Source organism: Tenrec ecaudatus, chromosome 4 (genome assembly GCF_050624435.1).
Source record: "Tenrec ecaudatus isolate mTenEca1 chromosome 4, mTenEca1.hap1, whole genome shotgun sequence".
NCBI lineage: Eukaryota > Metazoa > Chordata > Mammalia > Afrosoricida > Tenrecidae > Tenrec > Tenrec ecaudatus.
The window spans coordinates 112,766,412-112,838,500 of NC_134533.1; the positions used below are offsets into that span (position 1 = coordinate 112,766,412).

Consider the following 72,089-nt stretch of genomic DNA (forward strand, 5'->3'; position numbering starts at 1 on the left):
AAACTCATGTATAGGAGAGCGTTTTATATAAAGGTTAAGTGCCCATCAAGAAAACATTCCAACCCAGTGCTGCCCAAACCCACAAGTCCAACATTAACCCATATGGCCGACACCAATTCACAAAGTCCTCTTCCATCTCACAAAACACACGCAATGATGCCAACTGCTGGATGAAAGTCGAGTCAGTGAATGTGTAAGCATCTCAGTGCTGGCAGGGGTCTCCACATGGCTGCTCCAGCTCCCAGGGCTATATCGGGTAGGTCCATGTGGTTTCTCCTTAGGAATTTCCTGCAGGAAATGAGCCTTGCCAGCTGAAGCAGGGAACTGGCTAAGGCAGCTGCACCCTGGTTCAACCATCAGCAAGCAAGAGACCCCAAAACTAGCAAGGTGAGGCTCACCGAGCCATTTATCTCTCTGCCCTTCATTTAACCCCACATGTGTTTATTGGCCAGATTGGCACAATAAATTTTAACTATATAAACTTCCCTGAGGAGAAACCACAGGGACCTACCCCGATGCAGCCCTTGTTGCTGGAGCAGCCATGTGGAGACCCCTGCCAGTGCTGAGATGTTTACACATTCACTGATTTGGCTTTCTCTTGCAGTTGGTGTCATTTTGTCTGTTTTGTGAGACAGAGGAGGACTTTGTGGATTGAGATTGGACAGATGGGCTAAGGTTGGACTTGTGGGCTTGGGCAGCACTGGGTTGGGATGTTTTCTTGATGTGCACTCACCCTTTATCTAAAACTCTCTCTTACATGAGTTTCTTTGGATTTGTTTCCCTAGTTTAACCAGGCGTACACACCCACCCTTCCTCCTTCATGAACCCTTGAAAATTTATGAATTTTTTCATTGTCTTACACTGACTGCTATCTCCCTTCACCCATTTTTCTGTTGTTCATCCCCTTGGGAGTGGGTTATATGTTGATCATGGTAATCAATTCCCCCTTTCTCCCTTCACTTTACTCTTACCCCTCCTGGTATTGCTACTCTTATTATTGGTCCTGAATGTTTTATTTGTCCTGGATTTTCTGTGTGAGGTCTTATATGTACCAGTGTACATGTTCTGGTTTAGCTGAATTTGTAGGGAGAACTGGGTTCATGATAGTTGTGGGGAGGAAGCACTAAAGAATGAGAGAAAAATTGTATATTTTAGCAGTGCTATACTGCTTTGTTACACTGCTACCAGCGCTGACTGTCTTGTCCCTTCCCTGTGATTTAATCTTTTAAAATAGACAATCCCTTAAAATTAATCACATTGATCATGTTCTATAACCATACTATTATCCATTTCCAAATGTTTTTCATCTTCATCAGAAACTTGTGATTCATAGGTTTGTTACTGAATATGAGATTACCAGAGTCTGAGCCAACTGGGCGACAACTAACAACAGCAGCCAGTGACTCCGTGTGGTAGTCCAGGTAGACTAGAGAGACAAATTTGTTGACATAATGGTGTATTAAGAAAACATCCCTGTCCAGTTTAGATCAAGACCAGAAGCCCAATATTAGCTGACATGCGTGATACCGATCTATAAAGTCCTCTTTGATCTCTTGCAACACATACAATGAGGCTGAGTACAGGAAGACCATAGCCAGTGGGTAGCGAGTCTTGGGGATCCAGTGGTGGTGGAAGCATCTCAGCACTGTCATGGGTCTCCCCTTGCCTCCTGCGGTTCCAGGGCCCGTCTCCACCAGCGTAGCTCCATCTGTCTTGTCAGCAGGGAGACAAGCAGAGTGTATCTGGCCTCCAGTGAGCTATTTATCTCCATAACACCTCCAAATGAGGTCATGACAAGCTGCGATGTGATTGACAGGCTAGACTCCACCCACTCACTCTTGAGAGTCTCGGGTTCTCCCCAGTTTATGTAACTCCCACACTCTGTCTCCTTTAAATCATAATTCCCCATCTGCCCCTCCTTCAGCGCTTGAAAACACGAAATAAACTTTCATCTCTGTATTTTCTCATTCCAGATATTTTGCACGTGTGGTTCAAAAGTATCTGGTTCATGAGTCTGGCTTACTTTGTTCAGTTTTGTGCTTTCAAAGTCCGTCCATGTCCTAGAATCAGAACTTCTCATCTCCTTCTGGCTAAAATTACCCCGTAGTAAACTGTATCTTGGAGTCCCAGGCCCCTTGCCAGTTGGCCTGTACCCGTGAAGTTCACCTTCAAAGTCGCCCGTCCAGTCCGGGCAGCAGCAGGTTCCCGCCATTCTTGGCTGTGCTCTGCACCCTTCCCTCGAGCCCTTTCGCAGGCCTGCCCTTCCCGGAGCGGGGCCCATCAAGGGCAGAGACGCGGGACTCCCAGTCTTGGCCTCTCCTGAAGCAGGCAGGAGGAAAGGTCGCCAGCGCTCCGTACTCACCGCTCAGATGCTGTCCCTGCCACAGATGCCCACGAGGCCCTTGGTTCCTGGGTCACCTTGCTGGAGCCTCAGGAAGACGTCGTCCGTGGAGGAGGAGGAGCTGAGGGCGTGGGAGCACGGCCGGGAGGTCAGAGCCAGGGTGCCCGCAGAATGGCAGCTGCTGGTGGCACGGAAAGCAGTGCTGCAGGGGATGCCCTCCCATGGGTGAGGGAGGGGCAAGGGAGGGGCAGGGGGCAGAGCTCCAAGGGGAGGAGCACCATTCGAAAGACCAAGCCCTAACCTTTGGTGTCAGGTGTGCCTGTGTGTGAGCACAGTTCCCCCGCAGTTCTAGCTGAAGATGAGAACAGAGACAGGAGAGAGACATTTGTGATCTCCTGACGGACGCTTCTGGTGAGGCAGCACTAGCTCCTTCCACGCTGTGTTTATTTTGCCCACAACGTCCTGGAGGCACAGGTGAAGGGGAGTGTAGCTAGGTCATAGGTGCCGCGGTGGGAGTGTGCCACGGTGGGCTGCTGACCAGAAGGTCAGCAGTTCTACTCCTGCAAGGGTCAGAAACTCACAGGGCAGTCCTACCCTGTCCTATGTGGTCGCTATGGGGCAGAATCGACCTGATGGCGGTCAGTTTCGTGGTGTAGCGAATGACATCATTTCAAACGTCTGAACGGATGAAGCACAGACTCTAAGGGGCAAGAAAGAATAGTGGAGTGAGGTCATGCAATTCCGCAGACTCTTGGGCATGAAAATGTACCAACTGGGTATTTCTCAGGTCTTTGAGGTTCTGCTTTTGCCAAGTGTCACCAGAGACCCTTGGGCATGAAAATGTCTTAAGTTCTTTGAGGTTATTGTGTGCAAATTCCCCCCAGTGTCTCTCCTGTGTGTACAGCCATGTTCCTCATGTTCTCAAGATGTGTGTCACCAATGTCTACCGTGCAGAGAGCTGGCAGGCGTCTGAGACACGTATACCAGTCTGAGGAGGATCTGTAATACATTCGGAAGGTTTGTTTGCTCTGTGGGCCAGGGAAGCTGATCCCTTTCATTTACATGCTCTTCTCCCCTGCCGCTGGCCTGCTCACTCCTGCCATGCTTCAGCTCTGAAGACGCCACTCCAACGTCAGCGCCATTTCTACCTCTGGATCTGCAAACCCCGGGGCAACTTCTAGGAGTTGACTTTAGAAATAAAAATCGATGACTACTCAACCACTCATATTAACAAAATGCTTCTCCAACTATCTGGGGCAAAGCACAAGTGATTTACTCACGTTTTTAATTTCTCAATGCTCACCACCTCCCTCATTCTCTTTTACAAGTATAAAAGAGCTGCTTGGATGGTCAAATGTTCAAATGCCTTAAATGTTACAGATTCCTACTCTGAATTCCCTTCCTTACCTGGATGAGGGTGAATAACAAACAGCCTGCAGGTGTGCATCGGTCTGCTGACCACGTTTTGAGAGACACGGTTGCAGAGGAGAGCCTGTGTAAGGAAAGCAGGTGGTGAAAATCATAGAGCAGGAGGTTACAGTAGAAAGTCCTTTCAATATGGAACTTGAGAATTGAAGTTCTCAAAACTGTGCATTGTAACATCCCTAAAGTCTTTTTGTCTACCACAGGCTTTTGGCATAGTGACAGTACCACAATGTTTACTTAGTTAATGACGTAGAGTATATTTAAGGAAAGAAAGAAATGATGACACCTTCAACAAACAATGAAAACTTCTAAGGAGGAAGCATGGCCAGTGTGTTGGAAGAAATGAAGTGGAATGAATGGGGAGGTTGATAAAAACTGAAGTAATAAGAGAAGAAAGATGTGGGAGTGTGTCTCATGTGATGCTCCTTTAATCACCTGCGTTTACCAATTTTTTTCATTTAACTTTCCTTCTACCCTGCCCTTTATCTCTTCTAGGTTCAATTTCCTCCCTCCTGAAATAGATAGCTTTTAGTAGTTACAATGAAACTCAAGTGAGGGCCATATCTGACCTGACTTTCATTTTGGTAGAGGCAGGGGTCATATTTTTCTCCATCCTTTTTTAACTATTCTGACACAAACCGTTTATCTCAGACAACTCTACCTCTGCGCTAAATTTGATCATTCCTTGCAAGATCACACAGAACACACAGACCACACTCACAATTAAAGGGGGTTATTAGTAAAGTTAATAGGTTACCTACCGCAAGTCAGCATCAGCAAATAGGGTAGGCATTGGTTTTATAAGCCAGCAGTCAAGTCTCTTTTGTTCCTAAGTGTCTCAGCCATGTTGTCCTTCGGCTTTAGCCTCTAAAGATCAGGAAGCCAGCTTGCTTGCCTCTCTGTCCCACAGTTCCATAATCTTCCATCAGATAAGCAGGTACCCTATAGCCTTGGCATAATCCTCTGAGTCTCTGTGCCACAATATGGTCTTGGCAGCCTCTGCCATTTCAGACACAGAATTTTAACCTACTTTCCAAAGGTCCTTCAGTTTCTCTCTTCTGCTTCCATGGGGGCAATAGTGAAAACTGATCAATTCTCATCTTTTAGGTTACACACACCTTGTTCGCATAGTCCTACTCAGTCATTTTCTGGGTAATTTACATAGAATTGGGTAGATAGCCAAATCATGACGTTTCACTCCAGTGCAAAACACAAACACACACACACACACACTTTATTGGGGCACAATTTTGAAAAACTTTTCTTTCTTTATTTAAGTCACAGAGGGTATCTAATTGTTCACTCATCCATTCATCCATTCTTTTAGCATCAATCATATTTCATGTTTACAGTTGCAAACTTTAAAGTAATTAGAATTCCATGCATGAAACATGTGTGTAGGATATATTACCTTTCTTCAAGAATTCATTGTTTAATTGAAGTTTTCAAAAATGCTTGCATTTACATACACATACTTAAATATTTGTGACACTTCTGCTGCAAAAGGCCTCTTTAGAATATTAAAGAGCAAGGATGTTACTTTGAGGCCTCGAGTTTGCCTGATCCAAGTCGTGGCATTCTCTGTTGTTTCTGATGTATGTCAAAGGTGGAGACCAAATAAGCAAGACCAAAGAAGAATCAATGCATTAGAATTGTGGTGCTGGAGAAGAATATCGAAAGCACCACGGGCTGCTTGAAGGGCAAATGGATCTCTGTCGGAATAAGTAACACCCGGGAGAGAGTGTAAGATGGTGACCAAGTAGCCTATGTGACAGGGACTCTGCAGAGAATAGCACAAAGAAGCGATGGAAGGGGTTTTCTATACTTCCAGACCACAGGATTTTTAGTATAAAGATAAGCAGACACAAATCTACAAAAATTAGAGAGTAGCTGGAAAGGGGCTTACCAAGCAAACCAATTAAACAAAATCACGGGTTGCTAACATAATCTCGGTTAAAATTGAACTCAAAGTGCAAACCATAAAAGAGATAAGGAGGGACACTACAGAATGCTCAAGTGAACGGTAGACAAAGAACCACTTAGCATTTTAAACATACATTTCCCAAACGAGAGACCTATTGAGCCAAACACTCCAAAAGATGAAAAAAGAAATCAACAACTATAGTAGTTGGCTTCAATACACCTCTCTCTGAGAAATATAGATCTCAGGGAAGGAAACTCAACAAGGAGACTAGAGATTTATACAGCACAATTAGACATTTTTTTCCTGATAGAAATTTACAGAGCTTTTCATCAAAATACAAAATAATTTATATACTTTTCAAGCCCACATGGCACATATTGTAAGATAGACCAAATGCTGGGGCATAATTCAAATCTACATACATTTAAGCACATTGTTATCATACAGACCGCTCTCTCTGACAACTGTGCTATAAGGCTGGAAATCGACAAAAGGAATATGAAGAAAATAGGAGCAAACAATTGGAGGATGAATAACTATCACAAAAGGAGTGCATACTGGATCAAATCAGAGATGAAATTAGGAAACGTCTAGAAACCAATGAAAATGAGAGCACAATGTGCCAAAATTTATGGGACACAGCAAAAGCAGTTATTAAAGTTTCATAACAATACATGAACACATGTAAATGGAAGAGAGACTAATGATTGATATGCTGGCACAAAATTTACACCAACTACCCATAGAGCAGAGTCAACAGGACAATCCTACTAATAGCAAAAGCAAATAAACAGTAAAATATCAAGGCTGAGATTCAGGAGAGGGAAAATAAGAAAACTATGGGGAAAATGCTGCTAAAAGTCGGCTCTTTGAAAGGATAAACAGAATCACAGACCGATGGCAAACTTAACCAAAGAAAGGAAGGAACAAATTTTGATAGGAAGGATGAGGGATGATAGAGGGGATATTACAATAGACCCTAGTGTAGTCAAAAGGATAGTTACTCAGTACTACGAAGGACTGTACTTCAATGATTTCCACAACTTGGAAGACTTGGACAAATTCTCGGAAAAACAATCCCTCCCTAGACTATCCCCAATGGATGGCAAGAATCTCAACAGATCCATAGCAATAGAAGAAATAGACAAACTTATCAAGGGATTACCAACAAACAAACCCCCGGGACCAGATGGATTCATGGCAGAAATCTAAGAAGCATTCAGGGAAGAACTGCACCCATCCTACACAAACTCTTCCAGAACATAGAAAAATATGTCAAACTCCCAAACTCCTTCAATGAACCTAGTATAACTCTGATAACCAAACCAGGCAGGGATCCCACAAGAATCAAGGCCTGCAGACGAATATCCTTAATGGACATCAATGCAAAAATCCTTAACAATATACTGGCCAATAGAATACAAATGTATATAAAACAAACAATTCATCATGACCAAGTGGGATTCCTACCAGGGATGCAGAGATGGTCAACATATGAAAGACCATTTGTATCATTCGCCACATTGACATGACAAACTATAAAAATCACATGATAATATCGATAGATGCAGAAAAAGCATTCAATAACATCCAAAACCAATTTTTGCTTAAGACACTCAAGAAGATAGGAATGGAATGAAAATTCCTCAAGATAATACAAGCTATATATGCCAAACCAACAGCCAATGCGGTAGTCAATGGAGACCAGACAAACACAATCCCACTGAAAAAGGGGACCAGACAAGGTTGTCCTTTGTCCCCACTCTTATTGAACATCGTACTGGAGGTGTTAGCTAACAGAAAAAGGCAAAGAAAAGATATCAAAGGTGTTTACCTGGGATAGGAAGAGGTGAACATATTATTTGCTGATGATATGATTTTATATATGGAAAATCCCAAATGCTCCGTAAATAGAGTATTGGAAGCAATAGAGGAGTATGGCAGAGTAGCAGGATACACGATCAAGAAACAGTAGTTTATCGCACTGCTATGCACATCGGACAAGACCACAGAAGAGGAATTCAAAAAGGCGGAGCCTTCACATAAGCTGAGCGCACAAATGGAAATATCTAGGGATTTACCAGACTAAAAACCAAAAGATTTGTATGAGGAAAATGACAGAACACTATTACAAGAAACCAAGAGTTACATCAACAAATGGAAAAATTTCCCATGCTCGCTGATTGGAATGCTCAATATAGTAAAGGTGTCAGTTTTTTTCAAGGAGCTCTATAAGTTTAATGCACTCCTGATACACTTACTATCATCTTTCTTTAAAGAAATGGAAAAAAACTGATTTCCAATTTCATATGGAGAGGGAAGAAGCTCAGAGTTGACAGAGAAGGACAGAGTGGGAGGACTTGCTTTACCTGACTTTAGCACATATAATACAGCCAGAATGGTCACAACCACATGAAATTGGTACAATGACAGATACTCAGACCAACAGAAGAGAACTGAAAACCCAGAAATAACATCATCAGCATACAGACAGCTGATCTTTGACAAAGGCCCCCAAATAAAAGAAAATGAACAGAAGTGGTATCTACTCTTTATCTTACAAGTTTCCCACAGTTGAGGAAGCCTTTCTCTCTCTGTGGCTTTAGTCTTACTTTAGGTTCTTTTAATTATTTGGAAACTCTATGAAAATTAAATATAGGATTGAATCAAAGGGTATGTATAGAGCTTAAATTTCTGACACTGAATTTATGGAAGCCAGAGGTCCATTTGTGGGTCTCCACAAAAATTGGCTGCTATTGAATTTTTTTGACCATTAATCAGCATTATGGAAGCAGCAGTCAAGAGATCAAATGACATACTGCATCAGGTAAATCTGCTGCACAAGATCTTTTTAGAGTACTGAAGAGCAAGGATGTTACTTTTAGGACTAAGGGGCGCCCTGCCCGATTCATGGTGTTCTCCATGGCCTCATGTGCATGTGGAAGTTGGAAATAAGGAAGACTGCATTTGAATTATGGTGCTGTAGAAGAACACTGAAAGTACCATGGCCTGCGATAGGGACAAACAGATCTGTATTGGAAGAAGTAAGGCCAGAGTGCTCTTTAGAGGCTTTTTCTTATGCCCTTCGGCTGTGGTGTCGGGAGAGACCCTGGAGAAGGACATGATGGATGGTCACGTGGAGGGGCAGGGAACAAGGGTAAGGCCCTCGACAAGATGGATGGACACAGTGGCTGCATCAATGAGCTCAGGCAGAGGGACAATGGTGAGGGTGGTGTAGACCCATGCAGTGTTTTGTTCTGTTGTGCACAGGAGCGATATGTGTTGGAACTGACTAGACAGCACCTAACAGGAACATTCACCAGCAGTGTGAATCGCTTTGTCCTCAGGCAGGGTGCATTACAGTGTGGATGGCTGTCTGTCCCCTGGCCAGTTCCGGGGAAAGTACACAGCCCTTAGGGACTTGCTTGGGTGTGCCCTTAATAGAAATTGGGCCACTTAGGTCACAAGATCACGAACCTCACCCTTACAGCCTTAGACAGAGGGCTCTGGTCCAATCTTGAAAGCTCTTCTATCTAGCATCATGTATGTGTCCCAATCATGGTCTCAGCCCTGCTTCTGTGGTCCTGCCTGTAACTGTGATGTACTGATCAGCTGCCAGGCATGCTTCTGTGACAGTTCTCTTTGCGCTCCCCTGTCCTATTTAAGCCTGTTCCTCTGTTAGCCCTTGGAAACAATTATGACTAATGATCTTCCTCAAACTCATGCTGTGCACTTGTCTTTGTCTTGTTTTCCCCCCGGATATGAATAACACATGTTCTCATTAAACATCGGTTTAATGTTATTTTATTCCCAATAAAAGTTTCTAGCTCGATAGCTATTTTTTCCCCTTAAACATTTTATTATGAGATTGGCAATTGTTTACAGAACATATCATAGTTTTACACCCAGCAAGTCATACGCATTCTTATTAAATGCTGTTGCACTAGTCTTTATTTGTCCAGGTAGCATAGTGTCTTATGATTTTGAGCTCTGTCCCACATTTTTCTCCCATTTTATCCAGGACCTTCCAATGTAGTGTTTCCCAAAGTGGGTGAAAGCACCCCCTGGGGAGGCGCTGGAACAATCCAGGGGCTGCAAAAGCAGATATCTACACTTTCAGCTTTGAATTAATTACTAGGCGTGGGGGGTGCAGACTAGTTTTTTTCCCCTGAAGAGGGTACAGTAGGGGAAATGGGTTTGGGAACTTATGCTAATATGGTCCTTTTCAGACAAGTTGTCAGCAGTAGCCAGGCACCATCTAGTTCTTTAGGTCTCAGGGCTGTGGAGATCGATAGTTCCCGTGTATATTAGACAAATTGTTTCATGTACCTTTTTATCTTTGTCACTCTTCTTTCCACGGCAGAAACTGCAGAGCTGTGTGGGATGCCCTGTCTCGCCCTCTGCCAAAGGTGGCGCTCTTCACTCTTTTTTGTGGGGTGGACCTTCCTTCCACTTAGGAGCGGCTCAAGTACAGAGGCATTTGTAAGCAGCCATCTTCCAGGGCAGACAGCTAGTTCAAATGAATCCAGAGCCATAAAGGCTCTTCTTTCTTGCCTTCCCAATGATGGGTATTATGGGTCCCTGGTACCTTCTGGCCATAGCTAGTGTCCCTTGTTTGTGGAATAAGAAGCACGTTGAAAAATCAAAACAAACAAACAAATAAGCAACTTGTTTTCTACTAAAACTCCATCACATTTCCCTAGGAAATTTTGAGCAAAAGAAGTTGAGGTGCTATTTTCCCTCATCCATCATTGAGAATATTACTTGAGGAAGAGGTGTTGCTATAACTGAAGAACAATGGACAATTGTACTCTATTGTAATCCTCTGAGTGTACTCAATGGGTCCTACTTTTCTTAAGGAAAGATATTAGTATCTCCAACACTAATGATGAAGACTATCAGGATTCCCCCCTCTCCCCGCGAATTTCCCCAAAGTGCCCTGGCAATCTTGGGGGTAGTGATTCTATCTGATTAAATTAAACTTATCCCATCTCCTGGACTCCTTTCTCATCATCTCCTTTTTCACAATGGGATCTTTGCCTCATGTTTGTAAAGCTCAAGTCGGTTTTTGCTAAAGCCAGTAGTGTGTCGAAGGTCATGTCAATACCCTGTCTAAAGAAAGAGAAAATCTGCTTCTATTCTGCAAAGGCAGATATTCCTAGTTTGGGATGTTAAAGAGCTCTGGTGTCAAAGACCTATTCTCAGAAGCCGATGGAGGAATTCTACTGTCCTAGAAAGTTACTGTGAATTGGAATGAACTTGATAACAATGGTTTGGGTGACAAAGGTTTCCCCAAAATTCAATTTCACCACAGAGGATAAAAGGCTTATGATACTCTGTTAGTGGGGAAAAGAAAAATAATGAAAAAAACAAGAAAAAATATGATCTCAATATTTATACAGAAACACAAGAAAAAGGGCATTAGTGAAAGGGGGCAATGGGAGATAAACTGCAGATAAAAGTTACTGCCACCACTTTTAATACTCTGGTAGCACTAGCCAACATGATTAGACAGAACAAACATGTCAAATACACCGGAAAGGAGAAGTTGGAAAGCTGCATGATTATATTTAGATATTATTATTGTGTCTAGGAAAATCCAAAGGAGTAATAGAAAAACTACACCCCTTCTAGGTCATCGGTTCTCATTGAAAGCCAGTCCATTTTGACGTTTCTCCACGTATCTTACAGGCTGTTTTCCTCCCAGCGTGTTTGCTCAAATCAGTAGCAAACATGGACCCTCTATTCCTTTGATTGGTACTCTTTTTTTTCCTTTTGAAATTTCATGTAGTGTGCTGCTCTCCCCCACCCCTCCCTTAATGCTATTGGTCTTTTGAAACAAAAGCATTAAACACCTGCTATAAAGACCTTAACCTGGCATGCTCCCATTCAAGGAAAACGTTCCCCCCTCCCCAGTCCCATAAGCCCCTCCGCTCCCCCCACCCCAAGCCAGGTGGCTGGTACACCTGGGCGGCCCAAACTAGGCCCAGGTGGGCTTGATTCAGCCAATCGGGTCAACTACCTTTGAACACGCCTCCCCAGCCAGAGGTGTAAACACCTTGGCTGCCAACTGCAGACTCCTTGGATCCTTCTGCCGTCTCTTGGATCCTGCTCCTGATCCATTTCTTTGGCTTCAGGTCACCACGTGTGGGCACACAGCCCCACGAGGTTGCCCTTGTTCACTTGTGAGCCCCAGCGCGGCTACTGCTTGGATTGGCACGCTTCCGTGAAATAGTGTGTGCTCCTTTGATACTGTAAAACCTGAAACCTCTCCTGTCCTTTATAAAAAACCCATTTGGATCACAAACCAGGCTTCGGCGTGAACTCTTTCTCATGGGAAGCCAAGAACTGAGATATTTGCCAATTGAGAACTATAATGCGTCCATGTCATTTTCCTATTTCCTAATTGGGTCATTTGTTATTTTCTTATTGAACAATTGTAGAGTTCTGTAGATTTTGGTAATTAGCCCTTTGTCCCTCAAATGAATGTCCTCAAACTTTGATAATAATTGTTATATCTACCCCCACCTTTTTACCAAACCCAAGCAGAGAAAGGTCGTTTAATGGGAGTTAGAGAGTTTCATTAGATGAAGAATCTCATTAAATAATTCACAGCCCCTGCTTTTCTAAGAATAAGAATAAGAATAAGACTACTGAGTGAACTTTGTGATCTTTCCCTCCGCTCCATTTATCCACAGACCATAATGAAAGGACATCCATTCATCTGGTGTGCTCTAAAGTTACTTGACACAATGCATTTTGCTTGTAAATGTAAATTTAATTTACATTTGGGTTTATTTTGTTTGCTTGATCACCATGTGTCCTTCAAGAAAATTACTGTTACTATGACTTCTGTTCCATGCATGTTCATGATAGAACTACTCACAATAACAAAAAGATAAAAGCAGCCTGGCTGTTCACCAACGGAAGGAAAGAGAGATCAACGGTGGTGTACAGGACAATGCTGCCCAATGCTGAAGAATAACAACGAATCTGCCAAACTCCACTTAGCGGGGGTGAGCCTGGAGGGCATTAGGCTGAGTGAAGTAAGTTACTCACAAGAGGAAAAATATTGTTTGAAACCACTAGTGTTAAAAGTCTCGAAAAGATTTTCCCACTAAAGAAACATGTTGCTGGTTACCAGAGGTGGGAGGGGAAAGGAGAGTAAATTACTGGTATGAAAATTTGATTCTGACTCATACCAACTCTACCTATATATAGGTAATAATATATCCATCATTATGATGAAGCATACAGGGGCATTGCTGTGTAAACTGAGTCTACCAAACACATTGAGGAAATAAGTCATTGGGCCCAGGAATCAGGACTTTAATAGTCTTGGGAGACATCAGGGTAAATTAGCATAACATAGCCTACAAAGACAATCTTCTACATCCTGCTTTGTTGAGTAGTTACTGGGGTCTTCTGAGTGGCCATCTAAGGTGCAACGATGGTCACTTCCCATCTGAAGCAAAGAAGAGTGAAGAAAGTTGGAGGATGGGTGGAAACAATCCAGTGGACTAATGGACCACATGGGTGGACATTAGTGGCTTAGTGGAGACTGGGGTAATCCCTGGACTATGGCTCTTTGTCACACTTCAGATCTGGAAATGAACTCACCCACATATCTCATTTTTCAGCTAAGCAATACACAGACCTCCCAGGAGACTAACAACACTAGTAGATATGCATACCTCGGCATTTTCAACCATTTGAGATCAAAAGGGCATCATTTACCCAAGGCCCAATTTCAGAGGGGTTAGGAAAGGAGAAATGGAACCAGGAAACATAGAGAGTGGATTGGGTAAGTGATGTTGATTTGTGGGGATTGCAATCAATGACATGAAACAAAATGTGCTGAATAGAAAACTGACCTGCTCTTCATTGAATTTACAATGAAAAGTACAACAAGCAGAAATCATAGATCTTTTTTTGAATCTCCGAAAACAATTGTCCTAAGTAAGCTCCTGAGCTGACCTGCCTGCGTTGAATTTAGCTGGCCCACAGATCCTCTAAGAAGCTACTACTATGATTGGACCTTTCTTTTGAAGACATCCTTTTGGGAACTAAGACAAATGCATTACTGAGAGAATCTGTCTGCAGCCGTTGATTGCAGAGATTTGTTTAGACACATTTTGTTTGGAATAAACAATGTATTATGAATTGAAATCTTAGCAGCAATACTTTTTGAACCAGAGTTATCTATCTATCTATCTATCTATCTATCTATCTATCTATCTATCTATCTACAGTTGTTAAGTACCATTGAGTTGGTTCCAACTCATAGCGGCCCCATGCACAACAGAACAAAATACTGCACAATCAGTATGGATTACACCTCAAACTAAAGAACACAGAAATCTTCAAAAAGGGATCAATAATCAACATCATGATAAACGAAGAAAACGTTGACGTACTTCAAAATTTTATTGTTTGGATCCACAATGAACTAATAGAAGCGGGATGAAGAAATCAAATTACATATTGCATTGTGCAAATCTGTGGCACAGGATCTCTTTAAAGTGTTAGAAATCAAAGATGTCACCTTGAAGGCCAAGGTACACCTGAACCAAGCAGGGTATTTCTAACCTCCTCATATACACGAGGAAGCCGAATGTTGAATAAGAAAGATAGAAGAACCAATAACTTTGCATTGTGATATCGGTGAAAAAAATGAAGTATACCAAGAACTTGCAGAAGAACGAACACATCTGTGTTGGAAGAAGTCCAGTCAAACTGCTCCTTATAAGCCAGAATGGCAAGACATTGTCTCACCTGCTTTGGACATGTCACCGGAAGGGACCAGTCCACATCAAAGGCCATCATGTTTGGTTAAGAAGGTGAGAGAGAAGATTCTCAGTGAGATGGATAGCCACAGTGGCTACAATAATGGGCTGGTGTTTTGCTTTGTTTTATACAAACTTGCTGTGAGTCGTAAGGGCCTGGACAGCACTCGACAACATATATGATATGTATAGTGTGCACGTATACATGCTTATACAAAAATCTTTCTCTTTTTGTTCCTCCAAGGCTTGTGTATATTGCAACTTGCTTTTCTCCTCTAACAGCATATTCCAGAGACAACTGCATGGCAGTTTATGTACCTTCTGAATTCCTTCTGACGGCAGCAGGGGATGTACACAAAATGAACACATCAGTCCTCTGTTGCTGCACATTCAGTTTGCTTCGGAATCTTTTACTGTTACTAGTAATGTCCCAATGAATAATCTTGCACATTGTCATTTCTTTTTTTAATATATTTTTTAACATTTTATTAGGGGCTCATACAACTCTTATCACAATCCATACATATACATACATCAATTTATAAAGCACATCCGTACATTCTTTGCCCTAATCATTATCAAAGCATTTGCTTTCCACTTAAGTCCTTTGCATCAGGTCCTCTTTTTTTTGTCCCCTCCCTCCCCGCTCCCCCCTCCCTCATGAGTCCTTGATAATTTATAGATTGTTATTTTGTCATATCTTGCCCTATCCAGAATCTCCCTTGCCCCCCTTCTCTTACGTCCATCACCCAGGGAGGCGGTCACATGTGGATCCTTGTAATTGGTTCCTCTTTCCAACCCACTCACCTCCACTCTCCCTCCAATCTCCCAGCATCGCTCCTCACACCTGGTCCTGAAGGTAACATCCACCCTGGATTCCCTGTGCCTCCACCTCCCATATGCACCAGTGTACAACCTCTGCCCTATCCAGTCCTGCAAGGTAGAATTCGGATCATGATAGTTGGTGGGAGGAAGTATCCAGGATCTGGGGGAAAGCTGTGTTCTTCATAGGTACTACATCGCACCCTGACTGACCCATCTCCTCCCCAAACCCCTCTATGAGGGGATCTCCAGTGGCCGACAAATGTTCATTGGGTCTCCACTCTGCACTTCCCCCTTCATTCACTATGGTATATATATTGCATGATGCCTTATACCTGGTCCCTTTGGCACCTCGTGATCGCACAGGCTGGTGTGCTTCATCCATGTGGGCTTTATTGCTTCTGAGCTAGATGCCCGCTTGTTCACCTTCAAGACTTTAAGACTCCAGACACTATCTCTTTCGATAGCTGGGCATCATCAGCTTTCTTCGCCACATTTACTTATGCACCCGTTTGTCTTTGGCGATCGTATCATGGAGGTGTGCAGCCAATGATATGATTTTTTGTTCTTTGATGCCTGATAACTGATCCCTTTGGGGACACGCGATCACACAGGCTGGTGTGTTCTTCTATGTTGGCTTTCTTGCTTCTGAGCTAGATGGCTGCTTGTTTATCTTCAAGTCTTTAAGACCCCAGGCATTATCTCTTTCGATAGCTGGGTACCATCAGCTTTCTTCACCACATTTACTTGTTCACCCGCTTTGGCTTCAGCAGTTGTGTCGGGAGGGTGAGCATCGTAGAGTGCCAATTTAATAAAAGAAAGTATTCATGCATTGAGGGAGTGCTTGAGTAGAGGTCCAAGGTCCTTCCGCCACCTTAATACTAAACCTATAAATATAGACACATAGATCTATTTCCCCATCCATATATATATATATACATATATATATATTTGCATGTACATATCTTTGTCTAGACCTCCATAAATTCCCCTTGACTCCTAGCTCTTTCCTCCATCTTCCTTGACTTTCCTCCTGCCGTACTCCCATGCTCCGTCCCCACCTGGGCTACAGCTATACCTCTTCTCTACGCAACCTTACCCTTGATCATTCCCCACCAGGCCTGCCACTCCCACCTCACTACCATTTTGGGTCCCATGTTGTTCCCTTGTCCCTGTGTTTGTTAACACCACTTCCTTACCCTCCCCTACTTCCCCCCACACCAAGTACCCCCAGAATTGTCGGTCCCATTGTTTTTTCTCCAGATAGTTCATCCAACCTGTCCTATTCAGACAGACCTGTGGAGACACTAACATGCACGAAAACAAGACAGAGGAAAACAAAGCAACAGTATACAACCAGACAACAAAACAACAAAACAAACCACTGACAAAGAGCAAAACAAAACACTTCACGAAAGAAAACCTTGTAGTTAGTTCAAGGATCGTTTGTTGGCCCTTAGGAGTGTTTTCCAGTCCAGTCTGTTGGGGCACCACGCCCTGGCCCCAAAGTCCACTTTCAGCATTCCCTGGGGACCTTGCCAGTCCATTCCCTTGCTGTTCCGCTGCACTCCCCCAGTGCTTTGCCTCGGTGTGATGGGATCAGGTCAGGTGCGATTCCCACACTGTGTCTCCGGTGCTGTCCCCTGTATCGCCCTTGGTCACTGAGGGGCATCATGTCTCATAGTGGGGCCAGCCATGTTGTTCTCTCTGTGGACTGGCTGCTCTACTCAGGAACATCATCCTCACGGCCTGGTGGGCCAGGCTGTGTTCTACTCTCTCTTCATCTGCCCCTTCATCTGCTCCCGTGTGTTCTGATCAGATATGTCCATCTCCTGGAGCTGCTGAATCAATGTTGTCCTTTGAAACAAATTCTTCTTGGGGGAGGCACATTGTCATTTCATAGTTTTGCTAATGTCTCCTTTGGAATACTGGGTCGTAAGGTAAATATGTGTGATTTTTCTAAATATTGACCTATTTCTGTGGGAAGCCGCAGCTCTCGCCACCATTACAAGATGGCGCCAGGCAGTCAGAGCGGCGGCCCAGTTAAGTGGTAAACAACCACTTAGAGCATGCGCACTGCTTAGATGACGTAGTCATAACTCCACCCTGGAATATGCTAATAAGGGTTCTGGCGAACGCACCAATCAATGCACAGCACGTCCCCATAGAGCGCATATAAGCAGCAGTAGTTTGGGGCTTCGGGATCTTTTTCCGCATCTGCAAATCGAACCCGCATTAAACGCCTGTGGAAGAATCCTGTTGTGGCATGTCCTTCTTGCTGGTGAGACTGAGCGCGCGACAAGTTGTGCCGAATCCCGGGAACGACCACCTCCGGCACGAGCGGAGACCCCTGTCATCAGGGAGGATTCAGAACCGCACGGCATGGGAAGAAACGGTAAGTTCTGAGAGACATGATGAGCCTGAATGATTGTTAAGCCGCTTGCTGGTGCTTGAGTGTCGGCGTGTGAATACTTCCGCTTTTGGTTTTAACGGCGAACAGCCAGCCGCCTTTTCTTTATCACGCATAAATCGGGTGTAGATAAATCCGTGCGCACCCGTGTGTTAAGTCCTTGTCTACATAAGCAGGCAACATGGGGAACGCGACAATAAAGACTATGGTTACGGCTCTCGATGCCCTATTGAGAGAAAGAGGATTAAAAATTTCAGAACAGACTTTGTGTAAATTTGTAAAAAAACATAGATGAGATAGCACCATGGTTTCCACAGGCTCGCTAACATCCGCGAGCTGGAATAAGCTAGGGCGAGACATAGACCGAGCCGCTGAAGCCGGACTGCTGAAGCCGGGGATTAGACCCATTTGGAAGCTAGTGAAAGCATGCATTGAGGACAAAAAGTGTGAGCAGCCATTGCGCCAAGGGCAGCAGGCTTTAGAAGATGTTCAGGAGAGCATGTCAGAAACAGAGCGGGAGGAAGAACAAGGAGCTCGTAGGAAGCAGCACAAAGCTGTTAAAAATGAGGAGGCTGCGCAGTTAAAATTAAAAGAGGACGTTGATCAACAGAAGAAGAGCCGTGCCCGCCATTCGGAGCCCTTGTACCCGTGACGAGAACTAGAGCTTCTTGAGTTAGCAGAAAGAATGAAGAGGACAGCGATCCATCCAGCACTACTATTGACGCTAATGGTGATATGGGCCTCGGTAGCACAGGGAATTAAGAACAGTATTGTGTCTCAAACCGCTGAAGCGTTACTGCAATATCAGCGTGTGGATGCCCATCTGACCTCTGGCATTTTATTATTAAATCAAAAAACAGATTTGCTCCAGCAGCAAATCAACCAGCTTACCACTATGGTACAATTAAGCTGTGTCTCTTCCACCACAGCGCTTTGCATCACTCCAGTGTTATATGATAATTTTAGTGCATTGAGTGCTAATATTTCTCAGTATCTCACAGGACAATGGACCAAAGAGTTGAACCAGCTGCAAGAAGACCTCCTGAATCAAGTTGTCTGATTGAATGGAACACACGTGGAACCCCTTACCCTTGAAAATTTTTCTTCTTGGCTTTCATCTGCATTTTCCTACTTTAAGGAGTGGGTGGGGGTGTTTACATTTGCTGCAATAATGTGCTGTGGAGGAGTGTTGTTGCTATGGTTGCTCTGCAAACTTAAAGCTCAGCAAAGGCGTGACAAGGTCATCATTGCGCAGGGGCTCTTAGCGATTGAGCGCGGTGGTTCCCATGATCTTTGGCTTTCTTTGTTAAAAGAAAACTAACCCCCATAAGTTGTCAGCTCTCGCACCCCAAGGGGAAGACCCCATTGCACTGGGAAGAGTGACAGAAATTGGATCTTGGCCAGCCCTTGCACCATGCGGAGCTCTGCTCATTGCACGCATCAGGGTGACCAGATTTGGGTTCTTATATCCATCTTGATCTCCTGGGGCTGCTGGAGGCTCCGGGATGGATCGATGGATTAGGCCTAGAATAAATAAGAAAGGAGGAGATGTGGGAAGCCGCAGCTCTCGCCGCCATTACAAGATGGCGCCGGGCAGTCAGGGCGGTGGCTCAGTTAAGTGGTAAACAACCACTTAGAGCATGCGCACTGCTTAGATGACATAGTCATAACTCCACCCTGAAGTATGCTAATAAGGGTTCTGGCGAACGCACCAATCAATGCACAGCACGTCCCCATAGAGCGCATATAAGCAGCAGTAGTTTGGGGCTTCGGGGTCTTTTTCCGCATCTGCAAATCGAACCCGCATTAAACGGCTGTGGAAGAATCCTGTTGTGGCGCGTCCTTCTTGCTGGCGAGACTGAGCGCGCGACATATTTCCCTCCTTAGGACTGCACCACTTTGAATTCTCACTCCTGGTGTGTGTGAGTGCCTGATTCCTCACTATCTAAAACCAAGCCAAACCAAACCAACCCAAACCAAACCAACACACTGCCATCGAGTTGATCCCAACTCACAGGGACCCTATAGGACAGGGCAGAACTGCCCCCAGTGTTTTTCTAAACGAATTCCTTCCAGGACTGGAAAGTGCTGTCTGTCTTCCTTGGAGCGACTGGTGGTTTCAGACTGCTGACCTCACAGTTAGCAGCCCAACATGCAACCAATCCCAGGCCCGGGCCCCTGGTCCCCACGGCCTCATCGATTTGGTATGTTTTCAATCTTTTGGACCCTTTTCAATGTGATAGGTGAATAATGGTCTCCCAGTGTATTTTTTAATGAGTATTTTTTTTCCAGTTAAGGGCCATTTTCATTTCTTCTACTGAATTGCCTACCCATATTTTCTGCCACTTTTTCCATCTAGATCTTTTCTTTCAACTTTTAGGAGCTATTGTATATAATAGGCATTGTCTGGGTTATAAGTTGTACATATTCTTTTTCTATTTGCCATTTATCTTTTGACATTACCTATGATTTTTTTTCGGGGGGTGGGGTGGGTATACAGTGGTTTGTGCTTCACTACTATGTAAAGTTTAGAGCCCAATATATCAATCTGGATTTTATCAGCCTGGAAACAGAATGTTTTTTTTATTTTATGGATTGCAGTATCGTTTCAGAGATTTTGGCTTATCTTGTCAACCTTAAAAAAATTCTCTCAAGCTCTTAATTCAATAATGTCTTTTGTTGAACAGTTTTCAATTTTAATGTAAAATTTACTTGGATTTTCCCTTTGGATCAGGCTAAGAAAGCATACGTTGCCTCGAAGTCATGAAGATATTTTGCCATATTCCCTTGAACAGCCAAAGAATTGTTTATTATTGATCTATAATAAGTACTAGAATTGAACACGACTGTTAAACTCCCTTATGCCAATTTAACAACAACACGGCACTAAAGCACATGGTTTGTATTTTACAAAATCAACAGTTGGCAAAACTTTTTGGAGGTTGAGGTGACCTGAGGGGACCTGCTTTACCACCAGTGGTCTAAAGCCAGTGCTCTTCTAACTATGGCCTAAGACCCAGGTGAGCTCATGAACTGTTCATAGCCAGTGGCACCCTACCTGCATCCTTGACAGTTGACGTTTGAAAAAGTGGCCTTTTTTAAACAGGGGATGTGAGGCTCACTCTGTGAAAAGCTCTCTTATTCAACACTGGCATTTTCTGCAAGTTATCATTTTTATAAAACAACAAAGAGATATCAGAAACAGCAAGTAGTTTAGAGGACTTTCCCTGCAGTTTTCTTTCTTTTAAAAAATACTTTATTGGGGGCTCACACAACTCTTATCACAATCCATACACACATCGATTGTACAAAGCACACTTGTACATTTGTTACTCTCATCATTCTCAAAACATTTGCTCTCCATGTAAGCCCCTGGCATCAGCTCATTTTCCCCCTCCCTCCCCTCCCCCCTCCTTCATGAACCCTTGATAATTTATAAATTATTATTTTGTCATATCTTGCCCTATCCAATGTCTCCCTTCACCCACTTTTCTGTTGTCCATCCCTCAAGGAGGAGGTTATATGTAGATCCTTGTAATCGGTTCCCCTACAACACCACCCTCCTTTTAAGGCCACTCTCACCTTTGGTCCTGAAGGGATTATCCATCCTGGTGTCCCTGTGTTTCCAGTTCCTCTCTACCAGTGTACATCCGCTGGTCTAGCCAGAATTGTAAGGTAGAATTGGGATCATGATAGTGGGGGGCAGGAAGCATTTAGGAACTAGAGGAAAGTCGTACGTTCATCATTGGTACACTGTACCCTGACTGACTCATCTTCTCCCGGAGACCCTTCTGTAAGGGGATGTTCAGTTGCCTACTATTGGGCTTTGAGTCCTCACTCTGCACTCCCCCTCATTCACAATGATATGTTTTTTTGTTCTTTGATGCCTGATGCCCAATCCCTTCAACACCTCGTGATCACACAGGCTGGTGTGCTTCTTCCATGTGGGCTTTGTTGTTTCTGAGCTAGATGGTCGCTTGTTTACCTTCAAGGCTTTAAGACCCCAGACACTATCTCTTTTGATAGCCGGGCACTATCAGCTTTCTTCACATTTGCTTATGCACCTGCTTTGTCTTCAGAGATTGTGTCGGGAAGGTGAGCATCATGGATTGCCAGTTTAATAGAACAAAGTAGTCTTGCATTGAGGGAGTGCTTGAGTGGAGGCCCAATGTTCATCTGCAACCTTAATACTAAACCAATACATATATTCACATAAATCTATTTCCCCATCCTCATATATAAATATATTTACATGTGTACATGCCTTTATTTAGACCTCTATAATGCCCTTAGCCTCCTAGCTCTTTCCTCTATATCCTTTGACTTTCCTCTTGTCCCACTATCATCCTCAGTCTTTGTTTGGGTTACAGTAATTCCTCTCTGTTACATTACCCTTGGTCACACCCTACAAAGCCTCCTACACCCTCCTCACCACCGATTTGGATCACTTGTTGTGTTTTCCCTTATCCCCGGGTGGGTTTGTTAATACCACTTCCTTTCCTCCTTCCCCCTCTTTCATGTCCCCCCGGAACTGTTGGTACCATTGTTTTCTCCTCCAGATTGTTCATTGAGCCTGTCTTATTTGGACATTCCTGCGGAGATAATAATGTGAGGTAGTTGAGAGGCGCCAGAAACGGAATCAGCCGAATTTTAAGCAAACAGGCTTTATTTCGGGGAAAAAAACCCACCTGGGCAAAGTGTCACAGTCGGCAACGTCTGGGCTGGGGGAGTCATGCCTCCAGGCTCTTGGAACAATCCTTTTATCCCCTGGATACATGCGGTTGGACTGGCCCTGGGCCGTATCTAGTAAGTTGATCAGGGATTGGAAGGCACCAGCGCATGCGAGGAAGACTGCTGCTGATTGGGGGATTCAAATGTGTCCTCGCCCCTCGCCAGCGGAGGAAGATTGGTAGATACAGGCACGTCCGTGCCCCCAGCCAGATAAGGAAGGCTGCTGGTGATTGGTAGACGCAGGCACATCGGGCTCCTAGCCAGATGAGGGAGCACTTCCGAGTTCCCGGTTGAGCACGCACATAGCGAGTGCAAGACCCGGAGAGAGTTACATCAGCCAACTCTGACCAGCTCCACATGGTGTGTGTGTGGGTGGGGATTGGAGGGTGTGGGAGGAGGTTATTTATTTGGCCAGACAAATAACATGCACAAAAACAAGGCAGAGCAAAACCAAGCAACAAAACAACAACATGAAGCCAATGACAACAAAACAAAAAACAACAAGAAAGTAAAGCTTGTAATTAGATCAAGGACTGTTTGTTGACCTTTAGGAGTGTTTTCCGGTCGTGTCTGATGGGGTGCCAAGCCCTTGCCCCAAAGTCTATTTTTGGTATTCCTTGGGGAATTCGTCGCTCTGTTCCCCTTGCTGTTCTATTGCAAGCCTTTAGTGTTTTGCCTCAGTGTGGTGTCATCAGATTGTGTCTCCAGTGTTGTCCCCTGTAGGGCTATGAGTCAGTGAGGGATGTCTTGTCTCATAGTGGGGCCGGCCATATGGTCTTCTATGTGGATTGGCTTCTCTGAGCAGTAATCTAATTGTCAAGGCGTGGTGGGCCAGGATGTGCTCCACTCTGTCTTCCTCCCCCTTCATTTGCTCCTGTGTTCTCTGATCAGATATATCCCTCTCCCTGAGCTGCTGCTGCAGTGCTGTTCTCTGAAATAAATTCTTCTGGGGCGAGGGGCAGGGTTCCACGTAATTGGGATTGGGGCCAGTCCCTCATCCCTGCAGTTTTCATATAAATCAGTGATGATGAACTGGTGGCTATGTAAATACTTAAAACATAGGCTGATTTTCTCCTAGTCATATTCATTAGGGGGATCTGTTTTGGAGCTATTCAAAACTATTTTTATAAGCACCAGTCTTTTTTAATTTTTGAGAACCAAGTTGGTTTGACCAACAAAATAATCACTTTTTGTTGTCACCTCTTCGTAATCATGATTTGTTAAAACTCACACACATACACACACACACAATGAGATAAAACACAGAATGTGTATTTGTTTGGATGGGAACAATGAAGAGGTACCTAAAACGGCTTACTTCTTTTTCAAAACTATGCATTTAAATGTTCTTTTTACAAAACAACTTTATCAACTTCAAAGTACTCTCCATTACACTTAATACATTTGTCAAATCTGTGATTCCATTCTTGGAAACATTTTTTTAACTCATCTGTTTGGATGACTGACAGCACTTCCCTCATTTTTTTATTCACCTCCTCTACATCGTCAAATTGCTGTCCTTTCATGTACCTCTTCATTTGCGGGAACAAAAAGAATTTGCATGGAACAAAGTCAGGTGAGTAATGTGTGTGGGGCAAAAAGGGCTTGCTTCTTTCTTCCAATGTTTTTTTTATTTATTTTGACACAAACAGGTGCACTGAGATGACTGCATGAGCAGCTGAATTGTTTTGGTGGCAAAGCCAGTCCCCCGTCTGCCACAAATAAGCCTTTTTTGGTCATACTCTGGTAAGCAATTTTTTTAGAACCTCTAAATTGAAAGCTTGCTTAATAACCCGACCTGGTGGAAGAAACTACAAATGCACTAGGTGTCGACATTTTTGTCCATTTGGGAAGTTGAAGGATGTCCAGAATGAGATTTGTCATCAATCAAAATTTCACCTTTTTTGCAACAAAAACCACTCATATGACTTGAGTTTTTCCCATAGCACTGTCCTTGAAGGCTGTGTTCAACATCACAACATTTTCTGCAGCATTTTACCAAGCAGGAAACAAAATTTCACAGCTGCATGCTATTCTCTTAAATCAGCCATCACACACACAAAAAAACAAGCTTCGAGAGAAACTGCTTTTATGAAAAAATTCCCTGTGGCCAGAGAGAAACTTCCCAGGTGACGCCACTGAATGCACTAACCCAGAGTGAGTTGCTAGATGATTGCCTAGCAGGAAAAATGCATACTGAGAAAGCTCTGTTCCACCCAGCACAATTTTTTTTTAGTATCTGCTCATAAATCTTTTGGATTCTAACTACCCTGAAGAACATTGAAGACACTTGTAGGGCATACTATTTCCTAGTTCCACACATCATGATGTCTACGGCAACTACTCAATTTCTACGGATAAGAGCATTTCATTCAGAGGCTGCTCAGAGTTTGAATTACATCAATTTCTGCATTCTTTCTGAGTTGGACTGAGGTTACCTCAAACAGGGCCATACCATTAGAACAAAAATTGTATGTTCATATCAAATAGGCTTTTTATTTTATAGATTCATGTATCGAGAGTAAGACTCCTTGCTGTGCACTCTGGGTGACCACAAAGAACCTGAGAAGTCATGATTTCTGGATGCTGAGAGGAAGTGACACACTGAAAACTCATCGCAGACAGGGCTGGAAAGTGGTAAGAGTGCTCACCCACCACTTGTTCCAGAAATCGTTGGCTTAAAATGCGGGACCATGGTCCAGTTTTTCAGTGTTAATAGCTGCCAGCTGTTCATTTATATGTATACATATAGAATTTTATATAAAAACCACTGCCTGGCTAACAATAAGTTAGAATACTGACCAAATCTCTCAGGTCTGATAAAATCTCTCAAGATTAGACTAAAAACAAGACAAAAATAAACCCCAGTCAATAGGAGTTAAAAATTACACAATTTAACTGGAATGTAACTGACCCTGTAGACTGGTACATACATCTGAATGGGCTTGAGAACATGAAACACTTCAGCTGAAAAGATGTGTCCTCTATGCCATCTCCATTTTCCTTCAAAGAATACTGGCATGTGTAATTCTCATCTTTAGAGAGAGAGGAAGAAGCAAGAAGGCAAAAGCTGAGAGACACAGAGGTCACCCAGCGGGCAGCAGGGGCATTTGGTTCTTTGAGTCTTCATACTAGTTGGCCCAGTGCCTGCTGGGCCACCTCGTTTTCCTTGCAGTCAAGACTTGGACGATGGACCTGACCCCTCCCACAGCAAGTGCTTTTTCATGCCCCTGCCATAACACAGGACTGCTATAGTCTGAGTGGCTCTCAGAGCCTCTGACCGCACACTTCACTAGGAGGTCCACACCATGCTGTCCAGAGATTGAACTGCCTTTTCTTTTCAATTATTCTATTGGGGGCTCATACAATTCTTATCACAATCTGTACATCCATCCCTTGCGTCAAGCACATATGTACATTTGTTGCCATCATCATTCTCAAAACACTTGACTTTCACCTGAGCCCTTAATATCGGCTGCTCATTTCCCCCCACCCTGCCTCCTCTCCCTCATGAACCCTTCATAATTCACAAATTATTATGATTTTGTCATATGTTACACTGTCTGATGACTCCCCTACCCTTTCTCTGCTGTCCATCCCCCAGGGAGGAAGTTATATGTAGATTCTTGTCATCGATTCCCCCTTTCTATCCCACATTCCCTCTATCCTCTAGACATCGCCAATCTCACCAATGATCCTGGAGGAGTCTTCTGTCCTGGAGATGAGTACCTTCAAGACAATGCTGCCTGCTACATCCTTGACCTTGGGCTGGCTCTTAGTGTTGATTGGTGGGGGGTGGGTGTGGGCTTCTGAGCAGCCTGCAATGCAGCTACCATGTCTCCTTGTCACAGGCAGGAGTTCAACTCCCCTGTCATCAGCCCAACTTGGCCACCAGCCCACCCTGTCTTCCTCACCCATGAACTTGTTCTCCTCATCGTCATCCATGTCCACCTCCTGGAACTGGGCTGACGACAGCATGTTCTTCAACAACCCGGATGCCGACCGGTGGCAAAGGCCCCCTCTCGGTGCTACCTCTCCTACAGCAGCCTCAGCCCAGCGGGAACCCGCAGGTCGGTGCCTCCAGTTCTCTCTTCCACTCGAGAAAGAGAAAATTGTTTTTCACATTTAAGCCTACAGTCTCTCTGAACTTAAAAAAATGTTTTAAAATATTTTATTGTGGTCAAGTCCATGTAACAGTAGAGTTTCCATCTCACTGCTTTGAAGTGTACAATTCAGTGGCCTTGATCACATTCACCAGGCGCTGCAGCCATCACCTTTGTTTCCCTCATCTTTCTGAGTGTTTTCTTCACCCTTGGCATTCCTGAACGGACTTTTTCGTGTAGGTGTTCAGTTTAATTCCACAACCCCCTGCATCCCCAGGGCATGAACAGACAAAAATGACACCCAAATGGCTAAGAAAGCAGCTCACGATAATTAGCCAGCTGGGAGACGAAAATCAAAGCCATGAAGACACAGCATCCTACACTGACAATGAGAGCCCACTTCAAAACACCAAGAAACCACCGCTGCTGTTGGGAGCGCGAGGAGATTGGGCCTCTCTTACACTGCTGTAAAACGTACCACCATTGTTTCCTGTTTGATGGGCCTTTTTTGTTGACCAGTGTTCCCTGGCCTGGGGTTTTAGCTTTCAGTAAGTCTTCATAACTGACCAGTGATTCCAAGATTGGTACGGGACGAAGAATTGTTTGGTTAAGTTGTAAGGAGTCAGAGCTGACTCAAAGGCATCTGCCAGCATCTGCAGAAGGCAGTTCTGCAAACTTTTCTTCTTCAGAATCATGCCCATTGTTTCTGGTCTTTTTCACTTCCTCAGAGATGTTAAAATCACATTGTCAAATCTTTTCCTCTCACATACAATCTGTTCCGTTTGGGATGGTATTTGTATTTTATTGGTAGGTCTTGTTAGTATTTCTCTCTGAAGACATCACATGAACAAGGAGGCTTCAAAAAGACCACAGAACACTGGAATGAAAAGAGAATGGAATTTTCCCACGAACTTTCTGTAGTCCCTTCATATGTTTAGGTTTTTAGGTCTCCTCTAATTCCTCTCATTAAAATTGTGCTGGGCTGGCCATGGAGCCTGCACATATTCTCTGTTATATTTATGTTTAATAATTGGATTGGCTAAGTATTTGTCTTTGACAGTTCACTAAGCTGCCCTTTTAAGTTGGTACTTATTACTAAACATTTGTAAGGTTTCATAGTAAGAATATAAAAAGATACGCCTGCAGCAAGTGCAAAAGTACCAAACTGATCTCACTCCTGCCATGGAGTCACTGCTGACTCAGAGACCACTTATGGGTTTGAGATTAACTTTATGGGAGTAGAAAGTCCAATCTTTCTCCCTCAGAGTTGCAGGTGGTTTTGAACTGCCAACCTTGCGAATTGCAGGCCAACTGGTAACCACTACAGCGCCAGGGCTCCATATCAAACTTATAGGATTAAGTATAATAGTGTATGTGTTATTTGCGTAGCCTTGAATAAAGGAAGAGGTGGTCTGATCCTGAGATACCAACCAACCTCTGCAGAGTTGGTTCTGACTTAGAGTTGACCCAATAGGGTTTTCAAGGCTCTAACTCTTCACAGGAACAGATCACATTTCTCTCTTTCAGACAAGTTGGTGGGTTTGAATTGTTGACTTTATGGTTAGCAGCCCAATACTTCTTCAACAGCGACCCGAGGCCACCTGAAGGATTAGCCGCTTGAAAGCCTTATGGATATTAACAAGCAGTGTTTCATTCTTTTGTACAGAGGGTCTCTAGAAGTTGGAAGGTCTCTGACAGGAAAAGGTCCATATTTGTGCACATTCCAAATAAAAGATAGGTCAAATTATAGAACAATATCATTGATATCATACAATTGAAATTTTATTTAAGAGCATCCAACAATGGTTACAGCAGCATATTGACAGCAAACTGCCTGCAGTTCAGGTTGGATGCAGAAGACGATGTGGAACATGGGTGATGTAAGATGGATTTTTGCTCAAAGCAGAGAACACCAGAAAGATGTTTGTTGTGTTTCATTGACTATGCAAAGGCACAGGGCAGGTGGCAAATAGGAAGGCCCTTGGTGAGGTGGATGGACCCAGTGGCTGCATCAGTGGGCTCGGGCAGAGGAACAATTGTGAGGATGGTGTGGGCCCGGGCAGTGTTTCCTTCTGTGGTGCGTAATGTCGCTCTGAGTGGGAGTTGACTCAGTAGCACCTAACAATAGCAATATGAGCTTCAAATTGTTTTCACATTCTAAAAAGGTTGGGAAAAGTTCATGCTTTGTGGCTATTGAAAATGATATGAAATTCAAATGCCAGTGGACAAAGTTTTCCTGTCACATAGTCCTACTTACCCAATTATGTATCGTCTGTAGTTGCTTTAACACAACATGACAAAATTGCGTCCACAAGGTAGAGGCCATAAGATCTAAAACATGTACTTTCTGGCTCTTTCCAGCAAAAGTTAGGTGGGTCTTGTTTAGACTATTAGGCTGATAATTAACCTGCTCATGTGTTAGGTAGGATGCTTTCAGCACTAGTACAGAAATCCTGAAACACATTTGCTTAAAAAATAACATTTATTAGCACCTATAAGCAAGTTCTTATCATGGTGTAATCCTTCTTCCTGTTTCAAATTCTCTCAGCTCTGTTTCCTGTATTGGTTTTCCATGTCCATTATGGATTTCCTGTAAATACTTCCAGAGAAAAGATTGTAGTTGTCAATTATTTCATTTTGCTTGGATCTATTGTCATGCTGATGGAAGGCCATCAAGAAGATAGACTGACTGAAATGATGGGCTCAAGCCTAACAGTGATTGTGAGGGTGACGTGGGAGACTTGGAGTGTTTGGTTGTGCCCAGGGTCACTATGAATCAGAAATGACTTAATGGCACTGAACAACAGCTGTAAAGACTAGATTGTCTTAGTCCCTGACAAGTATAAAACTTCTTTGCCTATCCAATTGGGTGTATTTATACTGGGTTCTGATGACTTTCTATATTCATCCTTTAGCAGATGTAGTTTAAGAACATGGAAATCTGATTGTTAACCACATGAGCAGGTGGGTGGATGCAATTAGAGTCGTATGCAATACTCATGTCCCAGGCATCAATAACACCCACATTGAGATCTTTGAAAATGTCCTTCATAGTCAGATATTGAATGTAGCCATGGAAGTCTCCAAACTTCTCTGGGTCATCATTCATGTCCCTGGTGTTCTCAGTCTTAAGGATCACTTTAGTGGCTGGGCTTCTTAGAAATAGTAACTCAATAGCCTTTCGGATGCTGATGACCCTGCGGATGAAAACCTCAATGGGGAAGGGTCTGAAGTGCTGGCCGAGGGTGATAACGATGACTGTGTTTTCATCCCCCGGTATCTGGTCAATTTCCCTGGGGATATAACCCTGCTCTATCACAGAGTAGAGAGTACCAGTAACAAAAGGATGGCTATGTTTCATCCACTGAATCTGAAGATGCTTTTCTTGATCTAGAAGCAAGAGTTTCATAAACTTTCCAGTTCCATGAAGATTGAAAAATTTTAACGCTGAAGACAAAAGAAATACATTTTAAAGAAGTGTACAGCAATGATTATTTTTTAAACAGTATAGTCTGTCATTTAAAATCCTCACCCACCGAGATGACTTCTGACTGGAAAAGTACTGCCCTATAGAGCTGTTTTCTAGATCCTATGTGTTGATCATCAATGAAAATGGAAACAAGGATACATTTTAGATGCAAAGTCTTAGGTCCGGGGAATGGAACGAAGTCAAAAGTAAACGGCAGCAGGCATCAGCTAAATCCACACAGAAGAAGCACAGCAGCATGTGTGACCCAAGGATTGTAAATAATCAAATCCACCACCAGAGAAGGGAATGATATTTAATTCAGAACTTAAGTTCTGAGCTCCTGGTTTGCAGGAGGCTGTGGATGTCACTGAAAGCCCAAAGCCCATTTGCAGTGTCCCCCATGTGGACGAAGCCTCTGGTGAATGCCCTCTGAGTGTGGACCCGAGATGAGGAAGGCCTGGTTACCAGACAGAGCACATCGTAGGACGGATCACTGCAATTGCAGTTAGGTCAAAATGTGACACGTCCTCAGTGATTTCCCTCTTGACCTAATGTATAATTGCTCTAGATTTTGATACTTTCTGCTTTGGTATCGATGGGGCTTTTCCTCTGTCCTTGTATCATCGTTGTTGGGTCACTTGTATTCTGTCTTGCGTTTGTATAATGTATATTAAATCGAGATTAGTTAAACCTACAGAGACAACAGCTGGAGCAATAGATTCACAGGACAGGAGAGGCTGGCCGGCAAGTGGAGCTAACAGCAGTATGAGGAGAAGAACTGTCCTGGAATTGACTGCAGTGACGATGGCACAACTCCCATGCATGTGAACGAACTACCGAGACGTCGGAGATGTGAACTGCATATGCGTGAAAGTGTTAAAGAGAAAAAGAAAGCAGAACAAATGGCAAAAAGAGAGGTCTCATAAACATATTTTAAAACCTAGCTTGGTTTTCTAAAATTATATAAAATGACGACATACTTTTTACAATTTTGGGGAAGTGGTCGATCCACTGGCGCAGAGTAGAGTCTCCCAGGAGGTAAATGAGTTTTCCTTTGAAACAGTCACTTATTTTTATTGTATTCAATGGAATCTGTTGACAGGATGTTGTAATCCACTTTCCTTTGAACACATAGCCACCAGGAACGGGAATATGCATTCCAATCTGGCATTTTTCAGTTACTGTTTTACTCTCTGGTGACAGAAATACATTTGGTAAGTGATTTTATTGACGTAAATTACTTGTACACATTCAACCTTCTCTGTCTTTCCCTTTCTGGGAATCTGTCATTCTTTCGCCTCCTGTTTCCTACTTCTTTCACTTCCTAATATTGTTCTTTGATTACTAGCTCTGTCTTAGGCACTTCTACGGATTCCTTTGAGAAGTCTGGGGTCATCGTGATTCCTGCCTGTACCTTATCGCCTCCACCGTTTCTTGGCGATTCCCACCAATCTGTGTTAGCGTATGCGGTAGGGTCTATCCTGAATGATGGTCATGCATTTTGTATCAAATCATTTCCCTTTGCACGGTTAGCGAAGGAATGACCTAAATTATAAAATAGCTTAAAATACAGTATGCGTACATTTCACAAACTTTCAACTGGCATAAACTGTCTATCTTAAATTCGTATCATTTTAATAGGGCTTTCCTAAAAGGGACACGAAGCAGACAACCCAAACCAATGCTCGGCGATTTCCCAGCAAGTTCCACTAGAATGATAGGTTATGTTGGCACAGCGTATCACATGTAGAAGTTATCGAACGTTTGTCGTGGCGCAGCAGAGACGATCAGGTTTGTCCTAAGTGATTTCTTCTCAGTGTGCCACCACCCCATCATTGAGTCAACAGTTTCCCTTTTAGGTTTTGTTAACCCAACACTCCTACATTCAGGTGCTGGAAAAGGCTGAAAATAACAATACCTTAAAAAAGACAGACATTTTATTTCTCCTTTGCCACCCAGTGCTAGTGTGAGCAGGCAGGGCTGTTACAAGGTCTCTGAATTAAGGACTCCAGTTTCTCTTCCTTTGCTGCTGTTATTCTCTCCTTCTGGTTTGGATCTCACCATCTAACATAGTTCTTTCATTTGCCACCATGTTATCAAGATTCCAGCTGGTCAGAAAGAGGCTGTGGGAAGGGAGGGGCTTGCTTTGCTTTTAAGGTATGACCAAGAGGCTTCTCATTGCACTCTCATTTCTGTAAAATAATCTAGTTGTGGCCACAGCCAGCTGGAAGTAAAGCTCTGACCTTCACTTACATGTCTGTGGGTCCAGCTGAAATTAGGGCACTTTACTACTCTGGAGCCATAGCTCATTTGTTGCAATGTGTGGTGGCTTGGGTGTTGCTGTCATGCTTGAAGCAATGTCACTGATATTTCAAATACCAGCAGGGGCAGCCCATGTGAACAAGTTCCAGCAGAGCTCACAGACTAAGAATAGACCCGGAAGAAGGCCTAGGCTATTGACTTCAGGAATTAGCCACTGAAAACCTTACGGATAGCTGTCAGACATACTGTCAGACGAGTAGCGCCACATATCAGATGACACTCTAAATGTAAGTGAGGAAGAGCTATTTCTCAAAGTAGAGCCAACCATTAGAAAGCTTTTGGGACCTTCATTTGTGGATGAGACATGGATCACAATGAGAAGAAACAGCTGCAAACAGCAATTAAAAATTGGAACTTGCTGTGTATTAAGGAAAATTGGAAGTCGTCAAAAATGCAATGGAATGCATACAGATTGACATCCTCTGTGTTAGCACGCTGACCTGGACGGGTCCTGGCCACTTAGAATCAGCAGTCTTATGGTTTCCTCTGCCAGAAATGACTGATTCAACAGGGATGGTGCTGCATTCATTCTTTAAAAGGCCATTTTAAGATCGATCTTGATCTTACAATGCTGTCTGATAGGATAATATCTGTATGTATACAAGGAAATCCAATCAGCACAACTGTCACTCAGACTTATGTCCCAACCACTAGAGCTCTGCCCAATCCAAACACGATGCCATCGAGTCAGTGCTGACTCATAGCGACCCTTGGAGGCTTCTAAGACTGTAACTATTTAATGGAGAAAAAGCACAGTCTTTCACGCTTGCAGCTGCTGGTGGTTTGGAACTGCTGACCCGGACCCTATGGGCCATAGCCCAACTAACTCATAACCACTGCACCCCCAGGGCTCCACTAGAGCTATTGAGGATGAAATAGAAGAATTATACCAACCTCTTCAGCTTGAAACTGATCAAGCCAGAAATAAAGATGTATTGATGTTTGTTGCCAATTGGAATGCCAAGAATTTAGCATTTTGGAACAAAGAGGAAGGAATGGTAGTTGGGACATATGGCCTTGGTGACAGAAATGAGCTGGGGATTGCACGATTCAATTTTGCAAGAGCAGTGACTTCATGGCAAACGTATTTTTTCACTGACACAAAAGGTTCTTCACATGGACTTCTCCAGATGGGATCTACAGAAATCAAATAGACTACATCTGTGGGAAGAGATGATGGAGAAGCTCAATATCAGTAACTAAAAGCAGATCAGGGCCAATTGTGAAACAGATCATCCATTGCTCATATGTAGCAAGTTTAGGTTGAAGCAGAAATAAATTGAAACAAGTCTACAAAAGCCAAAATAGGACCTTCAGTACATCCCACCTGAATTTTGAGGATATATGAAGATGGATCAAAGACCAAAATGTAAAACCCAGTGCTACACAGATCATCAGTGAGAAAAGAGGCCTTACAAATTTAAGGTATCCTTTGGCTGGGCATAGACACACTATCACATATGTTGAATAAAACACACAGTGGATGACAAAATTGATGACTGGGACCTACTAAAAATAAGACATTTATATGCATTAAAAGACTTTACCAAATGAGTAAAAAGGGAGCTTGGGGGGAGGGGGGACCGGAAATGGCAATGAGAGAACAGACAAGGGACTAATTTCTAAAATCTATAGAGAACTTAAATACCTCAATAAGAGAAGAAGATCCCAAGTATAAAGTGGGCAAAAGACACGAACAAACACTGTACCAAGGAAAGGTGGCATCTGAATGGCAAACTCCCCCCCCACCAAAAAAAAAAAACCAACCTCGAGAAGAAATGCTCGTGATGGCTAGCTATTTGGGATATGAAAACCAAAACAATAAATCCCACCTTCCACTGACATTACCAACTAAGCAACTAAGTTAACAAAACAATAAGCGTCCAGTAAATAAACAAATGCTAGAGAGGCCTAGGATTGATTGGAACCCTTGATTTCTACTGGTGGGACTATAAATGTGCACAAACACTATGATGCCACTTCAAAATTGGATAAGAAATTCCACAGGACCCAGACATCCCTCTGCCAGGGATGTGTTCTACAGAAGGAAGAGTCATAACACAAACATACACACTCATACACACAATAGCGTGAATTCACTGCAAAATTGCTCACAGTGGCAAAAGGATGGAATCAATCTGGAGAGCCATCAGGAGAAGAATGGATATCGAAACTCTAGCACACAATAGAATATTATATATCACTGAAAAACTATGATGAGACCATGAAGCACCTCATGATGGGGAGAGATCTGGAGAACCTCATGCTGAGTGAAACTTGTCTATCACAAAAGGACAAGTGTTACATGATACCATCATTGTAAGGGAATATAGTTAAAAAAGAAGACAAAGATCTTCAGACCAAGGGAACAGACTTGAGATTGGCAGGATTTGGCATAGGGGCAGGGGAGGGAAAAGAAAGCAATGGGCTAGACCACAGCTGCTGTGAACTTCTGTGCAACAGAAGATACAAGTGCACCAGAGGAAGAAGTCAAAGTATGAAGTGGGTGAAGGGTAAATAATTGAGGCATTTGACTACTAGTTTAAACAGTTGGATACAAAGTTGATGATCTGAAATGTAACCCTCCCACCACCACTTAATTTACCCTAAAGAGGGAAAAACAAAAAAAATCACCTAAAGTGCTTGTCTTAATAGTCAACCATTAAAACTTGAGCTCTGGGACAACTATGATTACTAACATTAGTATTGAAAACTTCTCCCGCTGTGGCAGTTAGATTTTATGTCAACTTGATGGGACCTGTGTGGAGGTAGGGGCAGAATTCAAACTGTCAATCAAGTGGTAGCCTGATGACACCTGCTTGGGGATGTGGCCTTTAGTGCAGAAATGAGAGAGGCTGGTAACTGTTTCTCTCTTTGCCCTGTAGCTTTCTTAGTTGCTGGGAGTATGCGTCTGCCTTGGATGCTAGTCTCATGTGGACTTCTCAGCCCTGAGAGCTATTGGTGACTGCCATGTATCTATCAACCTTGTATTCACGTGACCCTGCATCCATCAGCTGTGATCTTCCTGCATCCTGCTTCACCCTTCTCCATCACTGGCCTGCAACTACATTGATTCTGAAGAGGGCTCTCTGCCTGGCATTCGGCCTATGGACTTCAGTTGGACTGGGCTGGGATGCCTTCTGACATAAGGCTCTTTCTTATACATATGTGAGTGTCACTGGATTTGTTTCTCTAGACAGCCTAGTCGAATGCACTTGTGTAAGAGTGCCCCTGAAAAGAATCTGGGCCAAGCACCACCTACCATGGGAGAGAACCAACTTACTGTTACAGCTGGAGACAGCAATGTTTTTGAATTCTTTCATCATTTCAACACCCACATTGGACCTTAAAAAAACAACACAGGATGTTTGATTAGCCTTCAGCTTGTCCATACAATACAGATAAGATGATTCACCTGCTTCAGAGAGGATGGTGATGATTTTTTTCTTCCCTTAACTGGGTGCAGGTTTACAGACCAGATCAGTTTTCCATTTAACGATTCATAAGATCCCCATGGTGTAATATCAGTTATCTCACGTCCTCCCTGTGATTTGTGCTTCCATGTCTCCTTCTCTGCTAGCCCTTCTGAAACTTGCTCTTGGGTAAATGCTGCCCTTTTGATCCCACGTGGCTGGTTATTCCGCAGTGTACTTGGCTGGTGTTACTGCTGTAGACCTATTTAGCTGAAAACTGTGCCAATAGGCAAGTTCATTTCCAGACCAGAAGGCTTACCAAGGGCCAGCGTTCCAGAGGTCCCATTAGTCTCCACCTGACAAGAAAGCCTGGATATTTTTATGATTTTGAGCTCTGATCCACAATTTTCTTCTACTCTATTCAGGATCTTCTCATGTGACCCCTTCACAGCAGTAGGTAATGCGAGCCTGGTACCATCTAGACCTTCTGATCTCAGGGTCATGGAGACTGATGTCAATGGTTCATTAGACTAATTTGTTTCTATGTTTTTCATTTCCACCACTCTTCTTTCGTCTAGACAGGGAGAAGCCAATAGTGGTAGCTTAGATGGCTGCTCATGAGCGTTAAACCCCCAGTCACTACTCCCTAAAGGAGAGTTGAAAGCATTGTCTTTGTGCACCATGGTATGCCAATTGACCCTGGTGTCCCCTGAGCCTACAGCCTTTATCCCCCAGGACCAATGACTCATTCCCTTAATGTTTTTTATGCATAAATATTTTTCATTACTCTGTTCCCTGTGTGTTGCAGCACAACTATGGATGTATTTGCAGAAAAGGTACACACACATGTACAATTATCCTCTGTCAAGCCTATGTACACTTGTTGGTATATTTTCACTCTCCCTCCCATACCTGTTCAGCCTGCATGTCTATTAATGCCTCATCCCATAACCCCAATCCAAACTTCACCTACTGCCATTGAGTTGTTTTTTAACTTGCAGCAAACCTATAAAACAGAGAACTGTCCTTCTGGGTTTCCAAGGCTGTTTTAGAGAAGCAGAAAGCCTCCTCTTTCTATGGAACAGCACCTGATGACTTTGAACTGCTGACCTTGCATTAAGCAACCCAACATGTAACCCACTTTATCACCAGGGCTTCATCTCCCATATATGATCATTATTGCAAGACTGTGTATGTATCAGTATCTGCACCTATTATCTTTAACACTTGCCCTCCTCTCCCAGGGTTCTACCTAAATTCTACTTTTTTTTTTTTTTTACAAACCGCTTATTGTTGTATATTACTAGCTTCTTGAGGATGATCTTAACTATTATCGTTGATGTAACATTTAGATATATTGGACATTGCAGATAAATTGGGATTTTAGAAAAGCGTCTGCCCTGCTGAGGCATATGAAGTTCAGGGCAGCTCTGCTCATTGGCTCCATGCAATCAATGTGTCCTAGTCATTTGGATGAATAATATTTTGATTTCACGAGTTCTTTTCTCTCTTCCTACTTCCACGGTAACTATTCAAGTTCACATTATATATTTCTTAGACTACTGTGAGCCTATAATTAGCAAGCTTATCTCAGTTTTATCCAACCACAATTCTTCAACACAAGGTTGGAGCATTCTTTCTCAGGATAAAGGCAACTGTGTTCCTGCTTAAAATATTTATTGTTTCCGTATCTCTTAGTAAGAGGGTAAAACTCCACCACATGACGCTGAAGCCTTTTCATCATAGGGCTCTGTTTACTCATGACTCCTACTATGCATTATTTCAACTTTCCCCCAGAAACTTGTTAATGTAAGTTGGTGAAGAAAGGTCTGGCCTACTTCTGTATCTATAACATCTTTTAAAGTTATTGCACAAGAGTAGTGTTCTATCTGATGCATGAAAACATACATTGCATTTATTTCCTCCAATAAATACAGGTGGATGCAACACTACCTGACTCTTCTTGCTTTAAAGCCCTCACTTTCTTTGATCTACTCTTTGTTTCAGATCCAGGTACGTACTTATGCAAGTCTAGACAAGAAGAGACAGCCAAGCAGGAATTGTGAACCCAAGTGCCATGTGCAACATGCATGTAAGTAGCATCTGATGTTCTGTTTTGGTTTCCTCTTCAGGTAGAATACCAAGAATAGGGAAGGAATCAACTTGTGCTTCACCCTTTCTGAAATACTGCATAAGGGTAGGCAGTAGGTAGAAGGAGATTTGATAAACTGTACAATAAGTGATCAAGAAAAGAAATAGAAATTCAACTAAGGTTTTCCTGATTTCAGAAAGGAGTGAAAGAATATGGATCAGAAACCAAAACTTGGACAACTAGGTAAGAGTCTAAAATGCATATGATATTTCTAAATTTGGTACCCAATCCACTTCTTAGCCATTAAAAGTATCTCTCCAAGTCTTAGGGGGAAAGAAAAACCTTGACTTTGTAAACTGCTAAAACAGTGACTACTGAGATTATAGCATTTTGGTCTGTAGCAAGAGTTAGAAGAGGGAAATCCCAAGAAATTAAAGGATGGTGGCAGAATGTGAAGGGAAAAGCCAGCACTCTGAGTCTCTGAAGCTTATGGAGAGTTGGCACCTGGACTAGAGTCTGGAACTGACAGATGGACTCAGGGATTTTCAGGAGAAAGGCACACAGGTTCTGGGATTTGTGGTGACGACATGTAGGATAGGTACCTTTTGCTAATCTCCAAAGAGACTGATGAAGAGACCCTGATTGTTCGTTGCAAGCCATGATGTGTTTTCAGAGAAAAGGGAGACTAAGAATTAGTATCTGTTTGTAATAAACGGGGGAAAGGCACGCTGTTGGCAGTATATACTTGATAGCAGTATGCTTACACTCTATAGTTTATGAATGCCTCTTTAGCTCAGGGTGTGATGGTTAATTTTATGTACGAATTAAAAAAAATCATTTCCTTAGGGTCTCTTATCAATCTGTACATACATCCAGTGTGTCAAGCATATTTGTTTATATACCAATTTGATAACTTTATGTATATTTGAAAAATGTACCAATGTTTCCTAGTTGTTTGAACAAATAATGGTCTAGTTGCAGTCATGAGGGAGTTGTGTATGATTAAATCAGTTGTGGATTAAGCAGACTCCTTTCATATTTAATCTATGAAATTGAAGAAATTGAAGAATTCTACTAATGACATCAGTCAGAAGTTGATCAAATATGCAATCAAGATGCATCGATAATTATTGGTGAAAAGAATATAAAATTTGGGAACAAAGAGGAAGAAGGTACAATAGTTGGAAAATATGGGCTTGATGATAGAAATGAAGTTGTAAATTTCATGGTAGAAATTTGCAAGGTCAGTGACTTGTTCATACCAAATACTTCTATAACACAAAAGGTGACTGTAGGGAGCCGCTGTGCCTGCGTCCGCATCTGCTGCAGCTCAAGCTTGGATTAGGTCTCCAAAAGAGCATGACTGCAAAGCAGACAAAAAAAGAAACGTTGGAGCGCCCAGAGCGCTGATTGGCAGGATGTTTGGTTGGCTTCTTGTGCGTTCTCTGTAGGATTAGCTGCTCCAGGCAGCAAGATGTCGAAGTCACAACCCAAACCAGTCAAACCAGGACAAGTCAAGGTCTTCAGAGCTCTGTATACATTTGAGCCCAGAACTCCAGATGAATTATACTTTGAAGAAGGTGATATTATTTACATTACCGACATGAGTGACACCAATTGGTGGAAAGGCACCTGCAAAGGCAGAACTGGGGTAATTCCAAACAACCATGTGGCTGAGAAAGCAGAATCCATCGACAAACCGCTCCACAAAGTTACCAAAAGAGGCACCCTGAGCTGGTTGAGAGAGTGTTTGGACAACCGTGTTGGTGTTACTGGCTTAGACAAAGCTGGGAGCACTGTCTTATACTAGGTCTGCCACGGCGGTCACAAAGATATAGTGGAAATAGTATTTACTCAGCCAAATATGGAACTGACCCAACAGAACAAGTTGGGGGCCACTGCTTTGCAGGCTGCTTCCCTGAAGGGATATGCAGCCATGGTCCAGTTGCTTCTGGTAAAAGATGCTGGAAGAGACTTAAGGAACAATGAGAAGGAGCTGGCCCTGGGTCTGGGGACGACTACTGCCTGTGCCTCTCTCCTGAAAAAGAAACAAGGGACAGATGCAGTTCAGACATGAAGCAATGCTGCTGCTGCTGAAGACTCCGATGAATTCCCTCCCACAGCTTTGACATCTAAAACTTCGGGTTGCTTTTGCCATTCCAAAAGCCTTGTCTTTGCCAGAAGAGTGTTGGTGACTATTAAAAAAAAAAAAAAAAGAACATATGCACGTGGCAGCACTGCAGTGTGTTTGAACAGAACATGCGTGCAGCTCTCACCTTTGGTTTATCAAACAGGGACTGGATACATTGCTGTATAAAGTACATTCATGTTCACCAGAGTAGATGAGAAGAGATTATTCCTAAAGGAATGTTCAGAAATTTTCCTTTAAAAAGGAGTCAGGATTTTTTTTTTTAAGTTCTTTACTTCAAGAACTGAGATACTTTGAATGGGGTTTTCAAGGGGTGGGGGCGGGGCAGCAGGATGCTTGGAATAATAAACCAAAAAATAAACCAATACTTAAAAGGATATAGTCAGCTATTCTGACAAAAACAAATGTTTTAAGAGGGAAAAAAAGTTACTATATACATGGACTTTTCAACATGGAATACAAAAAACCCAAATTGACTACATTTGTGTGAAGATACACTGCAAAGCTCAGAATCAACAGCTAAACCAGGGCAGGGACCCACTGTGAACAAGATAATCAACTGCTCACATGTAAGTTCTGGATGAAGTAAAGGAAAGGAAAACACGTCCATGAGAGTCAAAATATGTCTTTGAGTTTATCCCACCTGAATTTTGAAAACATCTCAAGAACTGATTCCACGCAATGAAAACTAATGACAGAAGCCCTAATGATGACCTGTGGGAGGACATTAAGAACATTATTCACGAAGAAAGCAAAAGGTCATTTAAAAGACAGGGAAAAAATGAAAAATCAATGTGGATGTCAGAAGAGACTGAAATTTCTTCACTAAAGAGTAGCTAATACATGTGGACGAAATGACATCAATGAGCTGAACAGAAAATTTCAAAGGGCAGTTCGAGAAAACAAAGCCAAATATTATATTGAACTGTGCAAAGACCTAGAACTAGGAAACCCAAAGGCAAGAACATGCTCAGCCTATGATAAATTGAAGAAAATCAAGAAAAAAAATTGAAGCCTGGAGTTGCAATACTGATAGATTCTATGGGCAAAATAGTGAATGATACAGGAAGAATCAAAAGAAGATGGAAAGATCACACAGAGTCATAGTACAAAATATTATTAGTTGACATTCTACAATTTCAGGAGGTAACATATGAGTAAGAACCAATAGTGCTGAAAAAAGAAGTTCAAGTTACACTGAAAGAATTAGCTAAAATCAAGGCTTCATGAATTGCTGGAATACTAATTGAAATGTTTCCACAAGCTGATGAAGCACTGGAAGTACCTACTTGTCAGTGCCAGAAAATATGAAAGACGGCTACTTAGCCAACTGACTGGAAGAGATCCATGTTTATACCCATTCCAAAGAAAGAGGACCAAATAGAATGCTCAGAACTGTATCATTGATAATCATATGCAAGTAAAATTTTGTTGAAGATCATTCCACAATGGTTGCAGTAGTGCATTGACATGGAGCTGCCAGAGGTACAGGCCAGATTCAGAAGAAGATATTGAACAAGGGATGTCATTGCTGATGTCAGATGGATCTTGGCTGAAAGCAGAGAATACCAGAAAGATGTTTACTGGTGTCTTACTGACTATATAAAGGGTGTGTGGATCATAAAAAAAACACATGGGTAACCTTGAGAAGAATGGGAATTCTAGGACACATTATTGTCTTCATGAGTAACTTGTACATGGATCAAAAGGCAGTTGGACAACAATACGGGAATATTGATTTAAAATCAGGAAAGTTTTGTGACAGGGTTGTATCCTATCACCATACTTATTCAATGCTGAGCAAATAATCAGAGAATTTGGCTTATATGAAGAAGAACGTGACATCAGGTTTGGAGGAAGGCTTATTTAAAATCTGAGATATACAGATAACACCATCTTGTTTGAAGAAGTCAAGAAAACTTGAAGCACTTGCTGATGAAGATCAAGGTTTGCAGTCTTCAGTATGGATTACAATTTAATGTAAAGAAGACTGAAACCCTCACAAGTAGACCCATAAATAACATCATGATAAATGGAGAGAAGGTTGAAGTTGTCATAGATTTTGTCTTGCTTGGATGAACAATCTAATGCTTATGGAAGCAGCAGTCAAGAGATCAAAAGACGAGTTGCATTGGGTCAATCTGCTGCATAAGACCTCGTTAAGAGTACTGAAGGGAAGGATGTTCCTTTGAGGACTAATGTGTGCTTGGCATAAGCATTGGAACTGTGGATCTAGAGAAGAATATTCAAAGTACCAGAGCGTTAAAAGGACAAACGGATCTGTCTCGGAAGAAGTATGACCACATGCTCCTCAGAGGCAAAGACGGCGAGGCCTTGTGTTACATACTTACATCATGTTAGGTAAACATAAGGAAGAGGGGAAAAGATTGGAAGGCCCTCAATGAGATGGACTCCCACAGTGGCTACAGGAACAATTGAGAGGATGGCACAGGACCAGGTATTGTTTCATTCTGTTGCGCATAAGATCGCTATGGTTCGGAGCTGACTCTATGGCATCTAAGAACAACAACACACTCATATTCCATAACGCAATGCAATGTAATCAATCTGTTAGTTGAGATATTATCAGTGTAGGATGTAGCCTAAAACAAACCTTTTTGAATTCTAAAACAACCAGAAGAAACGTAGTAAGCACAGATTGGGAAGACAGGAGACACGGGAAGATTGTCCATAAGCTGAGGAACCAGTGTGCCCAGGCATACTGGGAGGGAAGGAACCAACATGACCAAGATGCTGATTTGGACTTTAGCCTCCCAAACTGTGGGGGGCGTGGGGGAAAATCTCTGTTCTTTCAAATCACCTACTTGTGGTATTTCTGCTATGGCAGCATTAGCTAACTAAGACATAGATGCTTCCAGGGATCATTAGGTCACAAGTTGGCAAATATGAAGGAGTCCTTTTGGGAACTACCTTTCGGGAGAGAATACTGGGTTTCAGTATAGACAATGAATTGAAGAAGGCATAGTTGCGGAGACCAAGACCAAATAGGAAACTGTGAAAAGTAACCTGGAAGGGATGAAGGTGGTCTGAACTTGCCTGATAGCACTGAGAATAGAAATGGATTAATGTGAAAGGTATTTAAGAGGCTGAATCTATAGAATATGATATGAGAGTCAAAGGGGCATGGATGTTACTACACGTGGCTCCAAACCAAACCAAACCAAACCAAACCAAGCTCACTGCCATTGAGTTGATTCCAACTCATGATGGGCCTATATACAGTTTCCAAGGCCATAAAGAAGTCTAATCTTTAAGTCTCGCTTTGCTCCCTTGAAAGGGCTGGTACTTTTAAGTGCCGACACGGCAGTTAGCAGCCCCACACCTAACACACAGGGCCGCCAGGGCTCCAAGGGAAACCTTACATGGTGGAACATCTATGTTAACACACGGAATACATTTCCACTGACAATAATGAGTGAGACCAAGACTCAATTTGAGAATACCAGTCACTATGAATGAAGGCATACATTTTATAAAGTCCCACCTTTTCTAGCCATTTCATTAAACAGCTCAGTGAAAATGCACAACTTGGTAGTGAACGGTCATGAACAGGGGCCCTGGGAAGAAGCCACATGTCTGCCCTGAATCACAAGTAAAGGAGGCGTCTGTGGAGACTCATGCTCAACACTAATTGAAATGGGTACTCCAATTCCGCGTGTGAGCATCCCTCAGTGAAAGCATATTCACCTTCTTAAAAGCCCTTTTTCCTCGGCAGTAAGATAAGAAATGTCTTGATTCCTGGAGGACATATGGGTGAGTGCACCACAGGGCATGTGCTGGGGCTTCACGCAATAGAAGGCTTCTTGGTTATACAAGTATTGGCACAATTCAGTACTTGTATTTAGGACCAGGCCACATTCAGTGAAGACATGGGAGGTGCCATTTTGAAATGAGCCTTTGAAAATAATCTTGCCATATCCTTGATTTCTTGCCCTCCAGAGAGCGGACACCCCTTCACTGGGGTGGAAAAGCAGCAGGGACAGAGACACTGGGCCCTCCCAGAAGAGAGTGAAGCGAACCAGGTAGCTGCCATTGTGGAAGTCGGTCACCTCTCCTGAAGCCCCTGCCCTCAGGGTGGGGGAAGACATCCTGGCCCTCAGGAAATCCCCACCATACTCCTTCCTGCGCCCCAGGTGGTCCCTCGCCTCCAGCAGCAGGTCTAGGTGCTCCCCGGCACAGTAGGTGTCTCGAGGGTTGAGAACGGAGACTGTGCTGTGTGTGGCACTGGTGGTGGAGTTCACGTGGGGGAAAGGTCTGGGGGGCATCAGCTGGTCCAGTTGCTTCATGATGTCCTTTATCCTCAGGTCAGTCTCTGTTGGGGAGGCCAGTGGTCTCAGTGGTGCCTCAGGACACGAGGTTATTGTGGTGGCATTCCTGTTACACAGGAAGATTGGTAACCGTAAGTCTGACCAAAACTGAAATGAAAAAGAATGCGACAAACTGTGAAATGAACCTGTCTGTAGTCATTTTTACTTCCGATGCGCTTGAGTGCTCATTTACATAGTATCAGTAACTTTATTTAAAACCTGTTAAATTTGGATAAAAGATAAATATTTCTACTATGATCTCAATATTCTAGAGAAGCTCCAACAGTTGCAGATAGATACATTAAATTCAAGACATACAGCTCAGAGAATACTTTAAGAGGGTTACGTAAGATAGTAGTGCTACTGCTAAATCCTAGCGCCAATTGAAGAATAATTAGTTCTTATATCATGGCCTTCCTTGGTAATCGCCCTTAGGAAGGGAACACAGAAGAAATGGGTGCTATAACAAAGTGTGGAGAAGAAATTAGATGGTGCCTGGCTATCAGATGAAATAGCATGTGGAGTCTTAAAGGCTTGTTTCCAAACAAACAGTCATTTAAGGATGATGTCAACTAAGTCCACATCGAAGAAATACACCAACATCCATGATCAAAGGATTGTAAATCATAAAATCTGAAGCCAAAAGAGGGATAGTGTCAGAGCCTCAACTGTAAGAGTCTGGTTTTCAGAAGGGTATGGATGACATTGGGAACCCAAGACACATTTGTGAGATCTACATAGGAAATAGGCCTCCAGTGATTTTCTTCTATCCATAATGGAGGGATGGGAAGAACCTGGTTACCAAATAGGATGCACTGGAGAGATGACTATAGATCAAAATGATAAACCTGGCTTGAATGGTAAAAACCGTGTAATTAATACATTTATTAGTGGCTCATACAACTCTTATCACAATCCATACATATACATACATCAATTGTATAAAGCACATCTGTACATTCTTTGCCCTAATCACTTTCTTTTATTTCTCTTCTTTTCTTTTTTCACATTTTATAGGGGCTCATTACAACTCTTACCACAATCCATACCTATACATACATCAATTGTATAAAGCACATCTGCACATTCCCTGCCCCAATCATTCTCAAAGCCTTTGTTCTCCACTTAAGCCTTTTGCGTCAGGTCCTCTTTTTTCCCCCTCCCTCCCCGCTCCCCCCTCCGTCATGTGCCCTTGGTAATTTATACATTGTTATTTTGTCATATCTTGCCCTATCTGGGTCTCCCTTCCCCCCCTTCTCTGCCGTCCATCTCCAAGGGGAGGTCACATGTGGATCCTTGTAATCAGTTCCCCCTTTCCAACCCACTCACTCTCCACTCTCCCAGCATCGTCCCTCACACCCCTGGTCCTGAAGGTATCATCCACCCTGGATTCCCTGTGCCTCCAGCCCCATATGCACCAGTGTACAATCTCTGCCATATCCAGCCCTGCAAGGTAGAATTCGGATCATGGTAGTTGGGGGGAGGACGCATGCAGGATCTAGGGGAAAGCTGTGTTCCTGATCTGGTTTTTAAGATATTGTTTTTTGTTTGTTCATACTGGTGTTTATCTCAGATGTATTTTGTCATTGGTGGTCACCTTCTTAAAATTTTGTTATGTTTTTCAGTATACGAAAACCGGGATTGTTGATCCTACAGGGACAGCAAGTAGAATAAGGTTTTTTTTTTTTTTGGGGGGGGGTATTCAGTGGTGGAGGGGCAGGTCAAAGGGAACTGATGGTCAAGGGATTCCAGAAGGAAAGCAATGTCTTGAAACTGACTGTGGTAGCAATTGTACGATACTGCTTGATGCGACTGATATGAATGATATGATATCTGTATGCGCTCCCAATAAAATGGTTTTGAGAAAAAGTTTTGCGACTGGGGTTCCAGGTCACCATACGTGGGTGTCTGAGACTGGGTTTTTGAGAGAAGTAAAACCAGTTAAGCTTATATATGTGTACATCTACAGAGGTTTGTATCCAGGAAATGCTTAGTATAGTCTGAGGTGGGCAAATTTCACGTCCATGGGTCAAATTTCCGGCTGGAGGCTTCTGCTGACTTGAGCAGCTACAGGATCTGATGAACTCAAGATTGGCAGGTCAGATGGCAGCCTTCCAATGGCAGAGGTAAATGAACTGAAGGAAGGGCAGATCAGAGGGCTGATTTCTTTTCTTTTTTTTAAGCATTTTATTAGTGGCTCATACAACTCTTGTCACAATCCATACATACATCAATTGTGTAAAGCACATTTGTACATTCCTTGCCCTCATCATTCTGAAAACATTTGCTCTCCAACTAAGCCCCTGGCATCAGTTCCTCATATTCCCCTCACTCCTTATGCCTCCCTCCTTTTGAACCCTTGATAATTTACAAATTATTATTTTGTCATATCTTACCCTGTCCAACGTCTCTGTACACCCACTTTTCTGTTGTCCATCCCCCAGGGAGGAGGTCATATGTAGATCCTTGTAATCAGTTCCCCCTTTCCAATCCACCCTCCCTCTACTCTGCCAGTATTGCCTCTCATACTACTGGTCCTGAAGGGATCATCTACCCTGGATTCCCTGTGTTTCCAGTTCCTATCTGTACCAGTGTACGTCCTCTGGTCTAGCCAGATTTGTAAGGTGGAATTGAGATCATGCTAGTGGGGGAGGAGGAAGCATTTAGGAACGAGAGGAAAGGTGTTTGCTTCATCGTTGCTACATTGCACCCTGACTGGCTCATTTTCTCCCCAAAACCCTTCTGTAAGGGGATGTCCAGTGGCCTACACATTGGCTTTGGTCTCCACAGTTATATAACCTCCTGTCAACTTTCAAAGGGGTGGAGTCTAGCCTGTCAATCAGGCCATAGTCAATGAGGTGTTGGCTTGAGCATGGCCTTCCCCTGAGGATTCTGGTGGTGGAACACACTCTCTGTTTCGTATTCCTTTTGACAAGCAACACACAGGCACACTGATAGAGCCAGAGCCCTGGTGCTGGAGGAGCCACATAGAGACCCACACCAGTGCTGAGATGCTACCACTACCAATGGAGTCACAAGAGTTTCTACCCACTGGCCAGTGATCTTCCTGCACCATTGCATGGGTGGCATGAGTCTGAAGAGGAATTTATAGACTGGTATGAACATATGGGTTAATGATGACCTTATGGACTTGATCTGGACTGGGATGTATTTATTAATATACAATGCTCTTTTATATAAAGCTCTCTGTTACACACATGAGTTTTCCTGGATATTTTTCTCTAGTCTACCCGGACTAACGCAGGCATCATGCTTGGTAATATAGAGTACCAGCTGGGAAGAGGAAAATCCTCAACAAAATAGATTGACTCATTGACTGCAACAAAGGTTTCAGACATAAGATTGCGAGGATAGCACAGGGCCGAGCAGTATCTTGTTTTGTTGGAGGCAGGGTGGCTGTAGGTTGGAAGTGATTTATGGCATCTAATATCAACAGCATACAGACAAAACCCACAAAGAATATATAAGGGAAGAGACATCCCAACACATGATAAAAATGATAACAAAATACTTAGACATAAAGTTAGCATGTGTTTCCAAGATGTAAATGAAGAATGCTAATGAAGCAATACTGATAGAAACAACATTATTCCCGGCAAAGGGAAAAGGTACCATGTATTTAGAAAAAGTTGACATCACAAAGATCCTGTTTTTGGAGGGTGAAGATAGGACTCATCCCTCCGGAGCTCCTGCTGCCAGACCAGAAAATTGGGAGGTAAGACAAAGGAAATGGGGAGGTGGAGTCCTGAAATTAGAACTAGGGTACCAGGGTTTCTCCTGAACTCCTTTTTGTGTGGGATTTCTACTCACAAAGCAAACCAAGAACGCTTTAAAGTGCTCTAGCTTTGGCGAGGCCGCAGATGCCAGCTGTGCCTTTGCCAGGAGCAGCGATCTCTACAGGCAGATGGCGGAGAGGGGACAGAATCCTAGACACGAGGGGAACCTCTCTCCAGAGCTCTCCTCGTGGTTGGCTGCCTTGAGCCCATTGCCAGGGGAGTGGTGGCAGGTAGCCATAATATAGAGCAAAAGAAAAAATACAGTATTACCTTAGGAAGATCGCAGTGTGGAAGAATAGAAGCGGAAAGTTGGGAGTCCAGGGAGCAAATTTAGTTCCAATTGGCCGGGAAGGAAGCAACCCCCCTAATAAGCTGGATCTCCCCCTCTGGGGGCCAGCCAGACAGCTCCCAAATCCCAGCACATCACAAGCAAAAATTAAAAAGGGGTGAAATATATATTATTGTTTTAAAACTCAAATGGAAGTCTGATTATTCAACTCCAAGGGAGGCCCTTAACATAAATCAGCATAAGAAGCAACCTAGCTAAGGAATGTCAGAGCTCAGCTACAGGGCCTGGCAGCTTTTAGCATAACAAAGACCCACCATAACAAGAGTCAGCTTTAAACAGCAAGGAGCTACAGTCCAAGTGACTGTGAGAGACAATTACATTTGAGTATACTCTAACTGACCAGGGAGATAAATAAAATAAAATAAAATCCTCAGGCTAATCTGGCTTGCTTTTTAACTTTTTTGTCTCTTCTTTGCCTCTTTCTTGGTCTCTCACATTCTACTGCTAACCTCCAGACCACTTCCCTTAGCCTAGGGCATTTACACCTGTGCCACATCCATCTAGGTGAGCTCCAACCTGGGTAGCTAGAAAGGCTGGGAAAAGCTCTGCTGACTCCCACCAGAGGATACTCTGCTCAACTTCTTACTGGGCAATTCCTGTCTGTGTGCTTGGGGGCATAAGGGAGCTCAGTCTTCACTCGTCAATGCTCCAAGCTGCAGCAGGAACCTCTGCTCAACCTCCGCAACACCAAAGCAGGCAACCCTTCTGGGTCACTCCCCTGAGAGGGAAGTCACAGGAGGATAAAGTGGTAGATTGATTCCATAGTGAAATAAGCTATAGGCAGTTCGAAGAAGTACTCCTACAAGTCTCCCAGAGAGAGCCAGTGCTCTTTGGCTCCCAGGAAAATGGCACCTGGCTCATCTAAACACAACACAAACAGCCATCAGCCCCAACGACCTCAATGAAAAAACGGGAGAAACAAAAGGCAGTGCCAGAAGATGTCCTGAACATAATGACATGCACAGAGGAAGCAGACATTGAGCTGCCACAGAAAGAAAATTTCAGAATGCTACTTGGAATCGTAGAGGATATGAGGGAAACAATACAGAAAAAGGATGAAATGATAGAAGAGGTAAAAGCCATAAATCAAAGAGAAATTCAGGAGCTTAGGGAGGAGATAACAAAAACCAGTAGAACACTCATGGGCCTCGAGAAGCAACTGGAGGAATCAGAGAACCACATCAGCGACTTGGAGGGCAGCCAAGCAGACTTTAACAAACGTGAAAAAAAAATCTAATAAGATCATCAGAGAAGCTGAAGAAAATTTAAGAGCTATGTCTGATGCTATGACGTGGAACATTAGAATTATAGGCTTACCAGAGGAAGACACAACAAAGAATTCATCTGCAACAATAGTGAGAGAATTCTTGGAGGAAAGCTTCCCAAGCTTAGTGAATGAAAACCAGGCAACCATTCAGGAGGCTGAAAGAACCCTAGCAAGACGGGACCCCAAGAAGAAGTCACCAAGGCACATAAAAGTTAAATTATCCAACTTTGAGGAAAAGGAGAAAATCATGAGAGCAGCTAGGGAAAAACAAGCAATCACATATAAAGGTTCCCAAATAAGAATATGCTCAGACCTAACAGCAGAAACTATGAAGAAGAGGAGAAAGTGGAGTAACATATTCAAAAAAATTGAAGGAAAACAATGCAAACCCAAGAATACTCTACCCAGCCAAACTATCGATCAAGATAGACGGAGAAGCAAGAGTCTTCCCAGACAAGGAAAAACTCAAAGAATATGTTAGAAGAAACCCAGCCCTACAAAAGATCCTTCCCGACCCAGTATGGGCAGAAGAACAACACTCACCAAGCATAAATAAGCGACCACCACATAGAACACCTCACTCAGAGGGCAAAAAGAGAAAACAGCCTTCAAGAAAGCATTGACTTAAACATAGAAATACTTGAAAGGCTGCTGAAGTAAGCTTAAAAAATGCAAAAGGGGCATAGGGAAAAAGCTATGGTATACAAATATCCCTGGGGTGAGGACCAGGTAACATGGCAGGGACCAGACCAAATACAGGGATACACGTGGCAGACAACTAAAAAAGGAGGTGGGGAAAGGAAAAAATAATAATAAAAAGAAAAGGGTAGAAGGGGCACAGGGTACTAACCCACCCAAGGGAAGGGTATTGTTTGTGTCTCCACAGGGAAAGAGGGACCAGACTTCATCCCGATGCTCCAAGATGTGAATGCAACATGCCGGCATGGAGTAGGGAATCAGTGGAGAGGTCTGGGGGGCCGGCCCAAACCCCAAATACTAAGGGGACATCTGCCCCTACCCTCAGAAGAATTTATATCAAAGGACGGCACTGAATCTACAGCTCTGGAAGAGGGACATATCTGATCGGAACACATGGGAGCAGAGGAAGGGGGAGGAGGAGAGAGGCCTTGATGACGATGTTCCCAATTAGAGCAGTCAGTCCACAGAGAGGACCACATGTCCGGTCCCACAATGAGACATAATGTCCCTCACTGACCCATAGCCCTACAGGGAACAACACCGGAGACACAGTGTGGGAAATTCACCCAATCAGATTCAGCCACACCGAGGCAAAACATTAAGGGAGTGCAACAGAACAGCAAGGGAATGGAGCAGCGAGGTCCCCAGGGAATGCTGAATGTTTACTTTGGGACCAGGGCGTGGTTCCCTAACAGACTGGACTGGAAAACACTCCTAAAGGCCAATAAACAATCCTTGAACTAACTACAAGCTTTTCTTTCTTATTGTGTTTTGTTTGTTTTTGTCATTGGTTTGTTGTTGGTGTTTTGTTGTATATTGTTGCTTGGTTGTGCTCTGTCTTGTTTTTGTGCATGTTACTATCTCCGCAGGTCTGTCTAAATACGATAGGCTGGATGAAAAAATGGAGGAGAGAACAACAGGACCGATAGTTCCGTGGGGACATGGGAGATGGGGAGCTTGGGAAAAGGTAGTGGTGTTAATAAACCCAGGGACAAGGGAACAACAAGGGATCCAAATTGGTGGTGAGAAGGGTGTGGGAGGCCTGGTTGGTCATGATCAAAGGCCACGTAACTAAGAGGAAACCCTGGTGGGGACTGAGCATGATAGTGGGACAGGAGGGAAGTCAAAGGAAATAGAGGAAAGAGAGGGAAGGGGAGCAGAGGGCATTTATAGAGGTCTAGATAAATACATATACATATGCAAATATATTTATACATGAGGATGGGGAAATATATCTATGTGCATATATTTTAAGGTTAGTATTAAGGCAGCAGAGGGACATTGGACATCCACTCAAGTCCTCCCTCAATGCAAGAATACTTTCTTCTATTAAATTGGCATTCTGTGATGCTCACCTTCCCAACAGAACCACTGAAAACAAAGTGGGTGAACAACTAAATGTGGTGAAGAAAGCTCATGGTGCCCAGCTATGAAAAGAGATAGCGTCTGGGGTCTTAAAGGATTGAAGGTAAACAAGCAGCCATTTCTCACAGAAGCAATAAAGCCCACATGGAAGAAGCACACCAGTCTGTGTGACCAAGAGGTGCTGAAAGGATCAGTTATCAGGCATCAAAAAACAAAAAACTCATGTCATTTTGTGCTCACCTGCCTGGTATGATCGCTGAAGAAAAATGGGCACATAAGCAAATGTGGTGAAGAAAGCTGATGGCGCCCGGCTATCAAAAGATATAGCATCTGGGGTCTTAAAAGCTTGAAGGTAAACAAGCAGCATCTAGCTCAGAAGCAACAAAGCCCACATGGAAGAAGCCCACCAGCCTGTGTGATCACAAGGTGTCAAGGGATCAGGTATCAGGCATCATTAGAACAAAAATCTTACCACAGTGAATGAGCGGGGAAGTGCGGAGTGGAGACCCAAAACCCATTTGTAGGCCACGGGACATCCCCTTACAGAATGGTCTTGGGGAGGAGATGACACAGTCAGGGTGCAACATAGCAATGATCACAAATACAACTTTCCTCTAGTTCCTAAATGCTTCCTTCCCCACCCTCCAACTGTCATGATCCTAATCCTACCTTGCAAGCCTGACTAGACCAGAGGAGGTACACTGGTACAGGTGAGAAATGGAAACAGAGAAGCCATGGCGGATGATTCCCTCAGGACCAGTGGAGTGAGTGGCCATACTGGGAGGGAATAGGGAGTGGGGTTGGAAAGGGGGGAACCTATTTCAAGGACCTGCATTTGACCTCCTCCCTGGGGACATACAACAGAAAAGTGGGGGAAGGGAGACGTGGGACAGAGCCAGATACGACAAAATAATAATTTATAAATTATCAGGGGCTCATGAGGGAGGGGGAAGTGGGGAGGGAGGAGAAAAAATGAGGACCTGGTGCCAGGGGCTTGGGTGGAGAACAGATGTTTTGAGAATGATGAGGGCAACGAATGTACAAATGTGCTTTACACAATTGATGTATGTATGGATCGAGATGGGTGGTGTATGAGTCCCTAATAAAATGATTTGAAAAATAAAGTTGGGGAAAGTAGGAAGATGCCATTATATTTTAATTCATTTTTTCTACACTTAAAAAAAATCCCCTCATATTATACTTAACCTTAAATAATACATTGTTGAATAGTATTTTTTAAATATTGTATGTCATCTAGGTAAAAAAAAAAGAAAGAAAATGTTTTGAAACCGACTGTGGTAGAAATTGTACAACACTGTTTTATGTGATTGATGGAATGTTATGATATATGTAAGAGCTCCCAATAAAATATATTTTTTTAAAAGATGCTGTTTTTAAAGTAAATTTATATATATCTAATTTAATCAATTTTTCTGGCGCTAGACAAAAAAATAGCCAAGAAATGCCTGGGGGAGGGGAGTGGAAAAACAGGTTAGGGTGGCTAGTTATTCTCATTTCTGGATACTAATCTCATACTGTCTCTGTAATTAAATAGTGGTGATTTGACACAAAGATAAATATTAAGTGAAATAGAAGATCTGAAATAGAACTTATTATATCTGAAAAGTTAATATTAGGTGGAGATAGCACTCAAATAGTGGGGTAAATATAGAATGTGTATTAAGAGGATTGGATGACTGAACAGGTACAATATTGGTGGTGTTAGGTGCCATTGAGTCGGTTCTGAGTCTGTTATGCACAACAGAACGAAGTGCTGGCCAGTCTGAGCCATTCTCACAGATGTCCCTATGCCAGAGCCCATTGTTGCAGCCATTGTATTAATCCATCTCACTGAGCGCCTTCCTCTTCTTGACTGTCCCTCCATTTTACCAAGCAGGACATCCTTTTCCAGGGACTGGGGGCTCCCGGCAACATGTCCAAAGTGTGTCAGATGAAGTCTTGCCATCCTTGTCTCTAAGGCGCACTCTGGCCATACTTCTTCTTGATCAGTTTGTCCTGGATACTTTCAATATTCTTCTCCAGCACCACAATTTAAATGAATCGACTCTCCCTCTGTCTTCCTTATTCAATGTCCAACTTTCACATGCACATAAAGCAATGGAAAACACCATGGTTTGGGTCAGGCACAACTTAGTCCTCAAACAACACCCTTGCTTTTCAATATTCCCAAGAGATCTTTTGCATCATATTTACTTAATGCAACAGGGACAATATAACCTACTAAAGGCAGAACCTCTGTTAAGGTGGAAACCCGTCACTTAAGGAAAATGAAAACATCTCCCACTAAAACAAGCAATAGAAAACTGGTAAGACTACACTCTTATCTAAGGAGGAAAAAAATTGTAAGACCAAGAAAAATGAGGCAGTCCCATTGAGTTTTAGCTCTTGTATGTTTCACCCTATATGGAAAAAGGTAAATTTAGATCCATACAGAAACCATACAGCAGCATCTATGCCAAATGCCTCAGATTTAAATACAAAATAAAACTGCACAAGTCAAACAGCAATGACAAGACATCAAGACAACCTGGGTGAAGTCCTCTGTAACTTCAGAAGGGTGTTTTTAATATTTTGAGTTAATATCCAAAAGAAGAGAAGAGGCATTGGTTGCTTAAAGATTAACTTTTTCGTAGCAAAGGAAATTGCACACCAGTGAATATGACAAAATGGATTTCCACTGTCAAAATTGGGATTTGTGGTCACTCCCTGGGAGACATTGCAGCTGAATGGACACATGGAACTATGCTAGTGCCCAATGTTGGAGAAGCCACATGGACCTACTCTGATGCAATCAGACCTCTGAAGTCAGGGAAGCCATGAAGAGACCCCTGCCAGCCCTGAGATATTTCTAGTGCCACTGGATCTAAAGACTTTCTACCCACTGGTCTGTGATCTTCTACATTTGTCTTCATTGCATGTGATTCATGAGTCTGAAGAGGACTTTATAGATTGGTATCAGACATATAGGCTAATATCAGACTTATGAACTTGATCTGGAACGGGCTGGGATGTTTTCTCAATGTTAAATTGCTCTTGTACATAACTCTCTTTCTTACACACACACACACACACACACACACACACACTGGGATTTGTGCCCTATTGATTCCATGAAGGACCTGAGGAAACCCCCCCCCCTACCTTTATAGCATGTAGAGAGATTATCCATCCACCTACTGAGAGAGACAGCAGCAGCAGCAGCAATTTTTGAAGCATCATTTTTGGGGGCATGATAGATGCACTAGGAGAGAGGACACCGAGAGGAACTCGTGTGAGAAGTGACGGCCTCTGTACTCAATTCTTACTTTTTGTTGTTGTTAAATAGGATTTTTAAAAGAAATTGTTAAAGTACCTACATCAAATAACATTGCATTTAGAAAAAAATTTTGTCATTAAATAAATAAAGTTATAAATAGATTTTGCCACTTTAAACTTTGAGAATAGACAATCCTGTAATATTCATTATATCCATCATGTTGTGCAACCATGTGCTTTTCCATTTCCAAATCTTCTTCATCTTAATCAAAAACTTGTGATTCATAGAGTTCTGTTCCATATAAAGTTGCCAAAGGACAGAGCCAACTTGGTAACAACGAACACCAGCCCATTTAGTAGTCTGCGAACTGAAGATCCAAGTACTGAAGGTCAGAACCCCTGTAGCTTTTAAGTAGCAACTCCCCATCTGCCCCTCCTTCGGCCCTTGGTCACATGGATAAACTCTTATCTCTATGTTTTTCCTCACTCCAGTTATTTTATGAGGCCCTAAAGTATCTGGCCCAGATGTCAGGCACATTACATTTAGTTTATAGGCTTCAAGATCCATCCTTGTCCTAGAACTGCAACTTCAGTTCTTCTTATGGATAACCAACATTCCGGTGCGGATACTCCAAATTATTGCTACGAGATAGCAGAAACCTTTACTGAACAAAAATGTCAAAATGTGAAGCTATTGTTTCTTGACATAACTTCCGTCTAGGGCTATACATCCCTGGGCCCTAGCTCTTCCCTAAAGAATTCTACACTGATTTCATTTAACCATGCTAACACGCCAGTCTTAGCATCCTCAAGGGACTCAATCATGTTCCTTATTTTTCTCTCTCTTTTTTTGCTGTATTTTTTTATTAGGGGCTCATACAGCTCTTATCACAGTCCACACATACATCAATTACGTAAAGCACATTTGTACATTCATTGTCCTCATCATTCTCAAAACATTTGCTCTCCACTTAGGCCCCTGGCATCAGGTCCTCATTTTTTCCTCCTCACTCCCACTCCCCCTCCCTCATAAACCCTTGATAATTTATAAATTATTATTTTGTCATATCTTGCCCTGTCCGACGTCTCCCTTCACCCACTTTTCTGTTGTCTGTCCCCGAGGAAGGAGGTCACACACAGATCCTTGTAATCGATTCCCCCTTTCCAACCCACTCTCCCTCTACCTTCCTAGTATCGCCACTCATACCACTGGTCCTGAAGGGGTCATTTGCCCTGGATTCCCTGTGTTTCCATTTCCTATCTGTACCAGTGTACATCCTCTGGTCTAGCAAGACTTGCAGGGTAGAACTGGGATCATGATAGCGGCGGGTGGGGGGATGAAGAGGAGGGAAATCATTTAGGAAGTAGAGGAAAGTTGTATTTTTCATCATTGCTACATTGCGCCCTGACTGGCTCATCTCATCCCCAAGACCTTTCTGTAAGGGGGCGTCCAGTGGCCTTCAAATGACCCTTGGGTCTCCACCCTGCAATCCCCTACTCATTCACTATGGTAAGATTTTTTGTTCTGATGATGCATGATACCTGATCCCTTCGACACCTCGTGATCACACCGGCTGGTGTGCTTCTTCCATGTGGGCTTTGTTGCTTCTGAACTAGATGGTTGCTTGTTTACCTTCAAGCCTTTAAGACCCCACATGCTATATCTTTTGATAGCTGGGCACTGTCAGCTTTCTTTTCCACATGCTCCATTTAGACATTCTCAAGTCTTGGGAAGAAAAGGAAGAGGGACAGGGGGCAAGATAAAGACTGTGGCGGGGTGAATAAGGCTGCCTGGAGAAATTCTCATGGAACAGCCCATGCTGTGCTTGCAAAAAGAGCAGGTGCACGGTCCTCACCAGAAAAATTTTCTTTGGAAACTTTCCTGACCTTTTAATCACTAAAACAGTTTTTGATTTATAAAACAAGAAAAGAAAGTTAAAGTAATCATTCTGTTCTTTGATAAAATCTTTCAAGAGCCTCCCCTTCCATTAAAATCCCAACATCTGTCACCTTAAGCTTGTGTGCAGACTCTCTGCTTTGCAGTAGACGCCCTTAACGGTAGCCCCCAGAGACATTGTTTTGAACGGCTCTCCTTAGGAAGGAACCTAATGAGGTTAAGACAAGTTTATTATCAAGAAAACACGCCAGCCACCCACTGATCACAGGGACGGTGCATGTGTGAACTGAAGTCCCAGTAGCAACACTTTTCACCTCTCCTTAGTATAGCTAGACTAGGAGGCTTAAAAATTCTGACCAAATAGGCATACTTATCTATATCTGCATCTATATCACCTGCCATAGAGGGTATGTCAAGAAACCATAGCTTTAGGTTCTGATCTTTCCTTACTAAAAATTTAAATAACTCTGCCGTGATATGTTTTGGCTGACCCTGGTGTTTGCACAATTCTCGCCCAAACAATGTCACACAGGAAAGACAGCAAAGAAGCATTAGGAGTGGTCAACCTATTGTTGACACACGTCTCCCTTTCTCCAATAGGAGCACGCAGACGTCCGTCCCTCGGGGCCCCGGGCCTTTTGCTGGTTGGACAGTAGCCGTGAAGTTCACCTTCACAGTCGCTCATCCGGTCCTGGCACCAGCAGGTTCCCGCCATTCTTGGCTGTGCTCCGTTCACTTCCCTCAAGCTGTTTCTCCAGCCTGCCCTTCCTGGAGAGGGGCCCATCAAGGGTAGAGATGTGTCCTCACTCCGTCTGCTCCCCATTGGGCCCCTCCAGACACAAGCTGGCGGAGAGACCGTCGCCGGTGCTGTGTACTCACCGCTCTGATGCTGTCCCCTCCGGAAATGCCAGTGAGGCTCTCCGTTCCTGGGTCATCTTGCTGGAGCCTCTGGACATCAAAGCCCGCGGAGAAGGCGGAGGTGAGAGCGCGGGAGCAGCGCCGCGAGGGAAGAGGTTGCCTGCAAAATGGCATTGGCAGGTGTCACGGGAAGAAGCGCTGCAGGGGACACCCCGCCCCATGGGTAGGGGAAATACAGGGGTGTGGCTGGGGGAGGGCCACCCGTGGGGAAGGGCACCCTTCGTGAGACCGAGCCGAGAACTTTGGTGTCGGTTGTGGCTGTGTGAGCAGGTGCATGGGAAGTTCTCCCGCAGTTCTCTGAAGATGAGAACAGAGACAGGAGAGAGACATCTGTGATCTCCTGAGGGACGCTTCTGGTGAGGCAGCACCAGCTCCTTCCACGCTGTGTTTATTTTGCCCACAACGTCCTGGAGGCACAGGTGAAGGGGAGTGTAGCTAGGTCATAGGTGCCGTGGTGGGAGTGTGCCACGTTGGGCTGCTGACCAGAAGGTCAGCAGTTCTACTCCTGCAAGGGTCAGAAACTCACAGGGCAGTCCTACCTGTCCTATGCGGTCACTATGAGGCAGAATCGACCTGATGGTGGTCAGTTTCGTGGTGTAGCGAATGACATCATTTCAAACGTCTGAACGGATGAAGCGCAGAAGCTAAGGGGCAAGAAAGAATAGTGGAGCGAGGTCATGCAATTCCGAAGACTCTTGGGCATGAAAATGTACAAACTGGGTGTTTCTCAGGTCTTTGAAGTTCTGCTTTTGCCAAATGTCACCAGAGACTCTTGGGCATGAAAATGTTTTAAGGTCTTTGAGGTTATTGTGTCCAAAGTCCCTCCAGTGTCTCTCCTGTGTGTACAGCCATGTTCCTCATGTTCTCAAGACCTGTATCATCAATGTCTACCATGCAGAGAGCTGGCAGGTGTCTGAGACACGTATACCAGTCTGAGGAGGATCTGTAATACATTCGGAAGGTTTGTTTGCTCTGTGGGCCAGGGAAGCTGCTGCCTTTCATTTACATGCTCTTCTCCCCTGCCGCTGGCCTGCTCACTCCTGCCATGCTTCAGCTCTGAAGACGCCACTCCAATGTCAGCGCCATTTCTACCTCTGGATCTGCAAACCCTGGGGCAACTTCTAGGAGTTGACTTTAGAAATAAAAAACGATGACTACTCAACCACTCATATTAACAAAATGCTTCTCCAACTATCTGGGGCAAAGAACATGTGATTTACTTACGTTTTAAATTTCTCGATGCTCATCACCTCCCTCATTCTTCTTGACAAGTATATAAAGAGCTGCTTGGATGGTCAAATGTTCAAATGCCTTGAATGTTACAGATTCCTACTCTGAATTCCCTTCCTTACCTGGATGAGGGTGAGGAACAAACAGCCTGCAGATGTGCATCGGTCTGCTGACCACGTTTTGAGAGACACGGTTGCAGAGGAGAGCCTGTGTAAGGAAAGCAGGTGGTGAAAATCATAGAGCAGGAGGTTACAGTAGAAAGTCCTTTCAATATGGAACTTGAGAACTGAAGGAACTTACTGTGCATTCTAATATCCCTAAACTCTTTTTGTCTACCACAGGCCTTTGGCATAGTGACAGAACCACAACGTTTACTTTATTAATGAAATTTAAGGAAAGAAAGAAATGATGACACCTTCAACAAACAATGATAACTTCTAAGGAGGAAGCATGGCCAGTGTGTTGGAAGAAAAGCAAGGAGGCCAGGGTGGAGGCTGAAGTAGAATGAATGGGGAGGTAAATAAAAGCTGAAGTAAGAGAATTAAGAGGTTGGAGTGTGTGTAATGTGGTGCTTCTTTAATCCCCTGTGTTTACCAATTCTTTTCATTTAACTTTGCTTCTCCCTGCCAATTCTCTCTTCTAGGTTTAATTTCTTCCCTCCTGAAATAGATAGCGTTTAGTAGTTACAATGAACCGCAAGTGAGGACTATATCTGACCTGACTTTCCTGTTGGTAGGAGGCAGGGGTCAGATATGCCTCCATTGTTTTTAACTACTCTGACACAAACCGTTTCTCCCAGACAACTCTACCTCTGTGTTAAATTTGATAATTCCTTGCAATGAACACACAGAACACACAGACAATACTCACAATTAAGAGCGATTATTAGGAAAGTTAATAGGTTACTTACCGCAAGTCAGGATCAGCAAACAGGATAGTCATTGGTCTTTTCAGCCAGCAGCCAAGCCTCTCTTTTGTTCTTAAGTCTCCCAGCCATGTGGTCCTTTGGCTTTAGCTTCTAAGGGCCAGGAAACCAGCCTACTTGCCACTCTGTCCCACAGTTCCAGAGTCTCCCTCCAGATAAGAAAGTACCCCATAGTCTCAGCATACTCCTCTGCGTCTCTGTGCCACAATATGGTCTTGGCAGCCTCTGCCAGTTCAGACAGAGAATTTTAACATACTTTCCTAAGGTCCTTCAGTTTCTCTATTCTGCTTCTATGGGGGCAATAGTGAAAGCTGATCAATTCTCAACTTTCAGGTTACCACACCTTGTTTGCATAGTCCTACCCAGTCATTTGCTGGGTAGATAATTTACATAGAATTGGGTAGATAGCCAAATCATGATGTTTCATTCCAGTGCAGTAGTTAATTGAACACACACACACACACACACACACACACACACATGAACAACTTTATTTGGCAATTAAAAATATGTCTTTCCTCATGCAAGTCACAGAGAGTATCTAATTATTCATTCATCCATTCATTCCTTCTTTTATCATCAATCATATTTCATGTCTATAGTTGCAAACTTGGAAATAATTAGAATTCTATGAATGAAACATAAATGTAAGATATATTACCTTTCTTCTAGAATTTACAGTATACTTGAATTTTCATAAATGTATGCATATATATACACATACTTAAATATTTATAACACATCTGCTGCAAAATACCTCTTTAGAGTATTCAAGAGCAGGTATGTTCCTTTGAAGACTCAGGTGTGCCTGATCCAAGTCACAGGATTCTCTATTGTTTCCGATGCATGTCAAATTTGGACACTGAATAAGCAAGACCAAAGAAGAATTAATGAATTAGAATTGTGGTGCTGTAGAAGAATATTGAAAATACCATGGATTGATAAAAGGGCAAATGAATCTCTGTCGGAAAAAGTAACACCAGGCAGAGAGTTCAAGATGGTGACCAAGTAGCATATGTGAAAGGAACTCTGCAGAGAACAGCACAAAGGAGTCCTGGAAGGAGTTTCTTATACTTCCAGACCACAGGATTTTTAGTATAAAGATAAGTAGACACAAATATACAAAATTTGAGAATAGCTGAGGAAAGGCTTACAAAGCAAACAGCAATTCAAAAAAAGCAGGGGTTGCAATCCTAATCTCAGATAAAATTTACCTCAAAGCCAAACCATGAAAGGGATAAAGAGGGACACTATATAATGCTCAAGGGAACAGTAGACAAAGAACCACTTAGCATTTTAAACGTATATTCCCCAAACGAGAGACCTGCTGAAACAAACAGTCCAACAGATGAAAAAAGATATCAACAATTACAGGTGTTGCCTTCAATACAACTCTCTCTGAGAAAGATAGATCTCAGGGAAAGAAACTCAACAAGGAGGATAGAGATCTAAACACTACAATTAGACAATTTTTCCTGATACATATTTACAGAGCTTTTCATCCAAATAAAAAAAAAATTCATATACTTTTCAAGTCCAAATGGCACATATTCAAAGATGGACCACATGCTGGGGCATAAGGCAAATCTACATACATTTAAGCACATTGATAATCATTCAGAACTCTCTCTCTCTCTGAACACTGCGCCATAAGGCTGGAAATCAACAAAAGGAAGACGAAGAAAATAAGATCAAACAATTGGAGGATGAATAACTCTTCATCGCAAAAGGAGTGTGTACTGGCCCAGATCAGAGATGAAATTAGCAAATTTCTAGACACCATTGAGAATGAGACCACAATGTACCAAAACTTATGGGACACAGCAAAGGCAGTTATCGATGTCTCATAGCAATAAAGGACACATGAAAAACGAAGAGAGACTAATGATTGATATGCTGGCAGACAATTTACAACTAGAGCAGAGTCAACAGGATAATCATACTAATAGCAAAAGAAAATAAAAAAATAAAAATCAGGGCTTAGGTTCAGAAGAGGGAAAATAAGAAAACTATGGGAAAAAAAGCTGCTAAAAGTCAGTTCATTGAAAGAATAAACAGAATCACCAGACCACTGGCACATCTAACCAAAGAAAGGAGGGAACATATTTCAAAAAAAGGATGAGGGATGAAAGAGGGGACATTACAACATACCCTAATGAAGTAAAAAGGATAATTACACAGTACTACAAAGGACTGTACTTCAATTAATTCAACAACTTGGAACTCTTGGACAAATTCTAGGAAAAGCAATTCTGCCCTAGACTATCCCGTTGGCATCAAAATCTCAACAGACACATAGCAATAGAAGAAATAGAAAAGGTTATCAAGGGATTACCAACAAAAAAACTCCTGGACCTGATGGCTTCACAGCAGAATTCTATGAAGCATTCAGGGAAGAACTGCACCATTCCTACACAAACTCTTCTAGAACAGAAAAAAGATGCCAAACTCCCAAACTCCTTTTATGAAGCTAGTATAACTCTGATACCAAAACCAGGCAGGGATCCAACAAGAAACAAGAACTACAGACCAATATGTTAATCAACATCAATGCAAAAATCCTTAAGAAAATACTGACTAATAGAATACAAAATATATAAAACAAATAATTCACCATGACCTATTGGGATTCATACCAGGGATGCAGAGATGGTTCAACATACAAAAGACCATTTGTAACATTCGCCACATTGTAATGAAAAACGATAAGAAACACATGATAATATCGATAGAAGTAGAAAATCATTTGACAACATCCAACATCAATTCCAGTTTAAGACACTCAAGAACATAGGAATGGAAGGAAAATTCCTCAAGATAATACAAGCTGTATAAGAAAAACCAACAGCCAACGTGGTAGTCAATGGAGAAAAGATAAATACAATCCCACTGAAAAAGGTGCAAAACAAGGATATCCCTTGTCCCCACTCTTATTTAGCATCATACTGAAGGTGTCAGCTAGCAACATATGCTAAAGAAAAGATATCAGAGGTATTCACCTGGGATAGGAAGAGGTGAAAATGTTGTTATTTGATGATGATATGATTTTATATATGGAAAATCTCAAAAGCTCCGTAAAGTGCGTACTGGAAACAAGAGAGGAGTATGGCAGAGGGGCAGGATACAAGATCAAGAAACAGAAGTTTATTACACTGCTATACACATCAGACAAGACCACAAAAAAAAAGGAATTAAAAAAGGCGGACCCTTAATATAAGCCACCCACACATTGAAATATATACGGATTAACCTGACTAAAATACAAAAGTTTTGTATGAAGAAAATTACCGAACACTATTACAGGAAACCAAGAGTGACCTCAAGAAATTGAAGAATATCCCATGCTTGTGGATTGGGAGGCAGTTTTGTTCAAGCTACTATATACGTTTAATGCAATTCCAATACAATTACCATCATCTTTCTTTAAAGAAATGGAAAAACTGATTTCCAACTTCATATGGAGAGGGAAGAAGCCCAGAATTTGCAGAGAAGGACAGAGTGGGAGGGCTTGCTTTACCTGAGTTTAGCATACATAATACAGCCACAGAGGTCAAACTCACATGGTATTGGTATAATGACAGACACTCAGACCAATGGAAAATAACTGAAAACCCAGAAATTCACTTCCTCCCTGCCCCCGCCTTCCCCTATCCATGTCCCTCCTGGCACCATAAGGCCCCATTGTGTTATCCTCCAGATTGTTTATCCTGCCTTATCTAGATCAAAAGGCAGAGGTAATCATATGCAGAAAAAAACAAGATAGAGAAAACAAAGAAACAAAAGAAAACAAAACAATAAAAAAAAGAAAAAAAACAGAACAAGAAAAGCCTGCAAATAGTTCAAGGTCTGTTGACCATTAGGTGTGTTTTCCAGTTGGGTCTGATGGAGCTTCATGCTCTGGCCCCAAAGTCTATTTCTGGTGTTCCCTCGGGACTTCGTTGCTTTGTTCCCCTTGCTGTTCCATTGCAAGCCCTTAGTGTTTCACCTCAGTGTGGTGGGGTCAGATCAGGCACAATTCCTGTACTGTGTCTCCAGTGTTGTGGCCGGTAGAACTATAGGTCAGTGAGGGATATCGTATCTCATATTGGGGCCAGCCCTATGATCCTCTCTGTGTGTCTGCTGCACTGAACAGTGATATCTTCCTCCTTGGCTGGTGAGCAAGGATGTGCTCCATTCTCTCTTCCTCACCTTTCATTTGCTCCCATGTGCACTGATGAGATATGTCCCTCTCCACCCTGAGCAATAGCTTCAGTTCAGTTCTCTGAAGTAAATTCTCCGGAGAGGGTTTGGGGGCTGGGGGGCAGCTGTCCACGTAGTTGAGATTGGGGCTGGTCCCTCAGACAGGGTCACATTCTTAAATGAAGTTTCATTTATAAAATTACAGTTCTTTGTGTTCTCTTAAAAACCCACCCCTTGTCCATCCTTACTTCACTTGGAGAATAGTAATGGAAACTGGTCCATTAATAGAATAAAATAAACTCCATTCCTTTATTACTTTATCTTTACAACATTTGGTTATTTTCAGCTTGGCAACAATAGGCTTTGGTGATGCCCAAGTGAAATGAACCAGCCCTTCCCTCCCTTCCACTCCCTCCTTCTCCTCGCCCTTTTCTCTCTGCCTCCCTTCTCCTTTCTTTCTTCCCCACTCACTTTGACTATCCTTTACCCCTCCTTCTCTTCCTTACTTTATGTCCAATTCCTTGCTCCCTTGCTTCTTCATTTGCCTTTTATTGTAATTGGAGTAAAATCCCTCACCACAGGCTACAAGTCCATGTGAGGCTCATTCTCTAATCTCTCCCTCACTTTCAGTGCTCAAGGCTCGCTGGCCTCGTTTCTGTTCTTCAGATACACCAAGTTAGATTATGTTTTGGAATTTTGTACTTCTTTGGAATGCTAACTACATGTCATCTGTTCGAATCCACCAGCTACTCTGAGGGAGAAAGATGAGGCTATCTACTTCTGTAGATTTGTGGCTCTGAAACGATAGGGGCAATTCTACTCTGTCTTCTAGTGTCGCTATGAGTCAGAAGTGACTGTATGGCAGTCCGTTTTTCTCTTTGTCTAGAACCTTTCTTGCTCCATTGTGCATTGTGGCTGCTTTCTTTCTGTCATATACACAAAAACAAAACGAAATAAAAACCCAACAACAACAAAATACCAACCCACTGTTTCCCACTTGATTCCAACTCAGTGTGATCTTAAAGGACACAGCAGACCTATCTCACAGGGCTTCTAAGGTTTACAGAAGCCGATTGCCACACCTCTCCCTGTGAATGGCTGGTGACTTCAAACCATCAAACTTTCCATTAAAATAGGCTCCATTAGAGCTCCTTTGAAATGCCTCCTCTAAGATGCCCTCTTGGACCACTCTAACTTGTCATTTCAAACCATGGTGCTGCCACTCTCCAACACACTGACTGCGCTGTTACATCCTGCTCACCAGAGATTGAGCACAGGACATTGTTTCTATGTTTATTCTTTGGCTTTTCCTTTACTAATTCTTTAAAGCAGAGATGTCAAATGTCTTTTTGATCACTGTATTGCGAAAGCCTAGAATAGTACTTAGCATAGGTATACGGAGCTATTAGATGTTTTTATATGCCTGTGTATGTGCTACACGGTAAACTAGAAACTGTGGTTCATTGGTAAATTTGAAATAATGTATTAACCCCTTCCCAGATGAAACTATATAAGGACAGCCTAGATATTCCTATAAAATTGTTTCTCTTCATTTCCACATGTAGTAAGAGTATGATAAGGGCCTAGTGGTGTCTAAGGCATCATTAAGAGTGCTAAATTGAAAGACTTTGTACCAAAATAGGAATATAGTGCCAAATTATTTTATAATGACATTATTGCCTAATTCTCATGAAATTATCATTTCAATGGCTCCTTACTGGTTAACTTTGGAGAAATCCTTTTAAAATGCAAGCAAGGAAGATTAAATTCTTAACATTTCTTAATAGAATGTAGGCACCCACATGTAGGTGGCTATTTATATAATACTTTCTCAATATATTCTGATTAGTGAAGATTATCTTCAAAGCAAAAACTCATCCAGAAGCCTACTATACAAATAGGGAAAATGACTGATATTGGACTGAAGAGGAGATGGATGAACCTTTTTACCTGCCCACCCAGTACCATTGTTACCCATCAAGTTGGTTTCTGAAGTACCACCTACGGCACTCAGACCTATATAGAACAAGGCTTGAAGGACACAAATCATAGACTAACCTCTTCTTTTGGGAAACTGAGGCCCCGAGAGCTGAAGTGAGTTTTACAAGGTCTTAAAGTTCCTGGCCAAAACAGACCCAACTCCTCTTGTTTCCAGTACAATATTTTATTTCCATGTTAGCCTGCTATCTTGGAGGATAGAGGCCATAATGTCACCTTATGATATTGCTCTTGGCAGTGGGGTTTTGCAAAGGAAGCCAGAGGTCCTTGCTGGGAACTTTGAAACCATCTCTAGGGCTGTGGAGCTTATTGTAGGTGGTAAAAATAAGGAAATGGAGCTGCTCTCTTCAAATACTTATTTTATAGTGGCCTTCGTATTCTAATTTCCCATGCATCAGAGAGAGCTTCCAGGTAAAGTTGACACCACAGGAAGCCCAACTGCCTATTTGTGAAGAATGGCATGGCACTGGCCAGGAAGAGTCGGTTCTGTCCATGAATGTTTTTATTTTATTAAATAAGAATACATTTTATTATGTCTATGGTTATTGGAAATGCACACAGCAGTACATACAACAATTCCACAACTTCTACATGTATGATTCAATGACACTGAGTACAGTCCTGAAGCTGTGTAACTATTCTCATCCTCCTTTCTGGAATTGTTTCTCCTTCATTAACAAAAAATCACTCTGCTATTTAGCTTGTTGAGCTGCTGTTGGCAGTTTGGTTCCCCATCTGTAATTCTTTAAAATAGCACAGTGCTCAAGGTCATCATTGGTCACTAATTAAGCCCCACTGTTCCTGGTTTAAAGAATACATCAGTGCTCTCTTTGGCAGATGTGTTAAAGTGCCAAGATTGTTTTACGGTAATAGTTTTTGGAGTGAATCCAGCCTCCATGCCTCCAGAAAGTATGGATTCCATGAATTTTCCCCTCTCTGCTTTGATCACGATTTTATGTGCAGTTTCAGGAACTGGGTGTTAATGAAAAGTAGCCAATTGCTCATGAAGGCAATTAACCATACACTCCATGGAACGTTTTCATGTTTAAGTAGAATTACAAATCAGAAACAGCCAATATGGACAAACTGGTGACTCATGGATCAGTCATAAAATAAATTATCTTTGCATTCTACTTGGCAATTGAGAGCTCAACGACATCTACATGTTAGTAGACACATAAATGAATGATCTGTAGAGACATGGGTTTTCTAACAAATACAGTTTAAGAAGAGATTAATCTGATTTCTGATCACAGATGGAGGTGGGTGTACATTATTTATGCCATATGCAATGCTTATATCCCAGGCATCAATGATACCTATATGAAGATCCTGGAAAATGTCCTTTAGAACAAGATACTGAATGTAGCCATGAAAGTCGCCAAATCTCTCTGTATCGCTGTACATCTCCCTGATGTTTTCTGTCTTGATGATTACCATTGTGTCTGGGCTTCTCCAAAGAAGACGCTGAACAGATTTGCGGATGTTGAGGACTCTTCGAATAAAAATGTCAATGGGAAAGGGTCTGAAATGCTGACCCAGAGAAATTACAATGATAGTCTTTTGTCCTCCTCCAATTCTGTCAATGACCCGTGCAATGTACTCCATCTCTTTGACTGAATACGTTAACGATCCAATCAAAGGGTAACTGTGTTTTTGCCACTGGATGTTGATATTGCTATCCAAGTCCACAGCAAGTTGATGTTGAAATTTTCCAGAAATGTGCAGATCCACTGACTTCAGTGCTGATGATACGGAATCCCAAAATCAAAGGAGAACAAGATCATCAGGGTTAGGATTAACTACTCATGAAGATAGAAGATTTTTATTTTTAAAATGGAATAGATGACCATATCTGATTTTTCATAGTTTAAATGAAATAATAGTTTTGAAAATTATTTTAAACATCACGTAGGTTTATTGGGGGAGTTCCTGGATCTTTCAAATGGTTAATCCATTGGCTAAGAGCTGGTGATCTACTTCTATAAAAGCAGCCCCAGATAGTTTATGGAGCACACATGATTCCCTATCAATTGGACCAGCTTGATTCTATGTTAACTTTCTTTTTAATATTGCTTGTTTGGCACTTGGCTGATGTACCTTGAAATGCATAGAATGTTGTATAGTCACTACCTCACCAGATACTGTTATTAATCCCAGTTGACTGATGAGGAAAGTGAGAGGAATGAAGTAACATATCGAAGATCAAGGTGCCCAGTGGCACATTAACTGACTCCCTTTTAGCCAATGTGAAATGTCATCATCTTCTTCCTGGTATCTGCCTTCTCAATGATTAACAATCATGATAGCTTATGTTTGTAAGGGATTTATCTACATCAATGATTAACAATCATGATAGCTTATGTTTGTAAGGGATTTATCTACATCAGACTGTATTCCAGATATTTTGCATATAATACTCAGTATCCTCAGGACAACCTTACTAGGTGGGTAGTAAGGTCTCCATTTTACAGATGAGCAAAGTGAACGGACACTTGCAAAGCATGTGGAGTCAACAGGTTGTATAGACTGAGCGTTGCCATGCTTTCTTGTTAAGGTATGTAGACAATATAATATCATCAATGACCTTCAGCTCTATCAATAATTTCCTGAGCACACAGGGTAAACACTGAAGTGTGTATTTTGGGGAAATAGGAATGTAATGAACCTTTTCCTATATTGGTTCCCTCCCAGACCTTTAACAGTAATTTTGTAAGGAAAAGATATCAATGTCTCATGAAAATTTTTAATGTGGTATGCTTAAGGAAGACGAAAAAGAAGAGATGTGTTTCATATTCCCTTTTCTCTTTGAAATGAAATAATTTCCAGAAAGAATGTCAATAAGTGCTTAGACTAAGACGTACTATTGATGGTCTCTTTGAAGTATTCCATCCACTGGCGAATTGTGGAGTCTCCCAAGAGATAGATGAATTTTCCTTTCAGGCATTCTTTCATTTTGATAGGAGTCAAGCTACAGGAGGCAGGATTCCACGTGTCTTCCCAGACATACCCACTGGGGACTGAGGATGTCATGCCAAGCTTGCATTTCTCTTTCCTTGGAACTGCTTCCTCTGCCAAATAATCAAAAAGAAACAATCTTCTAAAATGTAGAATTACCAATATGCATGTACTAGACACATACTATCTTTTCTAGCTATTTTTTTTGTAGTGGTTACCTGGTGACCTGTGATTTGCATAGTCGGCAGTTCAAAACCACCAACAGCTCTGCAGGAGAAAGACTGGGATTTCTACTGCTGTAAATACGTGCAGTCTTGGAAACCCTAGGGCAGTGGGTTGGTTTTTGGGGTTAGGAAGTTGGCTGTAATAGTGGAAATATAAAATTGAATTTTCCAGTCAATTATGTCTCTGAAGTTAAATTTCCAAATGATCCCTACTATTGATTGTTCTAGGAGCGGATGCTTGCTTCCAGAATAGGTATATATGGCCTTTTGGGTAAATGTCATACATTTTAATGGGAATAGACCCATCATTTTTTACTTCGCCTTTTATTACACTGTCATTTTAGCCCATATTACCCCCAAAATTGTCATGTTCTATTACACTCTCTGAAAAGCCATGACTAAAATATAAGTATTTGAGTGGCAAGGTGGTGAGATAAAAAATAAAATAAATCAAAACCAAAATCTGGTGTGGCTTGGAATCTGGCAAATTTGAATGGATGTGGTTGCTCGGTGGAGGCCCAAGTTGTGCCAAGTGCTAAACCGTTGTTTTAAGAAGCGTCTGAGAGGATGGTGAAGAGTCTTTGGTGACTTAGAGCATTGATTACCAAAGAGAAGCAGGTTAATATTCTAACATCTATGATGAGTGCAAACAAGGATTTCAGGGTGAATAATTTTATTAGTGACTGTACTAAAAAAGCTCTTTATGTTGAATTTCAAGAGACACAACATTCTTTGCTTTAAAGAGACTGAAGTGAGTTAATGCAGCTGTGAAAGTACTCCTATGTATGAAAAGTGCTTGAAAAACTGCAGCGGTGAGAATATGGACATGACTGGTTGGAGATTCTTGGGTTAGCAGTGATGCGGGCAGGAATTACGTTTGGTCAGGGTGTGTTGCAACAGTGGTGCCTGTGGTGTGAGGGGCAGTGGTAAGGTAGGGATTTAGAAAACGGTGTTGCACTGAGAAAGAGTTTTGACATGTGCAGGTTATTGTGTCAGATGCACAGGTAATATGTGTCTTGCCAAGTAGATTGGTGATGAGAAATTCAGTTTCTGAAACAGGTTTATGATATCCTAGGTGTTCCCTTTATTCACTCACTTACAGAACTGGTACCTTAGGCTACCTTGGTCAAGGCAGATTGTCAGAGTTCCTGCACAACCAAGGACAGTGAACAAAGAGGAGAGCTTTTCAGGGAGTCTGAGACTCAGCACAGAGGACAGTGGTCTGATCCCCTTGCATATGGACTCACCAGGAGCTGGAGGCCAACATGATAACAGCTATCAGCAATGGCAACAGGACTAAGGGCTGCTTACCAGGCTCAGGGGAAATACTGTCACAGTTGGAGACATGAATGGTCTTGAAGTTTTCTATAATCTCTACTCCCACGTTTGACCTTAGAGAAACAAATAAGAAATTAGCCTGCAGGGAGTCCTAGATACAGGAAACAAGATACCTCGGATTATCCAGCTTTGGTTATTCCTTGTATAATAAGTTAACTACTATGCCCACATATTGAGAACATTTTACAGACTTTACAGAGCATTTTGGAAAATGTAATTTCTACGCCCACAGATACAGAGCATTTAGTAAACTGTAATTTCTTAGCTTGTTAGTGCTATGAGGTACAAACATCCAATAGGTGTGTGAGGTAATTTATTGAGTGGAAGAAGGACAACGTTGTTGTTAGATGCCATAAAATTGGTCCCGCTCATAGTGACCTTCACACCATTGGTGAAAAGGAAACACTACCTTGTACTTGAGCAATGCTCACAACTGTGATGCTGCAATGATGTTTGAGTTCTTTCTTTCAGCCACCATGTTACCCACCTCTCCTTGAGGGCCGCCCTTCCTTATTACCAAGCATGATGTCCTTTTCCTGAAGCAGTATACAGTCATCTATTTCCAACCCTCTTTTAATGTTTATTTCTGTTTCACTGATATCGTTTCTGGTTTTTTTTTTTCAGGGACAAAGTTTAACAACCAAAAATGTTTGGGGACCAGCAGAGAGTGGACCCAGTCCCCAGTCAATTCACAGATCCTTTCCCAAATGGCTTTTTCATGTCTCAAAATCGACAACCACCACCTGTCTGTCAATTCATCGTATTATGGAGTTTGTGTATTGCTATGATATTGGAAACTATTCAGTGGTATTTCAACTACCAGAATGGCCACCCAAGGTGAAGAGGTTTCATCAGAGCTTCCAGACCAAGAACAGACTATGAAGCCAGAGTAGGTGATCTACTTCTCAGGAATTAACCACTGAAAACTTTATGGAGAGCAGCGGAACCCCATTACAGGATTATGAAAACATTGTCTGATGATAATGAAAATGAGCAGGGGGACATAGTCACATATCATTCCAGAAGGTGAGCACTTCAGGTCAGAAGGCACTCAAAATATGACTGAGGAAATGTTGCCTTTTCCAAGTAGCGTTGATCACAAAGATGTGAATGGAGATAAGATTCAGAGACTTTCATTTACTCATGGGGCATGATTCCAAATAAGAATTCTGGTAAACATTGATTAATAATCACAAGTTAGTATGTATTAAATATGAGCCCAGGAAAATTGGAATTTGTCAAAAATGAAATTTAATACAAAAAGATCCTTATACTTTTTTGCAAATAGGCATTACTAAAATGCATATGGGAATTAGCCGAAATGAACTGGTATGGCCATTTTGAATGAGATAAT

The 72,089-nt window shown here is 42.6% G+C and overlaps 2 protein-coding genes and 2 pseudogenes across 3 annotated transcripts in view; 1 reads left to right on the forward strand and 3 right to left on the reverse strand.

Annotated features, from left to right (window-relative positions):
• Positions 1-25,570: 25,570 nt before the first annotated feature.
• LOC142445997 (actin-related protein 2/3 complex subunit 5 pseudogene) lies at positions 25,571-27,243 on the reverse strand (annotated as a pseudogene).
• Positions 27,244-29,453: 2,210 nt separating this feature from the next.
• Positions 29,454-44,363, reverse strand: LOC142447057 (NXPE family member 1-like). Of its 2 annotated transcripts, XM_075548770.1 has the most exons (5): positions 43,696-44,318; positions 35,617-35,678; positions 31,268-31,270; positions 30,992-31,204; positions 29,454-29,989 (listed from the first exon to the last, which is right to left on the reverse strand). In XM_075548770.1, the coding sequence occupies exons 1-5, from the start codon at positions 44,292-44,294 to the stop codon at positions 29,454-29,456; spliced, it is 1,413 nt and encodes a 470-aa protein (XP_075404885.1). In that variant the 5' UTR covers positions 44,295-44,318. The 2 variants fall into 2 exon arrangements, with proteins under 2 accessions (XP_075404885.1, XP_075404884.1); XM_075548769.1 differs by lacking the exon at positions 31,268-31,270 and having other exon boundaries at positions 43,696-44,363.
• Positions 39,313-40,155, forward strand: LOC142444312 (osteoclast-stimulating factor 1 pseudogene; annotated as a pseudogene).
• A 23,061-nt stretch (positions 44,364-67,424) lies between the features above and the next one.
• Positions 67,425-72,089, reverse strand: part of LOC142447058 (NXPE family member 4-like) — a 7,135-nt gene continuing 2,470 nt past the window's right edge. The window contains exons 2-4 of the mRNA XM_075548771.1: positions 70,709-70,788; positions 69,080-69,265; positions 67,425-67,960 (exon numbers count right to left, since the gene is read on the reverse strand). Coding sequence (XP_075404886.1) covers positions 67,425-67,960; positions 69,080-69,265; positions 70,709-70,788 — 802 coding nt within the window. The remainder of the gene's footprint in view (positions 67,961-69,079; positions 69,266-70,708; positions 70,789-72,089) is intronic.

What these genes read in the sequence shown, in the direction of transcription:
- LOC142447057 (XM_075548770.1), bottom strand. Translation starts at nt 44,294, where the DNA reads ATGAAGCAACTGGACCAGCTGATGCCCCCCAGACCTTTCCCCCACGTG. An exon ending in GAAAAAGGGCTTTTAAGAAG is followed by an intron (nt 35,679 to 43,695) that starts GTGAATATGCTT and finishes TGTTTTTTTAAG; the next exon opens with GTCCAATGTGGGTGTTGAAA. An exon ending in CTTCCCCAAAATTGTAAAAA is followed by an intron (nt 29,990 to 30,991) that starts GTATGTCGTCAT and finishes TTTTGTCTTCAG; the next exon opens with CGTTAAAATTTTTCAATCTT.